The sequence below is a fragment of the Cryptomeria japonica genome, chromosome 4 (assembly GCF_030272615.1).
Source record: "Cryptomeria japonica chromosome 4, Sugi_1.0, whole genome shotgun sequence".
NCBI lineage: Eukaryota > Viridiplantae > Streptophyta > Pinopsida > Cupressales > Cupressaceae > Cryptomeria > Cryptomeria japonica.
The window spans coordinates 596534118-596606206 of record NC_081408.1 but is presented as its reverse complement, the minus strand read 5'-3'; the positions used below and the strand labels follow the sequence as shown (position 1 = coordinate 596606206).

Below are 72089 nucleotides of genomic sequence, written 5' to 3'. Positions count from 1 at the left end.
GAAGAGTTCAAGCTATTGTTCCTTCATTTGATTGATGATAATTCTTAAATTTGTATATATTCAACCATACTTGAAAAGTTAAATCAATGCTTAACTATCGATAATCATTGGTTGTAAATATCATAGCACAGAATACCGATTGGTATTGGTTTACATTAAAACCAATGCACTCTTGCCCATTTCTTAATTTAAAAGATGATATCTTTATTAAATATATCCTCTATTTTTGGAGGTAGACATCTCTACAAAAAGATCTCTTCCTCCCTCTTTAAAATGATCCCTTTAGATCTAATCTAAAAATGCTTAAAATTGAACATGATACCTTGATGTATCTTTCTTGAATCCTCACACAAGGTTTTAGGATGTCATGCAGAATGGTGTGCTTTAACTTGAATTCTCCTTCAATTCTTGATGAATGCTTGATTGCTTGTTCACTTGGATTTGAATTGATTTTATAATTAAGAGATCACTTGAATTGTAGCTAAACCCCTTCAAATGATAGGGTAGGCTTCCTTTTATACCTAATATATGTCTTGAAAGCATTTTATCCTGATGGCTTTAATTAAAGTACTTTCTCTTCTATCTGGTATTGGTGGAGTAGAAGTTACATTGCATTGACCTATGATACATATTTCCACAGATACAACACAAGTTAAATGTATCCCAGGTCTATGCAAAGCAACCTCTGCTCTAGAGATCACCAGAAAATAGAGAAAGAACTTTAATTTAATGCCATCAAGATAAAATGCTTTCAAGACAGATAAATGGTATGCAACTATATCTATTTGGAATGCATTACCCAAATAGCGCAATCGATCAGTCGCCTTTGAAAAGAAAGTGGTATGATGAAATATTTGGGCATAAAATAGATGAAATGCTACTGCTGCATAATATTTTGGTCAATGATATTTTTAAAATAGTAAAGTTAGGTGTATGGAACAACCAAATTCTTATCATTATAAACAATGAATATTTTAAGATCCTTTTATGATGTGTAAGTTGAGAATATTTTATGAAAGGTCCCTAAATGAATACTCTTTAAATTGATTTTAGCAATGACTTGAAAGCATTTTATCCTGATGGCATTAAATTAAAGTAATATCTCTTGTATCTAGTATTGGTGGAGCAGAGGTTGCATTGCATCGACCTACGATACATATTTCCACAAATACAACACAAGTTAAATGTATCCCAGGTCGATGAAAAGCAACCTCTACTCCAGAGATCACCAAAAAATAGAGAAAGAACTTTAATTTCATGCCATCAGGATAAAAGACTTTCAAGATAGATAAAATTTGAGTTTGATAGTCATCATTTACTTTGCCAAATTCTTCACACGTAACTCCTGAATCAATTTCCTACACACAAAATGACGAAAATAGGTTTTTTGATGGGGGCTTTCCTAGGTCAAATAGGTTTGAATATACCTTGAAGTGTGAAATATGGAAGGTTTGTATTCTTAATCTCCTGCCCATTTATTAATTTAAAAGATGATATCTTTATTAAATATCTCCTCTATTTTTGGAGGTAGACATCTTTACAAAAAGATCTCTTCCTCCCTCTTTAAAATGATTCCTTTAGATCTAATCTAAAAATGCTTAAAATTGAACATGATACCTTGATGAATCTTTCTTGAATCCTCACACAAGAAATGAGGGGTCATATTTTGGGTCCCAATCATGAGTCTTGTCAGTTTAGGATGTGACATGCTAAAGTGGGCATCAATGTCTCAAGATCAGATGGACCTTAAGTGATTGTCTCCCTTGCATATGATTTGTTTGGGTGATAAACTTCACCATTATACTTACAAGAATTTTATTAAGTCTCAAATATAGGGAAACCGAAGGCTTCAAATAGAAAACTTGTACATGCAACTAAATCCATTGACTAATCAGAAGAACAAAATTAAGAAACTGTTCGATCATCTGAGAGATGTTGTAGACTTGCAACTCACCAGCTACTTAGTTTTTGCGGGTAAGAATTTTTTTAGTTTTGGTTTTAGTTATGGTTGTGGTGTTTGTAGGGAGACATTTACAAATTTATATCTATTTTCACTATTTAATGGTTTATGGGTTTGTAATGGTAATTTAATGTTCATTCATATTTTTGTATATATTCTTTATAATAGCCTATTATATTGATTTGTTCTATTATGGATAATGGTGTGGGTTAGACGGCTTTGCCATCGGTGCATGAAAGCATTGCAAAAGTTGTACTTTTAAAAATTACATGAAACATTTTTAATTTATTTGATTTAGTGTTATTTGCAAAAAAATTTATTAATGATGTTTCCTTTCTCCAAGAATTGTCTAGGATCTTTCCGTAAAATAATATGTAACATCAAATGACTAAATCTTTTCTTTACAAATTCTTATTTTATTTTAGTATTATCTGAGCATGAATTAAAATTTATATCTGTATGGAAATAGAACATACAAGCTAAAGAGTCATGTGCAAGTAAATTTTGTAAAAGAAAGAAAGCAGGCATTATCTTGAATGACATGGAAACAAGCTTATTAGCTACCTATAAGAGAGCAATTGGAGAAAAGCATAGGAAAGTGTTAAAGGGTGATAAATACATAGAGAGTATGCAATACAAACAAACAATGTCTGGAGTGTGTGATGTGACATCTCTAATTTATGTCCGGAGGGACTAACTAGTTTTGGAGTTCTTGCAAAACCTACTGGGCCACGCTTGGAGGAAATCAATGTGTTCATGCAAGGAGCACCTTTTTTCTATTATGAGAATGATTCTTTTGCAGCGAAGGATATTTGGAAGGAAATATCCAAAAATTTCTATAGTGTGGAACCAGAGTTGGCGGACTCAAAGTAATTTTCAGCTTTCAGAAGACCAAGAGGTTATGTACACAATCTCCCAATAAAAGGACGATTTCAAGAATTACCTCTCCCCCCCATGACTATTCAGGAATCACTTCCTTAGACAAAGGACTATTGGCCTCCATGGGATCAAAGAAAAAAATTGAAGCATAGACTCTAGACGATGTGGTGGTGTCCTTCGTGAAGAACTCTACATTATAATTGAAAATTCATGAGGGAAACTGCAAGATAGTGAAGGGAATACATTCTTGAAAAGTGGGAACAATGGGTCTTGGTTTGGGTGGGGCCAAGTCAGGTGGCTCCTCTAGAGGTTGATGAGATAGAAATCATATTAGGATTTGAAAAAGATCGTACTCATGGAACTTCCTATGTGACTGATCAATTGTGTTGTTTGGGTAATGCATTCCATATAGATACAGTTGCATACCATTTATTTGTCTTAATTAAAGCATTTCATCTTGATGGCATTAAATTAAAGTACTTTCTCTTCTATCTGGTATTGGTGGAGAAGAGGTTGCATTGCATTGTATCCTAGGTCGATGCAAAGTAACCTCTTCTCCACCAATACCAAATAGAAGAGAAAGAACTTTAATTTAATGCCATTAAGATAAAAGGCTTTAATCAAGATAGATAAATGGTATGCAACTATATCTATTTGGAATGCATTACCCAAATAATGCAATCGATCAGTCGCACATGAAGTTCCATGAGTATGATCTTTTTCAAATCCTAATATGATTTATATCTCATCAACCTCTAGAGGAGCCACCTGACTTGGCCCCACCCAAAAAAAGATCCATTCTTCCCACTTTTCAAGAATTTATTTCTCTTCACTATCTTGGAGTTTCCATCGTGAATTTTCAATTATAGTGTAGAGTTCTTCCCGAAGGACACCACCACATCATCTAGAGTCTATACTTCAGTTTTTTTCTTTGATCCCATGGAGGCCAATAGTCCTTTGTCTAAGGAAGTGCTTCCTGAATAGTCATGGGGGGGAGAGGTAATGCTTTAAATCACCCTTCTATTGGGAGATTGTGTACATAACCTCTTGGTTTTCTGAAAGCTGAAAATTACCGAGTCTGCCAACTCTGGTTCCACACTATAGAATTTTTTGGATATTGCCTTCCAAATATCATTCGGTGCAAAAGCATCATTCTCATAATAGAAAAAAAGTGCTCTTTGCACGAACACATTGATTTCCTCCAAGCATGGCCGGATAGGTTTCACAGGAACTCCAAAACCAGTTAGTCCCTCCAGACTTAAATTAGAGACGTCACATCACACACTCCAAACATTGTTTGTTTGTATTGCATACTCTCTATGTATTTATCACCCTTTAACACTTTCCTATTATTTTCTCCAATTTCTCTCTTCTAGGCAGTTGATGAGCTTGTTTCCATGTCATTCAAGATAAAGCCTGCTTGCTTTCTTTTACAAAATTTACTTGCACATGACTCTTCAACTTGTATGTTCTGCTTCTGTATAGATATAAATTTTAATTCACGCTTAGATAATAATTAAATAAAATAAGCATTTGTAAAAAAAAAGATTTAGTCATTCGATGTTACATCTTATCTGACGGAAAGATCCTAGACAATTCTTTGAGAAAGGAAACATCATTGGTAATCCTTTTTTGCAAATAACACTGAATCAAATAAATAATAAAAGTTTTATGTAATTTTTAAAAGTAGAACTCGTTCAATGCTTTCATGCATTGGTGGCAAAGCCATTTGACCCACATCATCTCTAACCATTGGAATTCCGATGACAACTAAAGAAACATCTGACAAGGATGCTGTATATCCAACGTCACTTCCATGTCAGACAGTCGTCGAGGAGCAAACATAGCATCTGTCAAAATTTCGACGGTAATCTGCCGAAATTTGTGGCCAGGGGAGCACATATAGCTACCGTCGAAGGAGTTAATAATGTCGTCGGACAACCAATGCAAATGACATTGTCGGTAAGCCCGATGATGAGTTTTCGATGGTAAAGTTGGTCGGAAGTCCAACGTGGTGTCGTCACAAGTCTGACAATTAGCCGTCAGAAATTAGGCCCAAATGTACTAGTGTCTTTAGGGGGCACACAATCAGGATTTTCATCTTCATCAGGCCAATTATCGAGACTTGATTTAATCTTTGAAACAATGTTGTCTTGACATCATTTCAAAGAGGGGCAAAATGTATACACATAAATTTGGCTATGAGTGATTAAATAAATATTATATATTTATTTAATGTTTATTCTTCTATTAAATAGTTAATTTGAAAAGATTAATTTATTTAATTCATTTCGTGTCTTTCTATTAATTAATATTTTATTAATTAATTCATTTATTCTATTCCTCTAAAATAATTAAATATCCAATATTTAATTATCTCCTTCAATCAATTAAATATCTAATATTTAATAGTTATTCTCCTATCCTATAGTCTCAAATATTAAATAATTTCTTACATTATTTAATACCCCTCTTCCAACTCACCTTCCATCTCCACTTCATCTTCCCTTTGCCAACTCATCAAACATGTGGCTAAGGAAATTAATATTTCTTAAATATTAATTCATCATTTATCTTCAACCTCCAAATTTAATGAATATTGTGTACATACACATATTTCATAACCATCTTCTATGTTCTCTCCAACACCCCCTACATCTTAGGAAGGACTTGATTCCACTTGTCCTATCATGCCTAAATATTATCCAACCATCCCTAGATTCCCTCAGTTGACAACCCAGTCAAGGTGAGATGAGTAACACTTGTCTATAAAATCAAGAGCTTCAGTTGAGAGAGAGTTAGACTTCAAGTGCATTTTCAAGAAAATCATTTGTAAAACTTATGAATCCAAGAGTTTTAATCTTGAAGCGAATAGCAATTATCATATAGCATAATAATTTTAGCATAATCATGTAGTATTTCATATCATAGCATTTGTTAATTATCAGTTATCAGTCCATTCTTCATATGCCATCTTGGAAGCTATCAGTGCATTGTTTGAGAGTACACCATCTGCAACAAGGAACAGTGGAGTTAGGACACAATGAGACATAAACCATGAAGGTAATATTAGAATTTTTATTTCATATGTATTTCATGTAGTTTCATTGGTTGAGTTTGGATTTCCTGTAGCATTTCCATTGGTATTTTGTGAAACTAACTTGTTGTAGGTAGCATTCTGAGGATGAAATTCAAGTCCACACACATTGTATTTCTAAAACAATTTCATTAACCCTTTCCATAAAAGAAAAAATTCTTTCACCTTCTTCCATTTTCAAATTTTCATACCTAACCCTGAAGCATTCTAGGTTTGCAATTTTGACAATGGAATCACCTTCATTCAATGTCTCCAATTTATCCCAAATAGCTTTAGTAGTAGATCGGTCTGATAATCCCATGATTTGCTGATTTGACAAGGCGCTCAAAAGTGCTTCCCTTTCTTTGCAATCATTCTCTTTATGCTTAGCCAATGTAGGTGGATTAGGTTGACCTTGTGTAGGACCAACATAACCATTTTGTGTAACATCCCATATGTCTTTTCCAATGCAATTCAAATGTATGTCTTCATTCTCATCTTCCATATACCATAGTTAGTTCCATCAAGTTTTGAACTGTCCTTCCTAAAATAGTTAGTTGCCATAGAATCTCCTCAAGTTGTTAAACTTCTGCAAAAAGAGGACTTAGCTCTGATACCAATTGTTAGGACCTAGAGGCAACTAAGAGGGGGGGGGGGGTGAATTAGTTGTCTAATAATTTCAATCCAAATATAAATTAACCAAACTTGATACTTAATACTGGTAAATCAAACTTAATGCTGGTAAATAGATTAACAGTTAATAACAATACTGGTGAAACTTAATGCATGAAATGGGGAGAGAAACAATATCCACAACACATAACATGGAGATTTGTACATGGAAAACCTGTAAGGGGAAAAACCATTGTGGGAAACCTTACCCACAATCAAATGATACTACTGAAAATAGTATGTGTATACAAATGGGGTTTGCACATGCAGAAAGGCCAGCTGCCTAGAGCTCATTGCTCAATCACAAGATGGGAGTCACATTGACTACAATTGGATGATTAAATCCAATGATAATGTACTGAACAAAGTAGCATCTCCAATGCTGGTTTCAGTACTGGTTAAGCTCTGATCATCTTCTTCAAACCTTCCTTGAATCTTCAAATGATTTCTGCATGAGTAGCTCTGCTTATATTCGCATATACAGAATATCACAGCCTTACAATACCTTATTACCTTTTTTATTACATTAATCTCACAAATGAGATCTTGCATATATACCAAAACCTAAGACCAAATGTGTAGGTCGGCTTACTAAGAATAATACAATAAAATCTATTACAAGTAAGTCAAGATGCGAGGCATCATGTCAGCTCAACAACAATATTAATTGATTAAACCATCTCCATAACATGTCATGCTGATTTGGAATAGATAACGCATGTTGGTCCATAACCTAGACCAATTTTCTGGTAACAACAAATATGTCAACCCGATTAGACCAATAACCAAATCTCAAAAACCAAGTGTCCAAATCATGTCTTCGACATAACCAAGTGATCTCCAGATGATAAGAAGTCATCCTCAGTGCCAGTGAATGATATAATCTGTCGGTGAACCAAATACCGGTGACTGTGCATAAGTCACTGAACTTGTCATTGAACATAATGTGTTGGTTTAACATAACCAAAGATATTGAGAAGGATAAGTGTTGACATCAATTACAAAACCAATGTAACATATCCATAGTACCAACATATTCGATTCCCCATCACCATTGATCCTATCAAAGTTCAGGGACTCAACATTAGTTGGAAGGATAGTATTCAGGATGGCAATGTCAAGGGGACTCTTCCTGTAATACACAGGAACAAATGTTTGACCAAAGGCAAAGGCTAAGTTCATTAGCTACAACTGAAACTACCCAATATTTTGTAATATTGTATTCAGGATAGGATTAGAAGGTAGAGGAGGTGGAGGTGGGCCAAACCTTCCACCACCTACACCGGAACCTCCAAGAGGACCAGTGCTACTGGAAGATGTAGTGCTAGTGTTGATTATTGAAACCTGAGCATCGATAGAAGTCAAACTACTAGCTATGCCTATATATCCCAAAGGAGTGAGTGAAGCACTAACACTAGGTATGGTGGATTCCACCATGTGTACACCTAGGCTCAGAATGCTAACACTAACCTAGGAGCTAAAAGGATCATATTGATTATCCATAGGGGGTGCATCCACCATGGGCATATGGGTTTTAACAATCATGGACAAATCCCTCAACATCTTCAGGCCTCTCTTGTCAGAGATTAACATGTCTCTCAAGGTACCTACGACATTCCTAGCCTGAAGGAGGACATTTTCTTTGTTCAAGAAACCCTCAAATTTTCTCAGATTCTTCTCCAACATATTGATCTTCTCAAAGCCTATAGTGACCGCAAAATCATGATCAATCATAGGAGGGGAATACAGGGTAGAACTCCTAGGAGAGTTAGGTTGTGAATCAGAAGGAGAAAGCCCCCTAGTCTAAATAGACTTCAGACTATGAGAGTTCAAGAACTCATTGGGATCAGACAACTACCCACCCTGCATGGTGCTGAGTAGAGGAGGATTGTAGCGATCAGGGGGAAAACTCTGCCTAGACGACCTCTTGATTACAACTCCTGTTGCAATCAAAGTCGTAAATCTCATAGAAAAGCTAACTGATATTTAGTACCACAACACAAGGACACTCGAGAAAGTGTTTCGAAAAAGCTAAGGAGTTTGTTTTAAGTTTGAATGCAAATGCTAAAAGAAAAGAAATGCAAAAATGAGCTAAGATTAATGCAACTATATGAAACAACAATTGAATGATGCAAAAAGAATCTGGTTCACGTCGGGTTCACCAAAATGTAATGGAGGGAATTTTCCACCTCGAGGATGATGGATCCTTAAGGACAAATTATCCTTCTGATTACCTCTGTGAACCGGTGCTAAGATGAGCTAGGGGATAATAGAATTACGAAGGGCCAGACACCCAAGAGGCATCTCTAGATGGCTCTGCAAAGCCTATGTCCTCAAGATGAGCCTACGAAGCTAGGACACTAGCGCAATGCACTATCATCCTATATAGACAAAGCACAAAGTCCAAGCAGAAAGATCTAGATGCGCTAACATAATTTATAAAATATCTAAACAATATTGAAACTTCTGAAAAACACGAATTACAAAACAAAATGAGGAAAATACTAAATAGTAAGGAAATCTCACAACCGGTCCATGCTATGAAACCTCCTGCAAGATAATCTCCTCTTCATGAACCTGCACCTACACACATGCAAGAGAGAAAATATTGGGGGTTGTGTTTTGGAGCCTGCCTAAGTCAGACCCCCATTTTGGTGTCTCCACCTCTATGGATAACCCTAGAAAGCCACCGGAAAGATAAATGATAAAGAGAGTAACATTGCAACATGAAATTGGAAATAAAATTGATAAATATGAAAGAGAGAGGATTAAGATGAGTCCCCTATCACGAATGGAGATTGGAATGCTTGAAAGTTTTTGGAATGCTTGGTAATGTTGCAATAATGGCGGTGTTGGTCGTATACTATCCAAAATGGTCTCCAATAGCTCAACCTACAAGAACTGGTTACCAAATTGCCAAAAGATCCCCCCCAAATGCTTCCCAAGTGAGAGATATAGACCTAGGAAGGAATTCATACGTTGGTGGATGCATATAGAGGCATTATGATTCTTTCCAGGCATAGGCGTAATTCTCAAACGACCACCTGCAGGCTGTCAAATTCACGGTATACTAGCGCACTGCATAGACATCTTTGCACTGTGCCTTCGTCCCCAAAGGTGACAGATGGGTAGAAATGGTAATGCTTTGGCCAAAGATGACAAGGGTGGCTTAAGTAGATAAAAGGACAAGATAGCGGATCTTGACATTCGATGACATGGAGGAAAAGCACCATTTGTCACATTAATTACAAGGGACAATATTTTTTATATTACACAAGGTTCTCATTCACCTTTACATTTGCACTTTCCACTATCTTTCTCAGTCTCTTATTGTAGCACCAGTAGGCTTTTCTCTTTGTTGAATATCCCAAGAAAATTTATTTATCACTTCTTGCATCAAACTTTCCTATGTCATTATCTCTCTTGATATAACATTTTCTACCAAATATTATGAAATATCTCACAATAGGAACATGACCAAACCATAGCTCATAAGGAGTCTTACCGGTATCACCTTTAATATGAACTCGGTTGAATGAGTAAACAACATTTCTAATAGCTTCTCTCCAATAGATCTTTGAAACATGACCTTCAATCAACATAGTCCTTGCAACATCCAAAACAATCTTGTTCTTCCTTTCAACAACTCCATTATGTCGAGGGGTTCTAGGGGTAGATAGTTGTCTTCTAATCCCATGCTTCTCACATAATGAATCAAGCTCACCAAAAAAAAAATCACCACCTCTGTCGGATATCAAACATTTCACCTTCAATCGTGACTCAGTCTCAACCTTTGCTTTGAATATCTTGAATTTGTCTAATGCTTGAAATTTCTCCTTCAAAAAGACAACCCACATCATCCAGGAATAATCATCAATTAGCAACATAAAATATTTGTCTCCCTACACACTTCTAACATTTGTATGTCCACATAGGTCAATATGCACAAGATCTAGCAATCCATCAGATGTATATTGTTTTCTCTAGAGAGAAATTCTTGTTTGCTTACCCAATTGACATTCCTTACATACCGGATTAGTAGGCTTAACAATCTTAGGCAAATCTCTAACAACCTATGTAGAACTGATCTTAATCATTGAATCAAAATTAACATGACACATTCTCCTATGCCACAACCAACTTTCATCAATCTAAGCAATCAAGCAACTTTTCTCACCAACATTCAAATGAAAAATATTATCTTCAGTCTTAGTTCCATATGCAATCTCTATACCAGAGGCATTTAGGATCTTGCATTTACCATTCTTGAATTGTAAATCATAACCTTTTTCAACTATCTATCCAACACTCAAAAGATTATGCTTAAAACCTTCAACATACAAAACATCATCAGTATTATGCTTACCAACAAAGGAAATAGAACTTCTACCACGGATCACACAGGCTTTGTCATCTCCAAATCTCACTATTCCACCATCATACCTTTCTATACTCACAAAATTTCTTTTATCACCAATGATATGATGTGAACAACCGTTGTCAATCACCCATTCATCTTTTTCTTCAACTTTAGTAGTCAAAACTTTCTCCTCAATAGTGCAACTAGTGGAATCAATAGGTACCGATCCATCTTATTTAATGGCAAGAAACACAACTTCATCACCTTCTGATTCTTCATCTGTAACACCTTCATCAGCAGCATAATAGCATTTCTTCTTATGCTTATACTTTGAGTTAGACTTGTAAGGATTATCATACTTCTGATGCTTCTCATATCTATCATTTATGTTGTGCTTATGAAATTTATCATGCCTATCATACTTATCCATTCTCTTCAAGCACCTAGAAGCAAAATGTCCTACCTTATTGCAAGAGAAACATTTCAAAGGAAATTTTCCATCATACTTACTGACTCCTTTAGGCAATCTCCGAGCAATCAATGCTTCAAGATCATCCAGTTCTCTTTCTTGCTCTTCCATCTCTCTCCTTTCTCTTTCATATCTAGATATTTTACATTCTTCAGGATCATACTTCTTCTTTCTAGATACAGATGCTCTAAATGTTGTCTCAGACTTTCCATGTGATTCACCAAATTTCGCTCAAGTCAAATTCATAAATCTTTCCAACCAACATATCTCTTGTTACTGTAGTCACATTCTAGATCTCATCAATAGCAGTTACCTTATGTTTATAAGGAGGCAAAGATCTCAACACCTTAGCAATAATTTCATCTTCTTCAAGGGTTCCACCGACACATCTAATACCTAGGACAAGATCATTCACCTTAGCCATAAAGGTATTTATATTCTCATCTTCTCCCATCTTTAGCATATCATATTTTCCTTTCAAACTTTTCAACTTAGCAACTTTGACTTGTTTATCTCCTTCATAAAAGGTTTCAAGCTTCTCCCAGATCTCATGTGCGGTCTGAAGTCCCATTACATTTGTCATCTCAGAATCAGTCAGGGAACTCAAGAATGCTTCCTTCACTCTAATGTTGTGTTCAACTTCCTTGATCTCATCAATAGTAACCGGTCCATTTGGAGGAGAAGAATAGGCATTCTTTTTTAATTTTCCAGTAATCTTCTCCAAGACATCTCAAGTGCACTTCCATCTGTTTCTTCCATATAGCATAGTTGCTTCCACCAAATCTCAGACTCTCCTTCTTAAAGATTACACCTCGAGTTACAGTTGCCATCTCATATCTCCTCAAGCGATTAAGCTTCTTCCAGAGGATCTAACTCAGATATCGATTGTTGGAAAGAACAAAGAAGGAAAACTGAGAGGGGGGTGAATCAGTTTTCACTAGATCAAGAAAATTAACCACAAAAATAGATTTGGCAAAATGCAGAAATAAAAAAGATAAGAAATATGATAACACAACACACCACCAATATTTTGATGTAGAAAAATCGGTTAAGGGAAAAACCATGGTGGGAACCTACCCACAATAAAATAAGATGATACTATGTAATAGTATGTGTAAATATTACAATGGGGAATGCACATGCATTCAAGAACACTGCCTAGAGCTCACTGCTAAAAAGATAATGACCCAAAAGGCTAAAACCCTTAGGGAAGTCTCACTGACTTACAATAGGATTCAGACTACAATTTGAAAGGAATGAACTGCAATAATACCATCTCCAAATGCTTGATGACAGTTCTGGTTAAGCACAATTATCTTCTCTGCAACACCAATCTCTTCTCAATCATAATATTGAAGGATGAATTACTTGTTCACACATACACCACTCTTTGATAATGCGGACACAACCTTGACACCAAAATTACATGACAATACCACCTATTTATACAATTCATCAACCTTGACAACAAGGTCAACTAAACCCTTAACTCACAATTACAAAATTACATCACATGATACAAAGATCGACCACAAGACCAATATAATGATATACATGACATAACATGGACCTAAATCAAATCTCCAAACTTGCAACACCACTAGAAATCATGCCAAGATCAACCGCAACACGCTACACCACCAGGAAAACCACATAACATGAATAACATCACCAGTTTAGAAAAATCACCAGGAACTCGCACAACGATCAATATGGATCATAAAAAAAGGAAACAATTAGGAAATACCAACAAGCACATTAGAACCATCAGAAATAGCTGCACCAACACAACTTATCAAATTTTCATCTATCAATGTCTAAAACTCAAGAACACACACACATCAACAACTGTCACAAAGAAAGATAACTTATAGAGCACCAAATCACGAACCACCTGAAATGAAGATACACAAGACCATCCCAAACAGTCTCCCAAAGACTCAGCTCAAGATCTGATCACACCAGAATATACTGGAGGAAATATTGAACACTACAAAGAACTGATCAGAAAAACAAACTGTAAAACCGGATCATATGATATGATCAATTAAGCTTCCTTGATCACCAAAACCAATAAAGAAAAATATAGTGATAGTCTAAACACTTCATACACCAAACCATAATCACAATAAACCAATCTGCAATCACTAGAGTAGGAATATGTTGGCATCAATGACAACAACATATCCTAGCAACAACAATGTCCAATACATAGATGAAAATTAACCCTTGACCTTTGACATCATCTGGGAGACAACAAAATTCCCAGGTCACATGATGGAAGGCTTGATGCATTTTCTTATAATCCTAGAGAAAATATTTGTGTATCTTTTCAACCTTCAACTAAGAACCCTTGGAAGGGGCCTAGCATGAGGAGTAGTAAATATGAGTGGTCACCAAAATCATGGAGCTGATATGGAATTTTCTAGCTAGTGAAAGAGGCTTGGTAATACAATATCGTAGCTTCTTCTTAATTCTTGCAATGAAATCTTGCCAACGATATGAATGAGTGGTATGGAAAGCAAAGGATATTCTAAAAAATCTAAAATATTTCTTCATGCTCAATCCATTTCCAATGAAAATGATCAATCCAAGCTAGCTTGGGAAGAAAGGATTGATTTTAACATAAGGAATTGTGTCATTGAATGTTGGAATTATAGATTTGACAAAAAAATTCCAATCATTGAAAAACCCAATTGATGTTATTTTCTTTCTCATAGAGATAAATAAAAGAGTCCATCAATAAAATGACCATTCACAAGCTATTGAGAATAATTGGGAAGAAAAATCCCTTCGACACAGGATTGAGAAATAATAATTGAGAAAGTAGCCAAAATATAGAGAGATGAAGCAAGAGGACAACCTTTTCTAATGGACCAAAAGAGACCAAAAGAGGAGAATTGTTGGTGGATATGGTGATGCAAGAAAAAACATCTATGGTGAGCATTTGAATCATTTGAGTGAATTGAGGGACAAAACTGAGAGCTTGAAGTATAGATAATATGAAGGGCTATTCTATACAATCATAGGCTTTAACAACTTAGTGAATTTTGAAGAACATTGAAGGTCACTAATAGTAGTAAGCCATTTCTATATATTCCCAAATTGTGATAATACAATCTAGAATAAATTTGGATTTAAAAAAATAGATCTACTCTAGCCTAACAATTAGTTGTAGCATTAAATGAAGATTGAGAGCAAACACTTTTCTTATGATCTTGAATGAAACATTCAATAGAGTGGCAAGTCATGGATTGTTTATATTCTTTGGACTAGACACTCCTTAGGTATGAATTTTAAATGTTGAAATTGTTAATGATATTAACAAACAACCTAGTTTTCATGGCTCAAGATACATAATGTGTAGGTTGTTGCTAATCATATCCTATAAGCTTATACAAAATTCACAAGGGAATCCATCAAAGCCAAGGAATTTGTCATTGGCCATAGAGAACAATGCCTCATTAATATCACTCTAAGTGAGACATTTTTTACAAAGAATACATTAGGCTTTCAAAATATAAGAAGGAATAATTGCAAGAATTATTCCTTAAAGTGACAGGTCACCAATTGTTGATATTCTTTGGACTAGACCCTCCTTAGGTATGAATTTAAAACATTGAAATTGTTAAAGATATTAACAAATAACCTAGTTTTAATGGCTCAAGATACACAATGTGCAGGTTGTTGCTAATAATATCCTAGAAGGTTATGTAAAATTCACAAGGGAAAAGATGAGGACTTTGTCATTGGCCATAGAGAACAATGCCTCATTAATATCACTCTAAGTGAGATGCTTTGTACAAAGAATACAACAGGGTTTTAAAAGATAACAAGGAATAATTGTAAGACATTATTGTAGAGAAAGCTATCTTGTAGGAGTACAATCATTGGCTACAAAAAATTTCTCATAGTGGCAAACAAAAGCCTAAAGAATATTAGGAAGCTCTTGAAGCAACTGATTTCCTTCATGAATTCTCTTGATAATGTTTGGTGAGCTCTCAAGGATTGAAAAATATCTTTGAATAACTTATCTCCAATTTTAAGCTAGTAAAATTGAGCTTTGATTTGAGAATCATGAGTTGTGTAAGCATTTATAATTTGCTTCTACTACCACAGTCAAGCTAGTTGAAGCTAGGTGATGTAACCAAATGAATAATTTTTAAGAGTGGTGGTTGTGAGGAGAATATTTTGAGTGGTGGCCTCGTATGAGTGACAATGAAAATGAACCAATTAGCACCCATAAATGTAAATAAATTGGTATGTCTAGGTTATGACATCATTCCACTAAGTTATCCACTTAATATCATGCAAAGGGCATGGCTCCAAATTCCAAACTCATTGGATATGTGTTGTAATGCACATGGGGATAAAACAAGATGCATTGAGAAAGAACAAACTCTTCGTAACTTTGGGAACTGAAGTTTTCCTCTCAATGTGGGATATTGTATGGGAAAGTGATCAAATAAGATCATATCCACTAACAATTAAATATGCAAAGAATAATAGTTGGAAAAAGTAAATAATGATTGAGTTGAAATCATGGCTTGAGTGAGCCATTTTAAAGCCCTATCAAGTTCAACATACAAGTTGGTCCATATGTACCAGGTTGGATGATCATGGAAACGGTTAGAGTTGGGTAAAAAATAACCAATTTATTATGCGTAAAAAGGCAAGCCTTTCTCTCACTAGCCATCTAACACATATGCAAAATTTCACATTTATCATGTGATGTCTCAATCATTTTAAAATCCCCACACAAGGCCAAAGCAATTCTAAAGAGAAGACCTCTCAACAACATCATTGGAAGCATAACTATTAATCACCCCAAAGGAATGGTTATTAACATTGAAAAGAGCCCACACTACTTGATTAGTGGGGTCACACCCATGATCAATCAAAATATTGATACCAGGGGAGTGAGAGAAAAGTGACAAATCCACCATGATGAACCACATGGTTAGTACAAAGAAAAAAATGAAATCCAAACACTCAACATGCAACAAAAGGAAAAAAACTTGACGAGTTTTAACCTCTTTTTAAGGAAAAGAAAATGTCTAAAATAAAAAGTGAGGAGCATCATTATGGAGGTCAGTGAGACCCGTCATATTCCAAGAAGTACAAAATTCATTTAGCAATCAATAGGCATTTCCTCATATCTAGCCCATTAAGGGTGGAATAATTATTTTGAGCCATTATGTTGGGTGCCTCATGCTTCCAATTTGAACACTAAGCTAATCTGATTGCCCATGTCATTACATAAACTTGCCTTCTTCCAAATGCCCAAATGAGCTTCAAGATCTCCTTTGACCCACTAGAGAAGGCGAAGTATGTTGGGAATCACTACTAGACGACTACAAAGCAATCAACATTAGATAGGTTCTAAAAATTTTCACCACACTCGACACATTTGTATTGATGGGCTTTGAAATATGTGGAGCCAAACCCCCTGCCTTGTGAAATTAGGGGAAAATTTGAAGGTGATAGTGTTCTTGGATTTGTGATTAACCGCTATAGACTAGCCCTCCTAGTGACCCAATAGAGGGCTTAGTAAAGGGCTTATGCCATTGAGAAGCCAATAAATAATTCTTACTCAAGTGTAGTGCAAGACTTGGCAATGATAGTCAGTGTTTGATAGATTAATATACTTGAGGAAGTGTACCAATAGTCATTCTAGCTAACTTCACACACCCATAGATCCTAAATGGTACATCATATTTTGATTTTTTTCATTGTCTCCATATGCAACTTGACTACTTATAGCTATTGTTATGGATTCTAAGTAGTAATGATGCACACTATGGGATTTGTTATTAGCACAAGGGTCAAAAATTACATATTGCAATGTGTCATTCATTACCTACTTAAAGATGCCCCAATAACCATGTACTTAACATTGTCAATATTTATGCACATATTGCTTAGTAGTCGTGCACAAATGCCCCAAATTTTATGGTCCAAAAATGCTAAAAAGTGAGCAGCTATTACTACATGTGAAATTAATCGATGGGATTTTAATTATCATTTTTTTTTGTTTCTTTAAAGTTAGTAATTGGGGGGTTGGGTGCACAAGGAGTGAATGGTTATTGGAACTATAATGGCTAGTGGTGCTATTCCCCTAGATATGTAAATAGTAACAAGTTTGACCAATTTGAATGTCCACATTCTCTTTGAGGTCTTTGGATTCAAGGTTGACCTCAATAAAAACTCAACATTTGGGGCAAGGCAAATATAAATTCTTAGGATCTACACAAACAATGGAGTCTACAGAAGAAGCTATATGGGTCAAAAAGTTCAAACATTGTAAAGGTAACCCTGGGAATTTAACCTAGATAAAGAAACAAATTGACTTTTCATTAGAGGTTGAAAAGTCATGAGTCCAAGGTTTACACACGAGGGGGGAGAAGTAGGAAAGCCATGTGCCATAATTGAGAACAACCTCAATATGGTTGGCTTCAACAAAGTGAAAAAGGAAAACCCTCTCAGTAAGTTTTTGCACATGGTAACAAGGTAGATCCCATATGGGGACCAAGAATTGCCAACCTATTCACAAAGCACACTTTCAGGGGGAATTCTATGCACAAAATAACCAATTTGAGTAAAAAAATTTAAGTCATTTGTAAGCCTAATCAAACTTGGGAATAGAAATCACAACCTGTGGAGGTGGGCTAGATGATTTATCTTGCAAAAGACCTTCCAGATAAACTTCTTGGGATGTTTAAGCAATGGAGCCATTGATGGCCACCCATCAAGCTTTGAACTCTACTAGTAGAAAATGAAGATGAATGAAAGGTTGAGGCCATATAAAGGGATGAAAAAAATGCCTTAGGTCTAGTAAATGAAAAGGGATCGCAATAATGCAAGCAAACACTAGAAGGATCTGTTGGCAATTAACACTCATTGGATTCATTTTGTTGTCACTAATGGCAACAAGATCAGATAGAAGGCAACATGACTTTATGGAAGTCACAAAATGACACTAGGAGGCATATACCGGTAGATACCAGCATTGGAAGCATTCAGGGCTACACCGACACCAGCACCGACACCCAGCATCAGTACTTCAAGGAAGCCGACATCAAGAAAGATATATTTTAGTAAATCATTTTGTAATTATTGTCGAGGCCGACATTGAATATTCTTTGTAAATTCATTGTAAGTCGAAATAAGGCATATCATATGTAATAGGTATATAAGTCAGTCTACTAGGTCAATTTTAAAAAGAGTAGAAGGTGATATAGGATGTGAATGAGAAAATGATGTTATAGGTAAAAAAGTATAACAGAACCGTGATGCGAATTATATGTATGGAGATCATTTTTGTATGCAAACATTGTATCATGCAATGATCTATAAATAGCTAGGAAAGCACTCTTGGAGGAGAAGTGATACTGACAATAGTTCAAGACTGTGAACCATTACAGAGTAGAACCAGAACCATAACTCTATCTAGCATATCAAATGCATTCCTGAGTTCATTTTCAGTAATTTACTTTGGAAGAGAGCTTCTAGTCAGTGAGACTTTTTGGTGATGAGCAGTATGCCTTCCTGCAAGTGCAGGCCCCTGTTTATGAAATATCTTTTCATATGGCCAGTGAACTGATATTGTGGGTCACAAATTCCACTATGGTTTTTCCTCATTGAGGTTTTCCACGTATAAATTATTTGTGTTATGGTGTTCATTTATGTGGATGGTCTATTTGCTTCTTGTTATATGCTTATTTGTTTACTGGTGCATACATGCATGGTTTAAAAAGTTAAATATTGTTGATTCCGACAAAACACTGATTCAACCCCCCCTCTTAGTGTTCTTAGATCCCAACAATTGGTATCACATCCTGGTACCTTGGAAGAATTTTAATATCTTGAGGAAGTTCCTGAAACCAGAATCTTTAAACATGGCTATGGAAAAGAAACTTGAGATGGCTCTTGAAGATTATGATGCTGAAAGGATGAAGAACTTGAAATTACAAGAAGAGTTGAATTATGTAAATGAATTCATTTCTATTCTGTAAGAAAGGTTGTCATCTGCTCAAGCCAAAAGAAAATAACTTTTGCAACAACCAGATGATGAGGAGAAGAATGCTCTCAAGGAACAATGATAGAAACTAAGTCAAGCAAATATGCTCATGAAGAATGAAATGCAAGATCTGACCATGAGGTTATCAAAAGATATTGAGGATAGAAAGAAGAAGGAAGATAGTCTTACTTTATCTTTGAAGAACAAGTTTGATGAATATGGGAGATTGACCCATGAGAATAATCTGTTGAGAACTGATTTGGCACACTCTCGGAACAATGAACAAGAACTTGAAAGGCAAATAACTACTCTGAGAGATGATCTAACTACTGCAAGTGAATATAAAGAAAAATTTAGGATCAATGTTGCACAATTGGATGACTTACTGAAAAGACAAAGACAGATTGACGAATCTAGAGGACTTGGATTTGTACAAGGTGAAAGCTCTAGTACTGCTAATGGAGATCAATCAACTGGTATGGAGAACTTGTTAGAACAGAGGAAACTGGTAAGACAATCCAATGCTTATAAATTCAATGGTAGATGTTTTATTTAAAAAAACTTTGGGCATATGGCTAAACAATGTAGAAATAAGGCAAATCAAAATTACAATTTTGTTCCTGGTCAATGCACAAACTACAAGAAATATGGTCATAAATCAGAAGACTATAGAATGAATGTTAAATGTCATGCATGTGGAAATTTTAGACATTTTCCTAATCATTGTAGGTCAAAAAATAATAATAATAATACTGGATATGTCAAAGCAATTTAGAAGAACAATGTTACATGTTATGCATGCAACAAAATAGGTCATATTGCTAAGTATTGCAGAAGAAAGACTCAATCGGCTAATAATGATAAAGACAATGAGAAAGGGAAGCAAAAGGTAGATGAAGTACAACAAGATCATACCAAGAGATGGGTTAGAAAATCTGAAGAACAAAGTGGAGATGGATCTATATCGGTATATCCACTGGTAGAACAGGGTAATCCTCCATTGGCATGAAATTCCACCGACATAAGCCTTAGGTGTTGACAAAGTCACTGCTAAATTTTGCATATTACCTTGGAAGAGATCTAAGAGATCTAGAAAGAAATCTGGAGAATTGTGTTCATCATCGATGAAGGTTACCCCGACACTTAACTGTGAAACTGACATCCATAGGGTTGTTGGTGAAGCAATAATGATAGAAAATTAGGGTTTTATTCACTGATAAAAGAAGCTAAGTGAAATCATTTTCACTCATCGAGCATCCAAGCAATCAGAGCGAAGTAAAGATGAACTAAGAGTGAGAAAAGCATTGAGAAAGGATTTTGAGCAGTTAGTTGAAGCACTCAAATCTTTCACTGACATTCACTCAGGTATTTTTTGAAATGGCATTTGGATCTTTCGCTCCTACTTTTATTGCAAATCCAACAATCGTCAAAGTTAAGGATAGGTTAAGGCCAGTCTTTAAGGAGGTTCCTGAAATTGCCAAAAAGGAAGACTCTATGGGAGCATTTTCTAGGGTTCCTAAAGGAGTAATGTATGTTGAAGATGTGAGGGCATACATCCACTACACTCTTGAGGATTTGGGCACCAAAGACATTAAAAGCATGTATCAATTAGTGATACTAGGAGACATTGGAAACATTAAACCAAAATTCAAGATGATTGAGGATTTAGGGTTAACCGATATTCTATACATATCAGAATTCAAGGATGAGATGATTAGATACGTTCTGAGCAGGGTTCACAACAAATTCATTTGGTTAGAAAGACCTCACATGATCACAAAGGAAGCTATTCAAGATATCACCGGCTTACCTAGTGTTGGACAAGAACCTGGTAAGAAAATCTCCAACACAGAGGTCGAAAAGGTCACTGGTGCTACATCCAATAGCAGATCAATGAGGATAAGCACAATAACCAACTCAAACATAATATTTGCAAGCATGATCATAGGATATAAGGTAACTCAATCCAACCGATTAAATTTTGTTGCTAGTTCATGCATTCATGCTACATATCAAATGTTGAGAAATAATGTGAAGTATGACTTATGTGAATGGATGAGGAGTGAGTTAATGTTAAACCTTAAAAAGATCAAAGGAATCAAGAAAGGCACATTCAGATATGGAAAATTAATTGTCTGTTTAATGCTTTATTTCCTGAATGAGCTACCTAGTTTAGGGAAGAAGCAATGGGCTCATGACATACTGGTAGGTATGCAAATCAAAATGGCTATCACTGGTCTTGGTACCGAAAGGGATGAGAAGCTCTGGGGTTGCTTCAATAAATTTCAGGAGAACATGAGGAAAAGGGAAAGAATCTCTAAGAACATTGTGGAGAAGTATTCCATTGACATATGTTTCATGGTGAAAACTAATGAAACACTCATGGAAGAAGTTGAACCTAGGAAAATTTGGATAACTGAGCTTGGATATGAGGTAGATGATAGTATTTTTGAGCTTTATGCAAAGATCTTGTTAGATGCCCCATTAGATGATAAGACATGACACTTTGGTACAGTGAGAGAAAAGGCTCTTGAAGTGAAAATAGATTTCAATAGAAAAATAAGAGAGAAGAAAATTGAGAAAATGTTTGCATATGTACAAGATGTGCTACATAAGATAGAAACTCAACTAGGTTCTAAATCTAAACAAGCAGTCAAACTGGTAGAGGTTGCTACTGAAGAAGTGAATAAGCCACAAGATCATACTTCCCCTATCACTTCTGACTCTGATACTGAGGATAGTGAGCCTCTACCTTTTAGAAGGGTGCAAATGAAGGACATGGTAAAATCACTGGTAGAGCAACAAAAGATAGAACCAAGGAGGAGACTTGTTAGAAAGGTAGCTCAGCCTACTGCACCTCCACCACTAGTAAGGAAGCTATTTTATTGTATATAGATATCTATAAGAAGGCATTAGTTGAAATTTTGAAAGAAATACCTTTATCTCTATACAATAAACTTGAAGCTAGGAGACTTGATGCTATCAAGAGGGATAAGGAAATCAAGGAAGTTGCACTTTTGGAACAATGTGGCACTATAAATAATGAAGAGATCAAAAGATATATAGAAACTGCTAATAGGACAATTTTTAGTAGTAAAAACCAGCAGATAAGTCTTATGATGGGTAGAGTGAATGAGGTGGTAAATGAGACAAGTAAGGGGTGGACAAAATTCTTTCAAAAAAACCCAGACATTCTCACACCTCAGGAAGAATTTTCAAAGGCAACATCCCCTACAATTCCTAACAAATCAAAAGGAAAGGGTATTTTGGGTAGTTCTACTCCAATTTTGACACAATCACAACCGACTGTAATTGAAGGCACACAACCACAACCGACAGTCACAAAGAGTGTATAGGACACTAGAAACACTGTGGATAATACTCCACCGGTAGTAATTGACACTGCACCAAGTGGCGAAGCCACCGGTGCAAAAGAGGTTGAGATGGACAAGGTTAAATCTACTGAGTCCATACCGGTAGGCAAAATAGATTCACCGGCAAGAATCTTGGCAGTTAAATCAGTCTCTGAGTTAAATCCAACAGAACTAATGATGATGGCCACTCAGAAATTGTTAAAGGAACTACAAACAAAGGGTTAATTGATCAATTGATATCTGTATTAAACAAAATAATTCCTAACTATTAGATAGAGGATGGAGCAAGCCCTTTTGGTAAGCTCAAAGATTTAATAGAACACATATCAAATAACTATCAATCCTTGAGATAGATTGCAGATCGACGGGCTTTCGATAGTTTCTCTGCTGCAAAAAGAGTAGCTTTTGATCAACTGATAGAAATTGGGAAGAAGAAGATAGAGGACAAACTTATCTTTATTGAGGTTTGTTTACCGAGTATGTTGTAATATAGGAGGTCTAACAACCAATGTAGATGACAAATTGAAAGAATTATATGAAAAAATGGCTACTATTGCTAACTCTTTTGATGGGATAACAACACTAACTACATCTATTTACGGAAAAAATTTGTCCTTGGAGAACCATGTTTTTGCTTTTGAGAAAGAAAAACATAAAATACTGAGGAGAGCAAGAAATTTAAGAGGACTGGTGATTCCACGACTTGACTCTTTGGGTGTTCACAAGAGAGAATGTATGGACATGCTAGCCAAGCCCACACCAATAGATACCCAGGAGAAGGAATCGCTTGCCCACTTACTCAGTGGACATGCATCGGTATCGAACACTTTCAAATTAGGTTGGGAAACATATCTTCAATTGCTACACAAAAGGCATACCCAAAAATTCTGAAGATGACTAAGCTTGAATGACTCTAACTGTATTCTTTCATGTTTTATTATTTCACCGGTCTTTGGCATTAATTTCAAAGGGGGAGTATGTACATATGTGAAAAATATCAAGGAATATGTTATTAGTTGAAGTGTGTTTCTCAGGGGGAGTGCACCAACAGGGAATCCATTTTTCAAATGAGTGTTGCCATGAATTCCAAAGGGGGATATTGTTGGCAATTGACACTCATTGGATTCATTTTGTTATCATTGATGGTAACAAGATCGGATAGAAGGAAACATGACTTGATGGAAGTCACAAACCAACACTAGGAGGCATATACCGACAGATACCAGCATTGGAAGCATTTAGGGCTACAACGACACTGACACCTGACATCAATACTTCAAGGAAGCTGACATCAAGAAAGATTTATTTTAGTAAATCATTTTGTAATTATTTTTGAGGCTGACATTGAATATTCTTTGTAAATGCATTGTAAGCTGACATAAGGCATATCATATGTAATAGGTATTTAATTCAGTCTGCTAGGTCAATTTTAAAAAGAGTAGAAGGTGGATATAGGATACGAATGAGAAAATGATGTTATAGGTGAATAAGTATAGAAGAACTGCGATGCGAATTATATGTATGGAAATAATTTTTGTATGCAAACATTGTATCATGCAATGATCTATAGATAGCTAGGAAAACACTCTTGGAGGAGAAGTAATACTAGCAATAGCTCAAGACTATGAACCGGTATAGAATAGAACCAGAACTAGAACTCTATCTAGCATATCAGATATATTCCTAAGTTCATTTTCAGTAATTTACTTTGGCAGAGAGCTTGTAGTCAATGAGAATTTTTGGTGATGAGAAGTATGCTCTAGGCAATATGCCTTCCTGCAAGTGCAGGCCTCTGTTTATGTAATATCTTTTCATATGGCCAGTGAACTGATATTGTGGGTCACAAATCCCATCCTGGTTTTTCCTCATTGAATTTTTCCATGTATAAATTATGTGTGTTATGGTGTTCATTTATGTGGATGGTCTATTTTCTTCTTGTTATGTGTATTTGTTTACCGGTACATACATGCATGGTTTAGAAACTTAAATATTGTTGATTCTGGAAGAACACTGATTCACCCCCCCCTCTCAGTGTTCTCAAATCCCAATAGGATCTTACAAAATACTGTAGTATGACATGCATTCCACAAATCCTTTAAACCTTAGTAGAGCCAAGAAACATTTGATCGATACCATTGAATTTGTTTTTTCCTGTGATATTATTTTGAAAAATAGAAGTGTAAATTCAATTATTAGTGCTATTGATATATGTTTGAAATGCAAAAGATTTTTTATATTTGTAATTGTATTTTGCATATAATTGATGTTTTTAAGGAATTAATTATTTTGTGAGTTCCTAAGTTGTGTCGAGTAGCCAAGTCTGATACAAACTTGAGTCTGCCAAGTCCAAATTTTGAACTATGATTTGATGATTCTCATATGCTTAAATTTATTTTGCTTAGCTTGCAAATTACAAAAAAATAAAATAAAATAAATAACAAAACAAAACAAAAAACAACTAAACTTTCATTTGGTGCTTCTCATAGGCTTTCAAATTGCCTAATTTTTTGTTTTTTAAATTACAACAACAAAATGAGCAACAATAGAGTATGGAGAATTATTTGGTAAAGTATGTGGCACCACACTTGCAGTCAAAGTTGGAAGATACATATGCTCTTCCAGTTCCATGAGTAGTCTATCTTAAAAAAGGAGATTCCATGTCAATTAATTAAGTGTTTATCCTTTGTGCCCTTTAAGATAGTTTCCAGAAGTTGGCAATACATCTTATATATTGTTTGCAACATCAAAAGAGATTCTTGTTTGTTTATTGATATTTCAACATCAATCATTCTTGTCACAGTTCATCAGCTTAACATTCACTTCCTTTTAGTTCACTGAAATGATACTTTCTTTATGACTGCTTTACCATTTTGGGGAATGAATGGCATGATAGATGTGCTAGATAAAACAATTGCACGCATGCTGTTATTTTCCAGTATAAACTTATTGATTAAAATGTTACTAAAAATTTTTTAATAAAAAAATATTTAACATAGAGAATTATAAAGCAAAAAGGGTTAGAAGCCCAACAAAGAACATAACTTTAAACAACTCTACCTACATCAATTACCAGATCTAACATGTGAGACAATTCCAAAGATAATTGTCCCTTGTCCACAATATTCCACCCTTCCTTTCGATTAGAAGCCCATTTGGCCAGATAGTCCATGACTCCATTCTGCTACCGAGGAATGTGAGTAAAAGTAACAAATTCCGAAGAACGACACGGTTGTAAAATCTGTCTAACAACTAGGGCTAAGTGCCAATTAACATCATCAAATCGATGCTCATTCAATAGAGTCAGCACCACTTGTAAATTCGATTCACAAATAGTCCTTTACTAGCCAAGAACACAACCTCTCTCCATGGCATACAAAATGACAAGAGCCTCCATGTAATTATATGTATAAAAACCTTTATAAATTTAAAGGATAAACTGGACAAGACCAAAGCTATCATGCCCTACACCACCAATACCAACATGACTAGGGGTTCCCCCTAGAAGAACCATCAGTATATATCTTCAAAATCCCATGAAAAGGAGGGTGCCATTGACCCAACCGATTAATCTTCTGCAAAGGATGCCTGCCTCGAACCACTAGTTTAAAGCTTGACTACATTTAATTCTTTGTATTAATAAAATAATAGGAGATCTAAAGAAATTGTTCAAACTCTTGGACAAACAGAGGTGGATTACAGTGAACCAAAATGTGCACCATTTTGAATCCACAAACATCATGTATTTAAAATAGACCTGCTTGCACACAAGATTGAAGTCTAAACTTAGGTATGTTGGCATTTTTGATGTTTATGTTGTGACTGTCATTGATGGACACACACTTGCATTGAGATCCTCTTTATATGTATGTGTTAGAGCACAACCAGTATTTGTTCCAACTGGTATGTTGTATTATAGTCTTTAGACTATTGGTGTTTTGCAGAATGTGTATCCCGATCTAAAGCGGCATGTTGACCCCAAGCGGTATGAGGGATTAAAGTGGCATAACACATTTTTACCAAGTCTTCATTTTTGTCAAACCAACAACCGGCATTTTGTATGAACTGGTAATACTCTGTGATGAGTTACCAATCGACATTTTATGATGAGTTAGCATCCACCAATTATTTGATGGTGCCGACACTTTAACGGTGCTTTTTGTGTCGTGTTACCAAGTATGTCCAGGTTCATTGAACCTAGGAAATTGTAATATAATCCTATTGGACTGACATGAAATCAGATTCCTTTATAAGGACATCATGTCTAGGGTTTTAGGTTGTTGATGTGGTTGTAGCAAAAGTTTATGTTGTTGCTAGGGTTTAAGGTGGTTGCAGAGTTGGAGAGAATATGAATGTGTAGAAGATTGAAGTAATGCTGGAGTGCATTAAGAATGAGCTATCAAGGATCTAACTGAGCAGTCTATGCTACTAGCTAGATCAAACACTTGTTGATTACTCACATCTTTGACAAGTCTGTAGCCCTTAACCGGGTAGGCCCAAAATCCTTTTGTAAATCCTCTAACAAGGTGGTTCACATTTGTCGATCTAAAATCCTCTAGCAAGGTATTCTTTAATCGGACTTATCTCCTAACAGAGATTGAGATTCCTAACAGGATCTATTTTGGTAAAGAACATTGTAAGACCTTAACCGGTCTGACCTTACCCGGTCTAGTTCCTATTCTACAGATAGTTACTTGTGAGTTCCATCTCACCGTGGTTTTTCCCATTTGGGTTTCCACATCAAAATCTCATGTGTTATGGTGTTTGTGCTTTTGTGGGTGAATGTATTATTTGCTATTTGGTTTGCATGTGTGCCAACCGGTTTGTCTGCTAAACTATTTTACCGGTTTATTGTCAGTCTTGTAAAGTGTTTAAGTGCAAAGATTTTTGGCATACTAATTCACCCCCCCCTCTTAGCATTCATCAAGGTAGCTTTCTTAAATCTACATTACTGCGATGTTGACTTATTTGAAATGGTTTTGTTAACATAAAGAAGCAATGAGGTGACTGTATTGTTACTTTAGAGGCCTATGACAATAGGCATTTTTGCATTTATGAAACTATTTTTGTTTTGTTTTGAACTTTCTAATACAGCTCAACTGCATCTTGACATTTTTTAGAGGTTACTTTTTTCTTTGCTTTGTGATTCATATTGCAAAAATTAAGAGTCTCCTGGATTGGACTTTTGGTTGAAGGTATGCAACTGTTTTTACTACTTTAGTTGGTATGGATTTTGGAATGAAATTTTTTGCTTCTTTGGGAACTTCCTTTGAGGTAAACGTCCATTGATTTATCTAATAAGCTTATGAAATTCAATGCATAAAGTATAAGATTTGTAAACAGAGCATGGTTCCCAAATAGTTTTTTTAAAGCTAGCTTATTGTGGTGAATGGAAGGATATGTTATGGCTATTGAATTGTAATGTATTCCTAATTGTTACAATGCCTTGAAAAGGATAAATATAGATTCTTATATTTGCGTAAAATCTATTTGAGGTTTTCTCAGATTATTAAATTGATATTTTGGGCTATAGTTATGGTTAGTTAAAGTTATGCATGTTCTTGTAACTGGCATAAGAGTTTCACATATAAAGCAACATGTCTTCCATTTTGTGCACAATATGTAACTTTTGATGCCTACTATATCACACAAATCTTCATTTCAAAAGAAACCATTTGTGTGGTTTTTAAATTTTAATACATTTGTTAATTCAAGCTAGAAATGTTGTATTGGAGATATTTCAGTGTTAATCATATAACTCTATATCAATCTATCGGGTATAAAAGCATGCTACATTACAATTGATGTGACAATGAGGCTACATAAAAATACTCATAGGAACCTTGGTTGTGTAGTTTTAAATTACAATAGTTTTAAATTATTAAGGAAATTATATTCGTAATATACATCAAACCTAGATGTGCACAATAATGTATAAAATTAATTGTTGAAGCAATAGTTATTTAGAAATAATAACAAATGGAACATCTTGGGCATAATGTACTAGAGACATGGTTTACATGAATATTCCATTCACACCTCCATGCCAGAGAAAATATTAAGGTAATATTGAAAAACAATGGATATATATAAATGTCAAGTGGATCATCCTGGGTTTAGCTAATTGCAAAAATGATGTACACAAAAGGCAATATCTTCACTGACGTATATACTCTTTTAAAAGTGTTGTATAGTAATGGGAAGTAGATCATTGTAGGCTTAGTATGTTGGAAATAGTGATGCAATTCTAGAAGGTTTTTATGGAGGAAATATAAGTCATGTTTTCTTATTATAAGAATTATCTCATCTATATAGTGATCTTGTCGTTTAAATCGTGTGTAAATTTTTGAATCAATATTTTGGATTATAATTATGATCCATCATTAAGATGATAGAAAGTCAAAAGAAACAATGATGGATTACAAAATGTGATCCAAAATATTGATTTAAAAATTTGCATATATCTACAATATGAATTGTAAAAATCTCTTATCATTACTCATTCACTTTCTTAAGCTCAACATTATTATTCCTTTTATTCAACATGCAGAACCACCATTCTGTTGCAAGGTGTGTGCCCTTGGTATCCTTGTGATGTGCAGTGCAGTGCTCGGGTTTGTGACATGGCTTAACCTCCTCATGTGGATTCTATAAGTCTAGTGGTTGTATCGAGCATTAAAAGGTCAATCTTTTGGTGCAACAACAACCATACTTGTAACAAGTGGTATTAGAGCTTGGTCACAGGTTCAAACCCCTCACTTGGACTAGGGGGGGGAGACTATTGCAAGGTGTGTGCCCTTGGTCTCCTTGTGTTGTGCATCGCAGTGCTCAGGTTTGTGAGATGGCTTAATCACCTCCTGTGGGTTCTATGTCTAATGGTTGTATCAGGCATTAAAAGGTCGATATTTTGGTGCAATGATAACCACACTTGTAACACATTCCTCTTCCTCTGCTCACTTCTTTCCTTTCCATCGCTAAAATACAGTAGGATTTAGCCACCTTTATTAAATTATGATTCTAGTTTGCTCACTCAGAAAAAATGTTATTTGTAACGATTGCATTAACATCCGAAGCTGAAGTTGATTGATCTACTTTGAATAAGAATGCTTGTAGAATTCAAAATTAATGTCCTAATATTTTAGAACTCATGGCCATGTATTTTTTTCTTTGATCTAGAAGAAGTTTCAGTTGTTTAATAGTATGCATAAGATGAGCACTCACTAAAATTTTGTTTTCATTGATATGAAATTGGACTTTTAAACTTTGTTCTTATGAATGCATGCATTATATTTGGTGTCCAGATTATTAAGTTCTTCTATACTTTGACAATTTACTTAGTTTATTTTGTTACTCTTCCTTTCAACTTTTGATCTTTTTCTTTGAAATTCAGATTTTTTTGTGTTCCAGCTACTTTTTTTCTTCAACATTTGAGAATTGAGGCATCTCAATCTTAGTATTTCCTAACATCGTATTTAATTAATATTATATTTATTTTATGCCTATGTTGCAAGTTCTCGCTTATCCTATTTTGTTATGTAGTGTGACTTGGCACAATGAGTTGTCATCATGTTGGTATGTGACAAGGATGTTTTTTACTCCACATGGGAAAGTAGACATCCCATTTTGTGGTAGAGATTGTCTGCATCTTAAATAATTTGTATGTCAATATTCTATTATGGTTAGACAAGTGTTGGAAATCATCTTGCAAGGAGAATGAGGGTGTCCAACTTGGGTTATAATAGATTGTAAGTGGATCAGATATTAATAGTTAGTTATGGCAAGTTCTCTTACAGTTATAAGTTGTGTTATATATGATAGATGTAAAGTGTGTAAGAGCATCTATCATACTTATTTTTGGCAAAAATGATGCGACCAAGTTTGGAGGCTTGAATGAGGAATCAAATAATGGTATATAAGTGTCATTTGCATGCTTAGATATATTAAAAAATTGTGTCATATGGATTTCAATTCCCATCACTTGTAGCTCTCTTTAGAAGTTACCTTCATACTTGTACTCTCTATGTATTGGATGTCTTGGAGTATACTATGTATATTATTTATTTGTAGATATTGTTATGCTATTGAAATACTATCAAAATTGCTCTATCGATCAGAACTATAAACTCTTGAGAAGACGACTTTCTTCGCAAGTGATTGTGAAACATTGTTTATTCCTAATACATTGAGCAAGCTTTTGGAGTGTGGGGTTTTTCTTCCAAAAGGGTCTTCCCCTCTTATATTTTGTGTTATGTGGTTTAGGATTGCATGTTATCTTAAGTGGTCTTCCTTGTATTGTGTATCTCTTTATTGTATTTGTTAAAAGATAAGAATTTTTACAACTCTCCTCATTAGATTGGCATAGGAAGTGTGCCATGTGTGCTTCCTTTCATGAACATTGTAATCACTACCTTAATTTCATCTTTTATTTAAAATGATCTCTCCTCATTGAAGCTAAAAATAATGCTTACATGTAGTATTTCCATTTTCTAGATTAAATAATGGAGTATTTGTGGGGTCTTCCTCCCATGATGAAAGCTTATGCAAAATTACATCAATATGATTGACTAAGAAATCTACCAAATAGGCATAGAAAGTAGCAAGGTCTAACAAATAGCACAAAGTAGTTTTGCTAAAACTCTATAACAAAATAGAACATACTACCATTGAATAAAAAAGCTATGGGGAGTAGGTTGAGGATACCCACCTCCCATGTTCTCCCCTGACCCTATCACACACATACACACACTACTACTAGGATTTGTATGCAAACCTCCTATGTCTTGAACCTTCATGCATAGTTGGTAATGAAATACCTAAAACAAAGCATCCAAGGCTGGACATTTTACCATGTGTAAGATATCTAGTCATTTTTTGGAACAAACCAACTTCCAAAGCCCAAATATGGGACAGTGAAGGTACTTGATATGCCTAGAAGTCCCCTATTATGTGTTACCATCATATGATCCATCACCATCCCTAAATTGAAGTAGAAGACCTTCAATTCATGCAACTCCATGTAGATGATTATTATCTTGTTTTGATCCATACTAAGTTCAACTTCACTAATGCCTTTGGCCTCTTCTCCTTCATCTCCAAATTGCCAAGGCCTTCAATTGAATATTCATCACCTTTGAATTGAGAAGTTAGTAGTAGATGCAAAAGCCAAATTTTGTGTTCAACAAGTGTAACCACATTTTCTCATTTGTTCACAGAGTTGTCTCTTATAGTTTATTTAGTTAGGAAAGGTTCTATAAGGGCCCCAACCTAGATTTATTGGACACCATTTTTATGAAGCCTAGCTATATTTGCATAGTTGAAGAAAAATTGAAGGTGACTATTGAAACTTTCCCATGTAGATAATGGTCCGTTAGTTTTGAAACACATAAGGAATTAGGTGTCACAACCCTAATTGTGACAACCCTAAATTTTGTAATGAATCTTGTATATATGTTCATCTGAATATGAGACCTAATTGCCATAATGATTGGCCCTAAATTTCTCTGATGAAGCCCTTGCATACATGTTTATCTGGCTGTTTAAATCAACTTCTTTATCTAGTTGTTTATGCTAATTGTTTTTTATTAGAAAAACATCAAAACAAGGGTACTAGCCCTTTAAACAACCCTTAGGCAGCAAGAAGAATGTGGTTAGTTATAGTAGTTGTTAGGATCATTTGATTAATGTGGTTAGTTATGGTATTTGTGAATGAATTTTTGTATTTTTTTTAAAGAAGGGGAACAACAACACCACAACTCAACAGTCACACCATGTCACTATCTGTGAATGAATTTTTGTATTTACATATATAGCTTATGTTGTGTTTTTTATAAAAAGTTTTTAATATTGTGAATAGTTATCTTGGCTTTGATTTGTAAAATAGACTAACTTTATTCCTACCATAGGTGCATTAGACGATAGTTTCCACCACTCTTGCCAAAAGAGAGAGAAACACGAGAAAGAGTCATCTAGCCATATGAGGGTGATATGGATGATATTTTCATGCACGAGCATGTAGTATTGTTACAAAATTACATTTTATTATAAGGAATAAATGATAATAATATTTTATTTATTAATTATTTATTAAAATAATAAGATAATAAAAAATTAAAATTATACTATAGGCAATGACTGTCATCTTGGAAATGGTTTTCCTTGCAATGATGACTCTAAGGCTTCTAAGTGTGAGGTTTTTAGGCCAAAATGTCCTTCTTAATTACCTATCGCTCATCTCTGAAGCCCTAATTTGTGATGTCAAGATCAACTCTTGCAAGATGGTGCTAGGGTTTTGTTGGAAATAGGGATTCTATTGGTTTGCCTCCTACACCTATCCCATATGCTCTGCAAGGTTCTTCTATAGGGTTTTGTTAGAAATAGGGATTCTATTCGTTTTCCTCCTACACCTCATTAATTTCTATAACCCAACAACAGATTAATTGCTCAACAAATATCATTAGAAAAGAAACAAGAATAATGTTTAGCTATCTAATTTGTAACAATTAATACATTGGGTTAAATTAATAGAATGGCGGAAGAAAATTCACACGAAACCAAACACATAAACACAATAACACAAATAACACTGATATACCTAGGAAACCCCAATGTGAGGAAAAACCTGCAAATGTTGAATCTTCTATTCAACTTCAAGAGCAAACTTTCCTTCAAGAATCCATGGGGGCTTCACTGGCTAGGAAATATTATATCATGTGCATTCATATTGGGGGGTTTAATATCCCAAAAATGAGGCTACAATATATTTCCTATCGATGAAAATAGGGGGCTTTCAATTCAAGTTGTGTATTGGGAGGGGGTGACAAAAAAAGAGTTTAGGTAAATATTTTTTGAAAATAGGGGGATTCTTTAGTATGCCATGAATGCACGTTCTATAACCTAGGTTCACTAAGTGAAGCCCCCATGCAACAATCTCACCCTAGTTGCTACAACGATCTTACATATATAGCCCTCTTGATGAAACATCAACATGCAAGACAAGAGAAACTTTCCTCACACAACATGACCTGAGAGAAACATTCCTTACAAGATGAAAAATAGAACTTCCCTTACATGGTGCAAGAGAAAGGAAACTTGTCTCACATAACTTAGACTATCTCACACATAAAACCGCTCTTAGTGTTAACCTCATAACTCTAGGAAACATTCTATTTACAAAATAGAAAAAGTTCTCTTGTTGAACATTCAACACAAGTTGCACTTAAGAAAATTCCACAATCCACATCTTCCAAACTATAGGAAAATCAACACACCTATCCCATATGCTCTAGACCCCTACAATTTTGGGGATTGGAGAGCTTGTGGGCTAGTGGGAATTGTTTGGGCAAGTATATTGTGATACAAAAGGAACAATCAGTTATGCAATCTCCACATGCAGAAGGATTTATATGCAATCGTTTGTTGGAAACATAAAAAAAATTATTGAAGAGTTTAAATAATGATGGTAATGAACTTTCACATTACTATTTTAGTATTATACATGTGGGGGCAGGAAAAGCGAGATCGGGTGACTAGGACCTAATCCTACTTTTGCCAACACATTGGGAATATGAAAGAGCCTAGGGAGATAGCTCACTTTGGCTACTTCTTGTGAGAAAGAGAGAGCCAAGGATTAACTCTTAGGGTTTATATTCCTCTTGTTGCAAATGATGAGAAAAACTAGGGTTTGAATGATCAACTAGGCTAGGAGATAAAGAATGAAGCACAAATGAACTTGAAATTAAACAAACTTGCAGATCTGAAATTGAGATATTGAAAGCATGAAAGGGGGAGGATGTTGGATGTGTACCTGATGCTTCAAATTGAACAAAATTGACCAAGACCAGGGTGCCACGCCATTGTCCCTGATGGACTGATAGAGAGTTGTACCTAAGAAACTGCAAATCTAAGATCCTAAAGCTGCAACATGCTAAAAATCACTGAAAAGTAGAGGGAACATGGCACCACGCCACTGTCCTGGATAGGACCAAGGCACCACACCCCTGTCCCAAGAAGATTAGGATATATCTGATGGTTCTGGGTGGTTCTTGTGCCTTTTGTTGAGCTGAAAGTGCCTCTGGGTACCTGTTTCTACACCTGCAACTAAAAAGGGAAGGTTTGGGTGGCTATATAGGGTTTTTCCTTAGTGAAAAACCCATGTTGGTGATTTCCTCCTCCACAAATAGCCGATAATGTACTGAAAATGTGTGTGCTAGAACCTTGTGTGTATGCAAGATCCTAAAATGAAAGAAACTAGAGCTACCCTACGCATGAGAGTAAACCCTAAATGTGAATGCGAATGTAAATAAAAATGCTTCAAACCAAATATGCTAAATGATCTAAAGCATGAATGTAAATATGCAAATTGATGTAAAGAAGCTCATATAAAGACATGAAAATAACATGAAATCATACCAATCCCCAAGGGAGAGATATTGCCACTAGATCTCCTATTATTCTTCAATGTCTTCAAGGCTCCTAATTGATGATGAATGCTTGATAAAATGTTGTTGAATGTTGGCTAAGACTCCACATAGGCTTCTCTTTCACTACATAGAATGCTCCTTATGCTCCAAAAACCTGCTCTTAGATTCTTAGATCTGATCATTAGATAGTTCCTAGTTGCCTTCAAATGAAGAAAGAGATCTCTTATGTATGAAACCCTAGATCTTAATTTCGACTTAATTATGTCTTTTGGCCAACCTAAGAATTGAATTTCCTGCCAATCTTTTGGGGTTAAGCATTATAATATCATAGAATTGTGCTTCCAAAATTTTGAGAAAAAAGTTGAGGACCATGTGCACTCCCGCCAATGGTTCGACCAACTTTTCACCAAATTTTCAAGGTCAATAGATATGATGATATTAGAGCAAATCCCAAAGTTACAGCTGATTTCGAGGTGTTTTGATATGCAAAATTGGGCCTTAAAGGTCGAAATAGGACATAATTAAGGTTTATGATTAAATGATTTATTGGAGGAATAAAATAAAAAGGGGCACACTTAGGGTAAAGGGCCCAATTTTATAATGTGTGAAGTGATGTAATATAACTTTAGATTTAATTAAATTAATTAATTAAATGCTTAAAGGGAAATAATAATGCAAGATGCAAGACACACTAAGGCAGGTGTTAACCTAAGTGTGAAATTGTACCACCCTAGCAAGGGTGTACAATTTACGACACTACAATATAGTAGGCATAAAAGAGTTCGTCATCAACACTATATAGTTCATTGTCAGTACCATGTCTCAATAGTTGCACAACTCATTACCAGCACTATGTTTTGTACAATTTGTCATCTCTAAATTTATGTCCAATTAGCCAAATTCTTTGAGACTCTAGAATATTATACTAAATTTATGCAACTTTACTTTACTTTCAAATAGCAAGCCATAACTAACAACTTTGGTAGAATGTGGTACCAGACACCATGATAATGCAACTAGAGGCACATACTATCTCTAAGAAACATACCTCAAAAACTTTAGGAAACAACAAATATGCTAGACAAACATGAATAATTGATGCTAATACAAGATGTGAACTATCCAACAATACTTGCCTATATCCTTCACAATTCTCAAATGCTCTCACATGACATGATAGAAGTAATTTCAATGCTTTAGCAATCTCCCTATTACCTTGATATTAATGACTACATTAAAAACGTCTTTGACACAAATAACAACACTATGTTCAACAATCTCCCCCTTTGTCATTGATGGCAACCAACAAAATGCTCCCTCTAACTTTGTCTTACTCTTTGTTTTGGCAATTTCTCTCCTCAATGCTTAGTCTCTCTCTCCAAAGTTCTAAATTTTGGCACCCTCTCCTCCTCCTTTGACATCAATGCCAAAGGGATAGTTAGTTCCTTGCTCTGAGACTTTCTCTCCCCCTTTGACATTAATTACAACATAAAAACATTTTTGACATCAATGACAACACTTGTTCAACAACCAATTAGATTTTGGAAAATGATAAAGAATTTGTATGCAAACCCAAATTGTTAAATGGAAAGATGCTTCAATGTCAAAAATTATGAGGGATGAACAAGTTCTTTCAATTTTCTCATTGTTGATTTATTGAGTTAGATAAAATCCTTTTCTTCTATGATGGTTGGTTTTGGAGGTGTTGATATTGTCTTCAATTTATTGGTAGCATTTATTCTTGTCCTCTCATTGGTGAGTAAGAATTTGAGTGACTATTTTCTAGATGTTTCAAATTCAGCATCTTTCACTCTTTTTGGGTGCTATTGTAACTAGTTGTTTTAAATCAATACAAGGTATATGAGTTTGACATTTTATTGATAAAAAATATATTCTCATTTACTTGACCTGCAATCTACTCAATTAGTATAAATTATTATTTTTTTAATTCAACAATTAGATTTTAAAATTAGTAAGAAAAGAAAAGGATATGAAATGTGGGTTGTGAAAATGAAAGAAATATGTTTACATTTAAGTAAAATAAATTTAATTTATTATTACCATAAGAAATTAATAAATTAAAGATTAAAAAATAAAAAACAATCCATTAATATAACGCAAGTATCCTCCATAAAAAATATATAACATAAAGTAATATGAAATATTTATTTATAAAAATATATAAATTATTCAAAAATAAAATAATTTTTTGATAGCAGATATCTAAAAGGTTTTAAGTTAATGATTGATTTTGTATCTTAAAATATTTTCTTAATGATGATTATATATTGAAAATTATCTTCTAAAAATTAAAATATATTTTATTTTCAAAAAAAAATATACACATTAAACATCTTTCACTCCTTTTGGGTGCTATTGCAACTTGTTGTTTTAAATCAATACAAGGTATATGAGTTTGACATTTTATTGATAAAATAAATATTTTCATTTACTTGATCTACAATCTATTCAATTAGTATAATTTTTTTTTTTAATTCAACGATTATATTTTAAAATTAGTAAGAAAAAAAAAGAATATGAAATGTGGGTTGTGAAAATGAAAGAAATATGTTTACATTTAAGTAAAATAAATCTAATTTATTATTATCATAAGAAATTAATAAATTAAAGATTAAAAAAATAAAAAACAATCCATTAATATAAGGCAAGTATCCTCCATAAAATAATATATAACATAAAATAATATGAAATATTTATTTATAAAAATATTAAATTATTCAAAAATAAAAAATACCTAAAAGTTTTTAAGTTAATAATTGATTTTGTATCTTAAAATATTTTCTTAATGATGATTATATATAGAAAGTTATCTTCTAAAAATTAAAATATATTTTATTATGAAAAAAATATATACACATTAAATATATATCAAAATATTTTTATATAAATTATGATGGTCTGTCCAAAAACTTTCCTTTCAGAAAATACAATATTCTTCAAATTTTGATTATATTTTACGACCTAAGGCCATCAAATTTAAGCCCTGCCAAAGAGATACAGATACAAAAGAAAAACTTATGATGTTTGTAAAAGATCAAGTTTTTATCTTGATAGAAGATATTTCCTCTCATATTCAGGGCCAAAAATACCAATTCCTATAACTCAAATAAAAGATAATATTAAAAACTTCTACAGACACAGAAAGTTTCATTCTCCTATACCAATTTTCCCATAGCTTGTCTACTACTTACTAGAGAGTAATTTTTTTTTAAGTATGTTCCAGAAAGTTCTGATCACATTTCTGGATTAGGAAAACACACTGTGCTTGCTTATTAGTCGGCTGTGAGCTGAACAAGAGCTTTTCCTGTATTTCCCCCACTAAATAGAGAATTAAATGCTTCCAAGAAGTTCTCAATTCCCTGTGTCACATCTTCTCTGAATTTGATTTTACCTTGCTGCATATACCCTCCCACCTCCTTTACAAATTCCTCCATACGATGGAGATGCTGATGTACAAGGAAGCCTTGCATTTTCCCACATTTTCCTACCAAGGTAAAAATGTTTCTCACTCCATAACTTTCCTTCCAATCCTGCAATGAGATTTATCCATGGCATTAGCACTCTCCATAGAGCATGGATTAGTACTCTCCATAGACTGCTTTCTAATCTAGTACAAATCACAGAAAAAAGTTATAAGTTTTCCTTACTTGGTTATATTGAGAGATCATTCCACATAGAGGGATCCTAGCATTCATATTGATGTGGTTGAGAACAGCCTCTAGCATTTGCCCTCCCACATTTTCAAAGTAAATGTCTATTCCTCTTGGAAAGTACCTAATCAGGAGTCACAAGTCATTCAAGGAAAGAGGAATAAACTCTACCTAGGCATCATGTCTGCTTCACTTCTTTAACTTACTTGGACAGTGTTGCATCCAAATCTGTCTCTGACTTGTAATTGAAGGCATCATCAAATCCAAATTCTTCTTTCAACATCTTCACCTGTCAATGCAACACAATTTGTAAAGCCAGTGCATATAGTTAATAGGTTAGGGTGGTTTACAGTTAGAAGACCTGAATGAAATGCTAGAATTGAAGTTAAGAAGCAAGCACTTTCTTATAGCAGTGTGCTAAACATGGCATTCAACCTATCTATAGCATTCACTCTTCATAAGAAAGAAAGCCTGAATGAAATGCAAGAATTGGAGTCAAGCACTTTCTTATAGCAGTGTTCTAAACATGGCATTTCAACCTATCTACAGTATTCACTCTTCATAAAAAGAAAACCTAAATGAAATCCTAGAATTGGGGTTTAAAAGCTAGCACTTTCTTAAAGCAGCGTGGTAAACATGGCATTCAACCTATCAATAGCATTCACTCTTCATAAGAGCCCAAAAGTTAAGATGATAAAACTTTTATCATCACAAAGTACTATCAACCTTCAACTGAGGCATGTGAAGGTTACAGTCAAAGTGCCAGATAGAAACCACAACACTGGTAGATGAAGCCATCCATAACCACATTAAACAACAAATTTTCTCAAATATACACATGATATAGCAGCTACACCACATTTTCTTTGAACCTTCTGAAATAATAGAGATATATAGACAAAATATACCAGATTTATTTTTATATATATGAAAATTTCAAATTTTACTCATCAAACAGATGTTGAAAGGATCTACAAAACATTCAGAGTCAGTCGTCTGTTTGCAACCATATATCAGACATCTATAGAAAATCTTATAACGAAACCATCAAAGCTTAACAAGTCCTAGAGACCTATTGGCATGGAGGAAAACTTTTAAAATTATATTATCTCAAACAGGCTAAGCATTTAAGTAAGAACAGCAAAAGATCAGCAGAAATCACCTTTTGGTCACTACCAGCACTACCAACAACACGGCACCCTTTGATTTTAGCCAACTGTCCCACTATAAGTCCCGTTGCCCCTGCTGCAGCAGAAACTAGCACCTCATCTCCAGGTTTAGGCTCTCCAATTAGCAGAAAACCCACCCAAGCAGTCAACCCTATCATGCCTGCTCAATTCCACACAAAAAAGCCTTCAATCCAAAAAAAAAATAAAAAAACGTTTATTTGATATTTGGAAGTATGTTGTATAATCAGTAAAGGCTATTGTTCATTAAGACTATTCTTCTTCTTGTATATCTTTTCTTGTGCATACATGAACTTTTTGTTTTTGCCTCCGTACAGATTCTTTTTCTCCCTCTCGTTTTAAAGCATTCATACAGATTGCAAAACCTTTACCATTATACACAAAAATTTTTTACTCTCCAATTAACAGAAAACCCACCCAAGCAAGCAATCAACTCTATCATGCCTATTCAAATCCACAAAAAGCCTTCAATCCACCCAAAAAGCCTTTATTTGATTGTTGGAAGTATGCTGTATGTTTTCTATTTTGTATAGCCAGTTAAGGCTATGGTGCATAACCACTAGGGTTCTATACATATTTTTAAATGCATTTATGAGTTTTCTTAATTTAGCCTCTAGTTTTAAAGCATTAAAACCATTATTTTAGCATAATCTTTCATATAAATTATAAAACTCCTTTTTAGTGTACTTATTATTATTGTATTGTGAAAGGTTAAGGTAATATTTTATCTGAATTTTTTTTTTAATAAAAATATTATATAGATGTGTTTTGCTTCTAAATTTTGCTGTGTAAGATTTCTTTCTACAACAGCTCTCTCATTCTGATAATAGATTACAGAATCTGATCTGAAACATTGATATAAATAAGTATTACACAACAAAATCTAGAAACCAAACATATCTATTCATTATAAAATGTGGAAATCTACTATCTGACATTATATAGTATATTTTATTTCAAATTCTATTAATAATTTTCACAAAACTCAAAATATTACTTCAATAAAATAATAGATGAGTACCGAGAGGCCCCAAATAATCAGAAGGTTTAGCCAGATTGGTGTCAATTTTTCTCAATTTTGATTCTCCTACTATGCTATAGTCGGACACTTGATACGCCCCAGTGACCAGATCACCCACTTCAAATTCAGGATTGGCAGAAACAACTACCTTTCCAATCATAAGTGAAACGATGGCCTGTAAAAAACAAAGTAAATTGTAAATTGTACAGTATATATATATATTACAAAAAAGTAAATTTCTTATCAAACATAAAAGAGAGTCACAAAGTAAAACAGGTCACAGATTCGTCGAAGAACAATCAATTGAACATTCCTATTTTCTACAATGAATTTGTTTAAACATATGAAAGAAATCCAAAGACAAATGTCCCTATTTATATCATTCCAGTCCTTTATAAATGTCCATTTGACCAAATAATCTCCTACTGTATTCCTCTTTAAGAATGTAAAAAAAGGTGAAAGATTCCAAAAATCTATTCAAACTTAAAATCTGTATAATAACCACACCTAAATATCAGTCATTCAATAAAAAACATTGAAATATCAATAAAAAAAGGCCAAGAACACAGAAGATAATTAACAATGAGAAGAAGTAGAAAACCTGATCTAATTTGAAGCTGTCCATATAGAGTGTTGTGTTGGGTTCTTTCATAAGCCATCTGAGATATGGATCTACTGAAGCCCACATATTCTTCACAACTACTTCTCCTTCCTTACATGCATTTAAGTTCAGTTGGGTTTCTCTGATTTTCAGTTGATCATCTGTGACAGGCCCTTCGTTGGAGTAGGAAAGTAGTACCACTTCTCTGTTTTTCACCACTTGCTCCATCCTTCCTTTACTTCTTCCCTCTGCAAATTCCTCTGCATTTTAAGAGGGGAGAAAAAGCAATACAAACAAGAGACTGGTCCAGGTTTAGCCACGTAGTTCTTTGAAAACACTGGAATCGCATGTGTTAACGTCGGAGGCCGTTTGTAATAGAACATTATCTTTCAAATGAGGTTTGTATTTTTTTTAATTGTACAAAGTTGAAATATAAATATATATAAAGAATAGTAATCTTAAAAAGGAACGGTAAAGAAATCAGATATCAAATGAAAAAAATTAAAAATAATATTGTATGAAATTGTGTTTATTTTTTTGAAACATTCATAGTTGTATATGCATATTTTTAGACAATAAGTTCTATCATATTGATTTATCCATACTTTTTATTTTTGAAAAAACACAATATTGTATGAAATTAAGTTTATTTTTCAAATTATTCATAGCTGCATATGCATATTTTTAGACATTTATTTCTATTATATTGATTTACATATACTCTTTACATTTGCCTCATCAGTCATTCTATCCATCTCTTAATCTAGAAATGAAGAATTCAATTATTCTTGAGAACAATCTATAGCAACACATTTCAATTTGTTGCAATAAGAAAGAATACATGATTTATGTTTGTTTTATTTTTTCAAATATTTTTCAAGGAGTTGGTCAAGATGAAGTGCATTTGTAGCTAGGGTTATATAACAACCTAACAAGCCATATTTTAATATTGTCAACCTCAATTATTAGAAAAGGTAGAGGAAAGTGTTAAATTTTATTATGGACAACAAATCTATCCAAGACCAAATGCCTATGAACTAATCGCAAAATCAAGCAAATGAATAAATATTTATTATATTTAATATTATGAAGACATGATAGGAGTAACATATAAATATATATATGTAACAACACCAACAACATAACATAAGGGGTCTGCAACTTTCCCGAAAACCGCTATTTTGAAGTTCTACAATGGCTGTCATTTCTACGGGGGAGGGCCCGTCCTCCCTGGAACTGACCCCCCCATGCTAACCTCCAGCTGTGTCTGGAACTAGCTCTTTTGTTGTGTTCCCAGAATGATGGGTGGGCTCCCTTGGTTGGTGATTTTGTCGTGGATGCTTGTAATGCGGCTTTGCACGAGGTTCTCTCTCATGTGAAGATTCCACATGAGACCTCCAACATGGATTCTCTTAGCAAGGTTCCCAAGACTGATGTTGTGGGGCCTTTGCCTGGGGAAGCTCAAGCGAGCACATGGAAAGGTGCTCTTGTTGGAAACACTAAGTCGAGGTCGTCGACTTTGATGCCAAAGGTAATTGCTGGTGAGGATGGTCTTGAGATTTGTCTCCCCGACAGTATTATGGATAATATCGCCTCCTCCCTACACCTCTGCTTGGTGGGGATATTCTTGGCCTTCAGACCCATGATAGATATGGTCAGAAGATGGGCTAGTTCCAAATGGAAACTAAAAGGTAGTGTCTTTGTCTTTGCTATGCCGGGTGGGCTCTTTTTGTTCAGATTCACTGCAGAAGAAGACTTTATTTACATCATGTTTGGTTCATGGTCTTACGACAAACACTACTTAGCTCTCTCTAAGTGGAAGTCGGGGTTTGACCCTAGTGCAGACCTCCTCAGACTACCGCTGGTCTGGATCAGACTCCCTGGCCTCCCTTTGGAGTTCTGGGATGACACCATTTTTAGATGGATAGGCAACTCTTTTGGTCAGTTAGTTGTTGTTGACAACGTGACGATGCAGAAGTCCAGACTCACTTATGCTCGCCTATATGTGAATGTGGTTGTTAACAACCCCCTCCCTAACTTCATAGCTCTCAAATCTAAATGGGGTAAATGGACCCAAGATATTGTCTATGAGAATGCCTCCCTTTATTGTCAAAGGTGTGGAAAACATGGTCATGTAATAGCTGACTGCCCAACCCCTTTGCCTCTGGAAGAAAAACTGAAGGAGAAGTTGTCCTCCCCGGGAATTGTCAATGTGGAGGCAACTCAGAATGTTACCCCCCACAATCCCCTGGTTACTGACAATATTAAGGATCAGGTCAAGGAATTGAAGGGAAGGGATGGTCCTCAAGATACTATTGAAGAGGGCTACTCCTTCTTGGAAGGTATTCTTAATACGATGAAGACCCCTGACCCCAAGGTGGCACCTCCCTCCTTGGGGAGATGCTTGGACCCAAACTTAGAAGAGGGAGAGATCTCCTAGAGGAAGGTAGAACAAGAAGGACTGAAAGATGAAGAGTGCTTTAGAGAGAAGAAAGGGTATAGTGAGACCACTCCGTTTGTGCTCAAGCAGCTGAATCCCAATACTATGGGAGAAAATGGGAGAAATATATGGTGCATAGGGGCTGGGCCCACGTCTCCCAAAGTGAACATCTTGGATCCGACCTCTTCTTCTTCAGCTACTAGATCTACTAGGGAGATCACTGTTCTCTCTCATGGTAGTCGTTCTGCCTCGTCTTTGCTTGTGGATAAAGCAAAGGAGGAATGGAAAGAACCCAAAAGAAAAATTAGAGGAAATAAGAAGGTGGATGTTGGTAACGACTCTAAACTAGGAAGACCCTCTAAGAGGACCCTCAGAACTAAGGTAATGGCCAAAGAAATTGCCAATGGACGGTAATTAACTCTGGAGGCATCTCAAAAAGGCAACAAATGAAGTTCCTTTCATGGAACTTAAGGGGATTAAACAACCCCCAGAAGCAATATGCTCTTAAGAAATGCATAGTTACCAATAAGGTTGATATTGTAGTCACACAAATCTATCTAGCTTAATTAAATAAATAAATGCTATTTATGTGATTAAAAATCCACTAGCCATCAATTAATTAAATTAATATTTAATTAATTCATCCCCAAACATTCTTCTATTAATTAAATAAATTATTCAATTTATTTTAATTAATTCATTAAATCAAATTCCAATCAATTAAATAAATAAAATCTATTTATTTAATTAAATCCCCCTATTCCTTTTTTAAATAAATTAAATAAAAACATTTATTTAAATCATTATCCCCCCCCCACTTGCATTTTCCTACAAATGCAACTTGCACTCATTTATTGAAATAAACTAATTTTATTTTAAATAAAAATCCTATTTTCCCTCACCCACCAAATCCAATTGCAAAATCTAATCCCCTTCTAGATTCTTCTAACCCCTTCCTAATTAGCCTAATCCATCCCCTAATTATTGTCACATTCCTAAGCAAAATGGAGTCACTTCTCAAAGACTTCAAAAGTCTTTGAAAAGCATTTAATGCTTTGTGTGTTCAACAAATTAACCCCCAAAGTCTTCAAAAACCACTAATGGCTCTTACATGACCATTTATGGCTCTTACATAACCATTTATGGTTATTTCAAACTTGTCCCCCCAAGCATTTATTGCTTTGACCATATTTATCCTTCTTGCCTTTGCACAAGAGTTTATCCATTGGATAAAAGCTTTATTCTTTGAAAAAAGAGTTTATTTATTCAACTAACCTTGACTTTAACTCCCAAAGTCATGTCAAGCATTTAATGCTTATTCCCTCTCCTCTCAACCTATCTCACATTGACACTTGTCATCCTGGGATTGGGTTGAAAGCCCTCACATGGATTTGAAATCATTCAATCCTGACCCTTGTTGAGATTACTCAATCTCAACCATCCATTGCTCCATTTTTCTTATAAATAGAGCCCATTTCTTCATAATCCAGATCCTGAAAACTTGTATGCATTTAACCTATAGGCATTTTAGAGAGCATTTAGCATAGCAAACTAATATCTTTGTTATTTTAGTTAAAATCAATCATTTTAATAGCATCTAGTATTTTAGTTTTTCATTTCCCATTTGAAGCAAAATACTCAAATCTCAATCCTCCATAAGCATCCATAGTGCAAAAAGCTGCTGAGAGCTACACTATTTTGGAACTTGGAGAGGAGAGGAACAAAGGAGAAGAAGCTAAGAGCATGTTAGGAGGTATTTGGAGATGCCTCATCATATTTGCTTCTTTAGTTAAATATGCTTTCATGTTTTTAGTATCTCTTTTGATATGCTTGTTTAGATTAGTTTTTGATTGATTAACACTAACGGTTTCTTGTGTGTGTGTTATTTATCTCAGACTAACCTTGTCCATTTTGCAGAGCATCATTTGGTGAACCCAACGTGAATACAACTTGAGTCAACTCTTTTGTGTGGGACAAATGCCCACTTCTCCTAGAACACATGGTAAACCATAGCAGTTACTACAGCAACCACTAATCACACCAGCATGTGCTTTGACTCCTTTCATCCTTGGAAAGAGTCAAGAAGAAGAAACCCAAGATGAGGACTTAGTAGAATGGATCTATAAAGATCCCATCACCACTGATATACCAAAAGTTAAACTTCCTATAGATCAGTATGGCAAAGGTCTCCTCATTATGCAAAGAATGGGGTATGATGGTCAGAGTGCTTTAGGATATTGCAAACAAGGATGACATGAACCTCTGCTGCCAGAATTAAAGCCCAAGGATAATACAGGCCTAGGCTTTGAAAAGGAGATCTTTCCTAAGCTCAAATTCAAAGGAAAACCCAGCAAACCATTATGTCAGCCTACTGCCAAAAGGACACCTTTCATTATCAAAGCAACATCAAACACCATCACAACTGCCCCACCGAGGCTCAGAATCCCAACACAACTATCACCAATGCCAATCATCCCACCCAACAAACTAGTAATCCCATCAACAGCACCATTAGCAACAACAACTATATCAGAACCCGCAACAACATCTATGGCACCAGCAGTTCCAGCAGAAGCCACTGAGTCAATATTACCAATACTCCCTGTACCAGATTCTTTAATCCCCATCAACCTTCCTGCAGCACCAATCACTACAAAGGTACATCAACCAATCACACCTACAGTATTTAACTCAAAAGACATCCCAGTATGGTATAGTAATCGGATGTTGGAAAGTGACTCAGAGACCGACTCACATGAGTGGGAATTTGATTCTGTACAGCTTAACACTTCAGATGAGGAAGACACATCACTACCTCCACCACGCAAAGACATCCCTATTTATGGAGAAGCATAGATAAAGACCACTTGGGTTCCTGAACTGGAAACATTTTCCACAGACCCTACGTCTCATCGTATGCCTGATTCTGACAGGGAGAGTACCATCAATGACCTTAACCATAACGTCTTAACCCTCACTAATACATCTAACACACTTAACCTAATCGATGAAGTAATGCCCATTATCCACCCTGAACTCGTCGAATGGCACCAACCAAATCCCCCATGTCTTGACTTCTTCCAAAATGATGAGGCCATCATTGACTTTTTGGAATTAAGGGATAACCTACCAAGCAGGGATCACAAAGCTGGATTCGCCATTGAACTTAATAGCGCAGCATACTTCGAGGCAGATGCCAAACCTTTCAGCTACAAAAATATAACAATAAAACATGGATCTTCTAGTGAAAACCACACTGTGGCACTGTTTGATCCAACAAAAGCAAAAAGAAAGAGTGTATCCAATGGTGAAAACCTCTCTGAGGCGCCTGAGGATGAAGGGTTTGACATCCTCCCCACTAGTACACAATAGGAACGATCAACGATTCTCATCGAAGAAACCAAAGAATACAATGTGGGGACTCTTGAAAATCCTCATCTCATACATCTAGCATCTCTTCTCACTCCAGAGGAACAGCCTAAATTTATAGAGTTCTTCTAGAAGCATCAAATCAACTTTGCATGGTCATATGCAGACATGCTTGGGCTTGATCCTGATTTAGTCATGCATCACCTCACTGTCGCAAAAGGAGCCAAACCTATCAAGCAGAAGCTTCGTAAGATGCATCCTCAAATTGCAGTACTAGTCAAAACAGAACTCAAGAAACTCCTAGATGTTGGTTTCATTAGACCAATTGATTATGTAGAATGGATCTCCAAAATTGTGCCTGTCGGCAAACCAAAAGGGGGCATCCGCATTTGTATTGACTTCAGAGATCTAAATAAGGCATGTCCTAAGGATGACTTCCCCCTACCAAATGTCGACATCATAGTGGATCTGACAGTAGGACATGTCATGCTTTCACTCATGGATGGCTTTTCAGGATACAATCAAATAAAGATCGCACCAGAGGACCAACATAAGACAACCTTCACATGTCCATGGGGCACATATTGCTGGAATGTAATGCCTTTCAGTCTCAAGAATGCAGGAGCAACCTATCAAAGAGAAATGACCACCATCTTCCATGACATGATGCATACTATGATGGAAGATTGTGTTGATGACTTACTAGCAAAATCACTCACCAGAGAAGGGCATCTCCACATCTTAGATAAAATCTTTGATAGACTAGAAGCAATCATGGACATGCCACCACCAAAGAATATCAGTCAGCTAAGGACATTACAAGGGCGGCTTCAATCCATCTGAAGATTCATTGCATAGTTGGCAGATAAATGTCACCCATTCACACACCTGCTACACAAAAACATCTGCTTTCAGTGGGATGCCAGATGCCAGCAAGCATTTCAGACGCTTAAAGACTATCTCATGAATCCACCATTGCTGATGCCACCAGATCCAAGTAGACCGTTGTTACTCTATATCTCAACAACAAGTACAACATTGGGTGTACTACTGGCACAACATAATACAAAAGGAAAAGAGTGTGTTGTGTACTACATCTCTCGCACACTGGTGGGCTATGAACTCAATTACACACCTATTGAGCGAGCTTGCTTAGCAGTAATCTTAGCAGCCACTAAACTGAGGCTCTATTTGTTAACACACAAAGTACAATTCATTGCAAAGATTGATCCACTCAAGTATTTACTCAACAAAGCAGCATTGATAGGTCACTTGGCCAAATGGGTGATGATTCTAAGTGAATTTGACATCAAGTATGTAGATCGTAAAGCTATCAAAGGTCAAGTTATTGCAGATCAGTTGGCGGATGCGCCTCTCATAAGCGATCATCCTCTCATTTCCAATTTTTCATATGAAGAGATATTCATGATTACAACAACACAACCCTAGAAACTATACTTTGATGGTTCGTACACTAGGCATGGCTCGGGGGCAAGCATTTTGTTTATCACACCTCAAGGTGATAGCATCCCGAAGTCTTACAGGCTCACATTTCCATGCACCAACAACATAGCAGAGTATGAGGCCTTAATCACAGGACTCAAGCTAGCCGTACAATGGAAATTACAAGAACTACAAGTATATGGTGACTCATAACTGGTCATTCGACAAGCAACTGATGAATATCAGACAAAGGATGATAAACTCATGCCATATAAGCAAATGGTGGACAAACTAAAGACATCATTTATTACTATCACTTTTGAGCAGATACCAAGAGATCAGAATCGAGCTACTGACGCTATGGCTACCATCGCATCTCTCCTATATCTTCCACAGAATTCGACACGCTACGAGTTCTTGGTAGAACAGCTTTGGATTCCCGCTTATGAAATCCCCGAATCCAAAATGATATGTCGCCTTGTCAGTTTTGAATCCCCATTGTATGGTAAGTTCTATACCTATCTCCGTGATCACACCCTTCCTCCCAACCAATCAAATAACCAACGTAAAACCTTCATTTGCCAAACTGCTTGATATACCATTATTGCTGAAACCCTATACCGATGCGGTCTTGATGGTACTCTCCTTCGATGTCTGGAACAAGGTGAGATAACAAAGGCTTTGGAAGAAGTCCATGAAGGAATTTGTGGGACTCACTCAAGTGGTCCGTCACTAGCCAAGAAACTCCTGTGCAATGGATACTATTGGCCCTCTATGGAAAAAGATTCCTACTACTTTGTCAGAAAATGCAAGAAATGTCAAGTTCATGGCAACTTGATAAATGCACCAGCCCAGGAATTGCAACCAATCACAACACCATGGCCTTTTTGTCAATGGGGCCTTGACCTTGTGGGTAAGATTCATCCATCTTCATCCAATGGCTATAAATTCATTATTATTGCCACTGAATATTTCACAAAATGGATCGAAGCTGTTCCACTTACCCAAGTCACCGGCAAGCAGATCGCCTCATTCATCCTCAACTAAATCATCTACCGGTATGGTGTGCCCATGTCCATCATCACATATAACGGTCTTCCTTTCAAAAATTAGGATATCCATGAACTTTGTGAGAAATTTCATATCTAGCACCACTTTTCCACTCCCTATTACCCACAAGGCAATGGTCAGGCCGAAGCATCCAATAAAAACATATTGAGGATCCTAAAGAAGACAATCAATGATGTCGGCTGTGATTGGCATGTTCAACTAAATCCAGCACTATGGGCATATTGAACTAGCATTCGGACCCCTACAGGTGCAACTACTTATTCATTGATCTATGGTGCCGAAGCTATCTTACCTATTGAGGTGGAGATACCATCACTACGGGTTTCCTTGCATAATCTAATAGATGATGAAGCCTACAGAGTATCCCATCTTCAGGACTTAGAGTTACTAGATGAGAAGCGACAAGCTGCATACAACCATCTCAAAGCCTATCAGTAGCGCATGAGCAGAAGCTATAGTCACCGAGTTAGACCTCGTACATTTGAGGTAGGTGATCTTGTTCTACGAGAGAATCCTCGCAATCAACCAAAAAAAGAACATCAGGGCAAGTTTGAATCAAATTGGCTGGGCCCATATGTTGTCACTACTGTATTCGGGTCCGGGGCATATCAGTTGGCTACATTAGAAGGAGAACCGTTTGCAGATCCAATCAACAGCATGCACCTCAAACAGTTTTATACCTAAGCTGAACAGAGCATCAGGCTCCCCTACATACCAGAAAATACCAAAAACATTCAAAAAATTGTCCTGAAGAAATACAAAAACATTCAAAAAGTAAAGAAAAATCATGCATCCAAACGGTGAACAACCACTCCGGTGGCACCTTGGGTAAGTGTGATGGTGAAAACCTGGCAAACAGGTGCCACTCATAAAGACAATGGCTCCAGTATCTTTCAGGCTCGTTGCGATCACTTCATACATACATCCATCCATCCATCAACCATGGCTTGTTATAAATCTACAAATCCAAGAAAGTACTACATGCATCCTACATCCCGCTTTTTTATAGTCATGTCTAAAAACTGGGGGCAATGCCTTTAACCTATTGATGGAAGTGGATTCTACATTGTCTTGTGATTCATTAAAGTTCTTCATTTAAAACTATCTCACAAAATCCAAAAAACATTCAAAACAATTCAAAATCCAAAAACATTCAAAACAATCACCAAAATATCAAAAACATTGGAAATCAAATCAACAAAATCCAAAAACATCAGAAAACATCAAAAATCAATCAAAAACATGGCAACACATTGTACATACTCATCCGTGCAGATACCAAACAAACATTGAGATATACTCCACAAAATGATCACTTATCAATCGACCACACAATCAACATCAACACTCAAAACTGTCTTCAACAAGGATGCATCCTTCCTTACCAAAACAAAGACAAGATGACATTTTCTTTGACAAGAAAATTCTATTTACGCTATCAAATACTTGGTTGATTTATGGGATAGTTATTTATATCAGGTTCCTACAACATTGTTTGTGTATCTTTGGTGCATTATTCCGATGAAGTTCTAGGGCATGTACTAATGGTGTCTACGTGGGAAGTTCACCAAGCTACGTGATCTTATGCCAAATGCAGTCATAGATCATTACGGCTTGCTGACTACAGCGTATACCTCGACCATATGAGCATGAACCATTACCAAGGATCCATATTCTTTATTCTTTATGTATATACTATTTTTGTTTGCACAAACAATGCTCCTTCTTTGGTTCCTCCTACCTCATCCAAATTAGATAAAGATTTTATCTCTTATTATGGTATGCACTTGTCTCAGGATATGATCAGCCTAAGATCAAGGAGGATGATCCAAGTCATGCATGAAAGGAGATAATCCTTGTCTGTTCCGCAAGCAATACTCAAGTCAACTTGATCCATTATATCAAGTTGCTTGTATTAACTTGCTATATCAAATCCATGCAAGAAATACTCTAGTCATTTTGAATCTTTATGTCAAGTTGCTTGTATTTTCTTACAACATTTTAAATCTCAATGATGAAAATAGAGCACTATGGATCGTCATCTCATCTCATCTGTATATATTGCATTTCGTTGCATTCCACCCATCCATACATTCATAATAGCTGCATATCATGCATACATAGTCATAATAATGCATACTCTATTTTACTCATCTTCTTCCATAGGACTTGGTCCTAGTCCTCCATATCTTCTATCTAACATCGAATCCCCCCTCACCCTCCCTATCTTGATCATCAACATCATCCTAATCCCTTCATCACTTCCCATCCTCACTCATCCACAAAATTAAGCCAGTTACTCTATCTACATAGATACATTGACTCCCACACACCTAGACTATCAACAGATACTCTGATAAAGTATCTTCGGGTCTCAACAAGTAATCAATCATGGTAATCCTAGACTACATCAGGCATTTATCGTAATGACCTAGTCTCAACGGGGTTGCCATGATTCCCCACAACCATCCATCACACGCACACACTATCAATTGATCAACCAATCAAACACAATCCAATGGACAATAACATCAATTGTCTATGTCTCAACTTGTATTTTGCTTCATATACCTTGACTTCATCAGGCAATTACATCAATTGTCTAAGTCACATCAGGTCACTTTGATTCACTTACTTAGACTTTATCATGTCCAAGCGACCAACTGACATCAACTGTCATGCTTTGACTTGACCGGGGCAATTAAACCGATTGCACCAGATTGTCCAACCAATTTTGATCAATTGTATAGCATCAATCCAAACCCCACACTACATCTTCTATGTATCTCTTGCATGACCTTAGGGTACTCGCTGGCTTGTTGTTTCTTCATATTCACTCCATTTTCTCCCATTATTTTTCACCAATATTGCTAACTTCTTCTCTTCTATCACCCTGCCAATTTTTGTTCCTTTTCGAGAGATCGCTCAATTTTTCAAACATTTTCGGCCCATCTCTCGAGGGGGCATACCACCCATTAAATTAACATTTTATGGGGCGTTTCTTCACACCTATTTTTCTTTCTTTGAAATGACGTGATAAACCGCACCGTCTCAAAGAGGGGCAAATGTAGTCACACAAATCTGTCCAGCTTAATTAAATAGATAAATGTTATTTATGTGATTAAAAATCCACTAGCCATCAATTAATTAAATTAATATTTAATTAATTCATCCCCAAACATTCTTCTATTAATTAAATAAATTATTCAATTTATTTTAATTAATTCATTAAATCAAATTCCAATCAATTAAATAAATAAAATCTATTTATTTAATTAAATCCCCCTATTCCTCTTTTAAATAAATTAAATAAAAACATCTATTTAAATCATTATCCCCCCCCCCCACTTGCATTTTCCTACAAATGCAACTTGCACTTATTTATTGAAATAAACTAATTTTATTTTAAATAAAAATCCTATTTTCCCTCACCCACCAAATCCAATTGCAAAATCTAATCCCCTTCTAGATTCTTCTAACCCCTTCCTAATTAGCCTAATCCATCCCCTAATTATTGTCACATTCCTAAGCAAAATGGAGTCACTTCTCAAAGACTTCAAAAGTCTTTGAAAAACATTTAATTCTTTGTGTGTTCAACAAATTAACCCCCAAAGTCTTCAAAAACCACTAATGGCTCTTACATGACCATTTATGGCTCTTACATAACCATTTATGGTTATTTCAAACTTGTCCCCCCAAGCATTTATTGCTTTGACCATATTTATCCTTCTTGCCTTTGCACAAGAGTTTATCCATTGGATAAAAGCTTTATTCTTTGAATAAAGAGTTTATTTATTCAACTAACCTTGACTTTAACTCCCAAAGTCATGTCAAGCATTTAATGCTTATTCCCTCTCCTCTCAACCTATCTCACATTGACACTTGTCATCTTGGGATTGGGTTGAAAGCTCTCACATGGATTTGAAATCATTCAATCCTGACCCTTGTTGAGATTACTCAATCTCAACCATCCATTGCTCCATTTTTCTTATAAATAGAGCCCATTTCTTCATAATCTAGATCCTGAAAACTTGTATGCATTTAACCTATAGGCATTTTAGAGAGCATTTAGCATAGCAAACTAATATCTTTGTTATTTTAGTTAAAATCAATCATTTTAATAGCATCTAGTATTTTAGTTTTTCATTTCCCATTTGAAGCAAAATACTCAAATCTCAATCCTCCATAAGCATCCATAGTGCAAAAAGCTGCTAAGAGCTACACTATTTTGGAACTTGGAGAGGAGAGGAACAAAGGAGAAGAAGCTAAGAGCATGTTAGGAGGTATTTGGAGATGCCTCATCATATTTGCTTCTTTAGTTAAATATGCTTTCATGTTTTTAGTATCTCTTTTGATATGCTTGTTTAGATTAGTTTTTGATTGATTAACACTAACGGTTTCTTGTGTGTGTGTTATTTATCTCAGACTAACCTTGTCCATTTTGTAGAGCATCAGATATTATTCTAATCCAGGAGGTGAAAATGACCTATCAAAATTTTGCTACTCTTGTGGACATTATATGGCCGGGTGTTGCCTTGTATTATAGTAAGGCGGAAGGTGCTTCAGGGGGAATTGCAACTCTCTAGAATAAGAGAAAGTTGGATGGGCATGTTGTTGGCCTTTCTCACAGCTTTCTTACTACCAAGTTCATTATGAACAACTTCTCATGGTACTTCTTCAACATTTATGCTCCTAATACTAGATATGGCCGAGCTCTAGTCTGGGAGGAAATCACTACCTTCATGACTAATAATAGGGAGGCAATGTTCTTGCTAGCCAGTGACTTTAACACCCCTCTTTTTCCCTCCGAGAAGTTAGGAGGTCTAACTGATTATAGTGATAGCATGCTTGACTTTGCTGACTTCATTAGAAATAATGAGCTATTTGATCTTGTCCTTCAAGGGAATCCTTTCACTTCGTCTATCAACAGAAAAGGCTCTAATTTGATCCAGGTCAGGTTGGGTAGGTTTCTGATCTCTACCAAGTGGGACCTTGGCAACATTTCCTTTCTCGTGTGTCTCCCTTGCACTATCTCTGACCATTCCCTGATCCTCCTTTCTTGGGTTGATAGGCCGGTCTCGAGCCCCATACCCTTTAGGTATGAGATTATGTGGCACTCTCACTGGGAATTCAAACAGTGTATTCAAAATTCGTGGAACTCCCTTGTTCAAGGTTTTGCTATGTTTAGAATCTCTAAACAGATGGAGATAATCAAAAGGGAGGTCAGAACCTAGAGTAAATCTTCCTTTGGAGATATCTTCAAGAGAAAGAAGGAGATTGAAACCAATTTGGACCACCTCTAGAGAACCATTGCAGAGGGGATCACCTCAATGGATATCCACAAAGAGGAGGAATGTTGGAGACAAAAATGGAAATAAATCATGAGCCTTGAAGAAATCTACTAGAAGCAAAGATCCAAAATCCAGTGGTTAATTGAGGGGGATAGGAACACCTCCTTTCACAGGTCTTCTTCAAAGCACAAAAGGAGAAACACTATTCGTTCCATTTTCAATAACATAAATGAAGAATTTGTGGGGAATAGCGAGATTGGTCAATGGGCTTCTCTTTACTTTGCTAATGCTTACACTAATGACAGGGCAAGCGAACCTACTGAGGTTAGTGATAAGCTCCTCAATCTTATCCCTCAAGTCCTGAATGATGCTAACAATGAGTTGCCGATGTGCCATGTTTCTGAAGATGGAGTTAAAGAGGCAGTTTTTGCGATGCCTTCCTTTAAGGCCCCTAGACCTGACGGCTTCCCTCCGACTTTCTTTCAGGTGTTCTAGGAAATTGTGAAGTATGACTTAATCAAAGCTACCAGGGACTTCATTCGTACTGGGAACCTTCTGATGAAATTGAATAACACTTTCATTGTTTTGGTTCCCAAAGTTCCTGGCCCAAAGTTTATGACTGATTATCACCCTATCAGCCTATGCAGTTTACTCTACAAGATCTTCTCTAAAGTTTTTCTCAATAGAATCAAACCCCTTCTTGATAGATGTATTAGCCCCTCCCAGAGGGGTTTTATTCTGGGCAGGCAGATTCTCGATGCAGTCATAACTACTCATGAGGTCATCCACTGCATGGAGAAGAGTCACAACCCAGGTATGGCTCTTAAACTTGACATCTCAAAGGCCTATGATAAAATTAACTAGAATTTCCTATATGTTGTTCTTTCCAAGATGGGATTTTGGGGAAGATTCCTCAATGTTATCAAGGTGGCGATGGAAAGTGTTCACTACTTGGTGATTGTCAACGAAACCCCTTGGGGATTCTTCAAGGAAAGGAAGGGACTAAGGCAGGGGGACCCTCTCTTACCTTATTTGTTTATTATGGTGGCAGAAATTTTGAGCAAGAACTTCTCCCACTTAATCAAGAATAGAAAAATCTCGAGGGTGAAAGCAACTTCTACCCTTCTTCTAGTGGTTATGCAACAATTTGTTGATGACACCTTCCTATTTTCCTAGTCATCTATTATAGAAGAAAAAGAATGGAAACACTTGTTGGAGAGTTATGCCCTGGCCTCAGGACAACTTATCAATTATAACAAGAGCAAAATTTATTTTTTCAACATGGATAGCAATCTCCAAGGTAAAAGTATGCAAATCCTTAGATGTTGTGCTGCTAATCTTCCTGATTCCTACTTGGGTCTTCCCCTCATGATTAAGGAGGTCACCTTCCAATTCTGGGAGTCTATCTTAGAAAGAATGTAGAAGAAACTTGATGGCTAGACTAGAAAAACCTTGAGTAGTGCTGGTAAACTCCAGCTTCTATTGGCCTCTCTTCAAGGTGTCTTGGTCTATTTTCTATCGCTATTTAAGATATCCATTGCTATGGCTGAGAAACTTGAGAAAATCAAGAAGTTTTCTATGGATGGGGATGGAGGAAAAGTCCAGACTCATCTTAGTCAATTGGGAGGTGGTGTGCAAACCTAAGTACATGGGAGGCCTAGGGATCAGAAAAATTTTGGACCTGAACAAGGCTTTGCTGACTAAAATTGGTTGGAATCTTGTGAAGGATAGAGCTGATTGGTGCAAGATTATGTAGGCAAAGTATTTCAATCACATCCCCTTCTCTCCCCTTCTATCTTCTAATGAGCTCCCACCTAGATCAAAGATATGGAACAACATTGTCAAAAACCGGAAGCTGCTTAAGCAGGGTCTAAAATGGTAGTTGGGCAATAGTGAGAAAATTAGATTCTAGGAGGACAACTGGATTGGTGATAGACCCCTGGCCTCTTCTCACTTTAGTTGCCTCATGGGAACCCTCAAGGACTCGCTTGGTCCTCTTGTGATGAATTACATATCCCCCTCTCATTGCTGGATAAGGCTTGTTGATGGTCTGGGAGATAATACTCATTGGGGCCATTTGGTGGGGGAGTAACAATCTCTTCTTAAGGAGGTCAGGATTCCCCAATTCCCTCATGCTGATAAGTTTGTTTGGGCTATGAATCCCTCAAGGTCTTTCAGTGTTAAGTCAGCCTATAATCTCATGTTCACTCCTATGAACGATTGCTACAGCTAGAGAGAAGTTTGGAATTCTCAACTTATCCCTAAAATAAACTTTTTTTTGGTGGACGGCTCTACATGGGAAGATCCTTACTATTGATAACCTTAAAAAGAGAGGCTTTGTACTAGCCAATTGGTGTGTTCTGTGTAATTGTGTTGAGGAAAGAATAAATCATATATTTATCCATTGACCCTTCGCTTCTATGGTCTGACAAATTTTTTTACAGAAATTCAACATTGCATTGACCTTCTTAGAAGACTTGCAGCAGTTTACCGGCAGCTGAAAGTGCCCCTCTGCTCACCCTTCGATTAGACAGTTTTGGAAACTCATCCCTCCTCATATTTTTTGGCATATCTGGAAGGAAAGGAACAATCGGATCTTCTGTGAGACTAATAACTCTATTGACATGGTGGTTGGCATAATAGAAAAGCTCCTCAGGGAGAATGCTTTGGTCTGCAAATGGAAAAAACCGCAATCTGCCCCTTTGGTGATGGATTGCAATTGGATTAGGACATGAAATTTGCCTGACAACTCTAAAAGGATGGAGAGGCTTAACACTAGATGGTCAGCCCCGTCTCCCTCATGGTTCAAACTTAACTTTGGGGAGGTGGAATTATAAGGGATAGCTTGGCCAACTTGATTCTAGCCTATGCGGGAGATTTTGGCTTTGCCTCGAGTAACATGGCTGAAGCCCTAGTGCTCTTCTCAGAGCTAAAATTGGCTCTCGATATCAATGCTAAAAAATTAATCATTGAAGGGGATTCTAAGCTGATTATTGAGGTGGCTAAAGGTGTTTTAGAGATTAGCTGGATGATTAGCAACATACTCAAGGACATATGGTTTATGATAGTTTGGCTTGAGGAATTTCAAACTCAACACATTTATAGAGAGGGAAATTCGGTGGCAGACTCTCTAGTTCAGTAGGCCTTGAGATGAAAGGTATGAGGTGCTTGAGACACCTGGAATCACTTTCTGATAGATAGAAATCCCTCATAGGGAGAGACCAAAATTTCATTACTAACTAATGACTTGCTATGTCCTTTTTTACAGGTGGATGTTTTGGCCCTTCTGTGATGTCAAGATGCAGGATGGAAATTCAAATTTGAATTGGGCGGGTTATGCCAAGGTGGCTTTCGGTGGTCCCCATTTTCTCCACCGCATTGGTCTGGCGATGACGTGTCCAACCACCTATAATTGTGTTACCGAAGGATTGCAGCTTCAACTTTTAATCATTAACTTGATAGACCATAGCAAGTACAACACTTATTGCTATAATTGGAACTTAATATTTCTCCATAATAAAGATCTTTGCAAGTTGGCGGACAAGTTAAGAGGTGTCCTTTCGCATGCTTATTGGAGCTAGCAGACGCATGCCTTGGGAAACACTATAAAAGATAATTATTGCGGCTTTCACCATACTTTGGCTAAATTTATGTTGATCATTCTTATCTTTCACTTTGGTTTTTCCCTCTGCATAACCATTACCAGCTCTACGTTGCTTACCAACTTCACTCTGGAGGAAGCTGATATGGGGGGGATTTAGTCCAGGTTTAGTTGATCATCAAGTCGAGTTGAGCTGAACATTCTTGATGATGGCTTCTGTAATGACCCATGTGTTTGGATGTATGTCAAGGAAGGGGGCATTATCTCATTCATGGAAGCCATGACTGGGTTTGACGAAAACCTCTCCATGCAGTTTGTCAGTAACAGGAATGACAAGAGAGTTGTTGTGGGGGATATTTTGTTTGAAATTAATGAAGATGTCATTGCCCAGGCTATGGGTCTTTCAACTGAGGGAAGGAAGTCGAAGAAAATTAGCAGGGTCATGAATGAGACATATGAATAGATTCTAAAAAAAGGGTGAGCAGCCAGTTAAGATGAATGGGGGTTTCAACAGAGAATGCCTACCTTATCCATGGGACCAGGTGTGTAAAATAAATATTTTACCCTTGAGGGAAGATATGGAGTTTTCTATTATTACCACTTCTCATTGCTCAATCGTTTTTGTGATACTATTTCCTTTCCGTTCTTTTTACTTCATGCTTTAGAATCCACTGTTAAAGAGGTTCATTATTGCATGAATTAGGACAACAATTTCACCATCCTCCATCAGGGTTTAATGTTTCGGCTCTACAATTTCCACAGGACCCTGTGTCCACCTAAACCCATCTCTGTTCAGCCTACTCCCTCCCTCCATGGCCTCCCTATTGGTACTAAAAAAGGAAATAAAAAGACCTCGAAAAATCCTATTACGCCTTGTCAATCCCCTAGCCACGGCCCTCTCATTTCCCCCAAAATTGGGGAGAAAAACAAATGTAATCCTTTTTCTACCAAAGCTACCTCTAAGAAACCTAGGAAAGAACCTAAGATCCTATTAGTTGAGTCTGACGCAGAGGATAGTGTGACCCCTCAGAGGTCCAACATATTTGCTGGCAAACCCCGTATGAAACAAATTGTTGTGAGGAAGAACTATTCCAATGAGGGAGGAAGATTCTAAGAAGGCAGAAAGTGATAAGGCTAAGGATGATATGGAGGCCATGGAGGTCTCAGAGTCTTCTACGCTAGATACCAATGCCCCCAACTCTGAGACTATTAAGGATGATAATAAGAACACCTCCCCTTCCTGTGCCACTTCCCCCCCACATAATCAGATCTCTAAGGAGGATGAGAGAAAGTTTGAGGGCGGTCAGACTGCTGTTGAAGGTGGAGAGAAGGAGGAGGTGGTGCATTGTGCAGGATGTAATGCTATCTCCGAAGACCTGAACGATGTAAAGAAGAAGTTGGACTATTTGGATTCCTAGGTCAAAAAAATTGCGAAATTTGTCATTAAAGTCATGCCCTCCTCGGCTACTTCAATGTGCCTGCTGCACCAGGAAAAAGTGTAATAGGGTGGGCTGGAAGGCGACACCACAAAGGAATTATTTGAATTCCTTGCTGAAGATTGGACTGGGCTACTGCTCTCCCAGCACATGGAAGCTGGAAAAAATGATTAATAGTTGACTCTTTCCTTTTTTGTTATAGTTTTAGTTTCAGGATTGGCTGGATCCCTGTTAAGTTTAATTTCTTTATCAGCCATATGAGGCTTGTCAAGACCCTTTCTACTTTCTTTAGTTTTTATAGTCTGAACAATAATCTTATCTCTAAGGATAGATGGTTTAAGGTTAGTTTCATTTTGGTTATCTGTTGTTTAAGTTGCTATATGGAAGAGATTGTTAAAAATCTTGTGTTATTATATAGCTGTAGGTGGTTTTTGTTTTTGATGATAAAGATAGGGATTGGCTGACTGTAGTTTGGCAGTTGTGTGTGTGTTGGCTATGTTCTCTCTGAGGCTTACTGTGTTTTCGGGTCAACCCCCTTGTTTTGGGTGCTTTATTATAAAAAACATATAAATATATATGCCTCCTAGATGCATAAATCAAGACAATGCTATGTCCAAGAGGTATTCAATTTATCACTCAATCACTTCCAATCAAGAGGCAAGTTAACTTAGTCTAACTAAGACATAGGTGATGTTGACTAGATAGAGGTGGGATCTAGCTACCACCAATCAAGGACTAATGAGGCCATGATGGTGTCAAGAGGCCACAGTCAGACCAAAAATTCCATGCCTAGATAAAAAGTGACAAATCATAACCTTGTGGAAATGTATATAAAAAAATATCCAAAAATAAAGAAAAATCTGTCAAATGCTACACAATAATCTCTAAACCAATGTCAAATTGTGACAATTATTGATAAAATGAATGAGGTATTATGCAATATTCTAGTAAAGGAACCATAGATGCATGATTCTCACCATGTGTATGACAAATGTATTGATGAGAATTTGGTACTCAACATGAGTGGCAATTAAGTTAGATATGTTGAATCATGAATATATACAAAATCTATCACTATAGAAGTAGATGTAGACAAAAAAGGAACAAGAGGGTTTGAGGACAAGCGCAAGTTCAGATGAGTCCCAATTAAAGGGAAGTTTTAGAATGAGGAAAAATGCCGCTAGAAATGGATACCCATTATGCTTCAGGTCGTAGAGCCCCAAATTATAATGAGTACCTACTTCTAATTAACGAGTACCCATAATGGTCTAGAACCAATCATCAACGAATACTCATTATGTGGATTTTTTTATTTTTTTTAAATTGCAACAAACTCATTTTCACAATGACCAATGGTGAATCAATTGTCAAAGGAGGAGCGAAAAAGAGAACAAAATCCCCCTTTCTGCCACCACCACACCCTGCAACCTTCTTCCACCAAAGTCAACAACAAGCTCATCATCTAGGTACACTTTAGTGACAATTTTATTGTCTTTTTTTGCTTTGAAATGAAATTTGGTAAAGATTAGGGTTTTTTTTTGGTATTTTTTGCTTCAAATGAAATTTGAGTTTTAACATCATAATTTGTAACCTTAAAATTATTACTCTAATTGCTCACATACAAACCCTAGTAATTGATGCATGTACCTATATCGTAGCTACTTTGGAATTTTCTTCTAGAAATAATTAATTTTTAGTTCTTTAACCAGATAAGAACTTGGATATATAGTTAGATATTATTATATCACTTGCTTAGAAGTTAGTTGTGGAATCTCTACTAGTGTCGAAGAATAATAACTTGAGTAATTCATTCATGATAAATAATATACCATATATAGGTGTTTAAAATATTTCATAATTTTCTCTTCAATCCCTAAAAAACAAACATGGTACAACATTATAAAGTTAGCTACAACTAATAAATCAAAACCATTTCTAGAAGGACTTACCACGAAGGTTTTATTTTATTTTTTGATTATATAACATTAACAATCAACAATAACTTTAAGAAACTCCCAATCAAAAACTTGTATAAAATCTTGGCAAATATTTAATTTTATTTTTTTTAAATAATAATTTTTATTAGCGAATCTTTCCATTTTTTAAAGAAAAATATTAATTTTATTGGTAATTTTTTTTATATCAATTTTATTTGGTTAAAATAATGGTGGATATGGGAAAATAACAAGAGTATGCATTAAGTAAGTTATTGCAAATCCTTTCATTTGAAAAAAATATTTTTTATAGAAAAGTAGAGGCCTAAAGGTGGAAATCATTAATGAGTTTAAGGGGTGGAATCTACTTTATTTAGTTTCTACCATTAATTTAAAATAATCTAATATGCCTCCTTATATTTTGTGAGATAAAATGTAGTGGTTAACAATTTGTAATACTCATGGGGCCAAAAGTTGCTTTTAGACCATTGATTTTCATTGGGGTTGACAATTCAAAAGCAATTTCAAGCCCCATGAGCATTACAACTTGTAGGTATAATTTTCTCATTGAATACAATGAAGGCCATTAGATTATATTTTAAATCAATGGTGGCAACTAAAGATTATTGATATAACCCTAAAGTAACTAATAATTATGATATATTATTAGCGAATTAATCTAGATTTCTACAATAAATTATAAAATGTTGGCGAATATGATCCAATTGTATATCAAATATTGTGGTAAATATTTTAGTTAAAAAAATTAATAAAATAAATCCTGTAGCGATTTAAATAACACTAAAATAAAAATTTGAAAAAATGTGGCGATCCGGGTCACCTTAAAAGTTGAACTTATTAGCCAAATGTTGATTCCCAAATTTGAAAAAATAGCCAATTGACAAATATTAGCCACTAAAAAATCACTGTTAACAATTTTAAAAATGAAAAGACTAAATATGCAGGCCTCACATACTATCCTTTACTTGATCCTAGTATATTTATCTTTAATCTTTAATTGATTAATATCATTTTCATTCTAAGTAGGGAGACGCATATAAAACCTAATAAATCCTAGGAAATACTAACTAATTGCATTAATTATACTTCTATGAAGGCACTAGAGAACACACACATGCACATGCACACAACATTATTAAAAATAATATGACAGAGTCTACACCATTGATTTTGTCTCTAAATCTAACATCTCTAATTTATTTTTAAGAAGTATTAAGAGAGTGATTTAAAATGTCCTTTTCTTAAAATTTATTTTAGACCATCATATTATAAATTGATTGATGATACGTATTCTTAAGATATCCATCATTTATCAATATATATTATAATAGTCCAAAGAATTTTGTGAATGGGTCAACATTTTAAACAAAAAATTTAATACTTCCTTGAAATAAATTAGGACCTTTATATTTATTGATGAAATTAATAGTGATAAATTGACATGTAATTTTTTCTTAAAAAGTTATCTACAAATTAAAAATCAATAAAAAATTATTTGATAAAATATTTTTTTATCAAACACTTGCAATGCCTCATCATACAAAAACAACATTAGAATAGATATAATTACAATAATTTATAAAGTGACTACCTATCATATATTACATATAAGATTTTTCATATATGTACTGAAATAAAAATTAAGTATTAGTACATGAAATCTTTACTATCTATATTCTTCAAAATCATCAAATCTTTACTATCTATATTCTTCAAAATCATCAAATTTAAGGTCTGTGTAAAAGAGTTGTACAATGAAACCTTTAAATGTTCTATAGAATCTTTTATCTTATAGGAAAAGAATAAATAACCTTCATTTTCTACCTTTTCAATTACATCTCATATACTTTTATCCTTAGTCAATTTTATGTTCATTTTTCTTCACAACCAAGGAACATATTTCAATATTAGAAAGATCGGTTTGATTGTGAAATGGAGTTAGGGACATATAAGAGATTTAATGAAACATGTTTTGTAGATGAAGTATTAAATATCCAATCTAATACAAGGTGGATTCTTCTTTTTTAAGATTATTTGGATTTCCTTACAAAAGACTAACTCAAATAGACAAGTTATTGCACAAGGTGTATGCTTGCAATATTTATAACATTGATCCTAAGAGAAAATAAGTGTCACAAACTATCTACAAAATCTTTTGTTAATATTTTTTTTAAAAATGAAAGATCATTAGGATTTTATATCTTTTTTCAAGCAGGCTTTCGTAAATTTATCACTGGATGTTTTTAAAAATTCCTTTCAAAAATTTATAATAATTATAAGAATGATACACAAATTATTCTAATTTCATCAAATAAAAATAAAAGGTCTATAAAAATAAAAAATAGTATAAATTCTAAAAATTCTATGACACAAATAATGATATTAAAATTCAAGGTCTTGTATTGGGTCTCAACCTTGCTCTAAAAATGAGTTTATCAAAACACAAAATTAAAGGAAATTCTATGATAGTAATTAATGTAATTAAGATATCTTAAGATAATTCATTTAAATTCCAAGCTCACTCCTCAAATAGAAGCACTTCCATTAGTTTCAGAGGCTAGGGTTTTAGAAAGAAAATATGACTGCATTATATAGAGTGGATGATGACAAGTCTAGTCTAAGGATTTTGGCACCAAGCTTCCTTAATAGGATCAAGTGAAGGGTAATTATTCTTTGCACAAGGGTAGGCCACCAATTATTGTCTCTTGTCCTGCTCAAAACTCATGCAGGGTTCATCCTAGTGGCCCTTTGAATTATGGCATAGGAAAGGATTTTCATGATGTCTAATCTTTTATCAATTTCTAGGATTAGGTTGATTGATGACTCGAGGAAAAATTAAAGGCTCTATAAAATGGGAGAAAACCCCAACCAAAATTTTGAGAGCTTTGTAGTCATTTCAAATTTGGTAAGCCCATCGAAATAAATTTAGATGACAAATAATAAAGATATAGTTGAAAATGAAGAGTTTTTTCAAGAGCATGGGTTGATTGGTAGGTTTAGCCTTTTATGGCCCAACCTTCCTAATCTAAACCTATTAATCACTAAGTCCCAACAACCTATTATGAAAGATAAAATTGAAATTTATCCTTGTACATGTGGTTTCTTTATGGTGGTGTTCGATAGTGTTGATGATCTTCCTCGATTCTTTGAGGTTGAGGACAAAATATTCTCATGTTAAAAGCATGCACCCATCTTTTAACCCCTCCACTAAATCCTTCTCTATAATTCCTATTTGGGTTTGTCTTCCTAATTTACCACTCCACTTCCTGGTTGACTCATGCTTTGAAGCTATTGGAGATTCACTAGGCAACTTCTATCTTCTAATAACGATTCTTTTGATTATATACACTCAACCTTTTCCCCTATATTGGTGGATCTAGATACTTCAGAATACCTTCTAGAAAAATAAATTTTAAAGGTAATGATATTAGCGAGACTCAACCCTTGGATTATGAGGGATTTATGTTTCATTGTAGAAGATGTTATAAAACTGGACACAGAGCTACAAAATGCATTAATTCCAAAGTTAAATCAAATCACCTTGTTACATAGTGGAAAGATGTTGCTCTTCATCAATGCACTATTGAGAGTTCTACATGTGAACATGAGACTTCACATGAGTTTGAGCACTTGGAAAATAATTTGTCACAATAGGATTCTTCTCAAACCAAAAAAATCAAAAGAAAAAAGGCTCCATCTATATCTGAAAATGGTAAACAACTATCCATAAATAAGTGTTGGAAAACCTTTGCTACTTTTGGTTCGTCTATATCTACCCATCCTACCACATACACACATAATGAAGAAGGTAGCAATGACAGATGGAAAGTGGTAAAAAAGAAAAGGGAGACTTTCCAACAAAGGCAATAAAGTCCACCATAAGAGGCACCTACATTCTCACTCGAAAAATAGTGTTAATATCTCCAAATTGAATTAAATTATGCACCCTTATTCATGGATATGATGTATTGTGATTTTTAGGCCATCCATTTTGAAGCAACCATAATCATGTTATTTTTATTCATATTTTTATGAGTATGGTCTCCAAAGATTAAATTTACTAGACAAAAAAGTTAATACAATAAAGAGTAATCATTTAAATTCTTGACGTTTATCTTATTCTATGAAATTAGTTTGGCCATTACTTAAGAAATTGGATTTCTATGAAAATAAACAATGTTTTAGGGAGACAAATTCTCTAGAAGACAAGATCGCCAATTGAATTTTGGAAAATGATAAAGAATTTGTATTCAACATCCATATTTAAGAATGACAAGACACTTCAATGTCAAAAATAATGAGGGATGAACAAGACTTTACAATTATCTCATTGTTGATTTATTGAGTTAGATATATTACTTCTCTCTTCTCTCATGGTTGGTTTTGGAGGTTTTGATATTGTCCTAAGTGTAGGGGTAAATCCTTCTCCAAAGGGCTGATGATTTTTTTGGAGGTTTCATGCTCATTTTATCTAATCTTTATATCTTCCACTCTTGGGTGTCGTTGTAATTAGTTGTTTTAAATCAATATAAGACATATGAGTTTTTAAACATTTTTTTTTAATTTGATGACTATATTTTTAAATTAATAAGAAAAGAAAAGAAGGATATGAAAAGTATGGAAAAAGAAAGAAGTATGTTTGTATTTTAAGCAAAATAACTCTAATTTATTATTACCATAAAAAATAATTTATTGAATTAAACATTAAAAATTATAAATGTGAAAATAAGATACATTAATATAAGACAAAGTATCACCCATCAGAAAATATATAGCATAAAGTAATATAAAATATCTATTTATAAAAATATATACATTATTAAAAAATAAAAATGTTTTACAATAGATATCTAAAAGATTTTTTTTTATATTAAATATGAAAGAGTAATAACAAGAGCAGATGCTACCAAAAAACAGAGTAGCCGAGTAATAGCAAGTATCACGAAGGGGATGCAACCCCAATGAGTATCATAACAAAAATGGTGATTAGAGAACTAAGACAAAGCTCAATCAAAGAGCATAGTGGAATTCTCGTCATCTACCCACGCAATCCAGCCTTGCTGGCCATCCATCCAAATTTGTCTCAGTCTCGCAAACTCTGGTAGAGGAATAGCTTCTGCTATGTTTTATGTTGTGCCTGGGGCTGTGAGCACTACTGGTATTGCTAAAACAGCAGCTGTCGGTTCCCTTTTAATTTCCAATTCTACCATGAAATTGGCAAGTCATGTCTCGAAGACATTCCTTTCTTCTGAAGATCTATGCCAAGTATACCACTTGTGTCCATTCTCACCTTACCATCTCTGAGCAGTTGTTCAAACTTCTTCCTGGAGATCCTCATGACCACAGTAACCTATCAAGAAACATTATAGAAGATAGTCTCCTGAGAGACTCGGTAAGGATTCTTTCAATGCCATTAAAAAACTCATTATTTCTAGATTTCCAAAGTGACCACAATATAGCAGAAGAGAGCACCGACCCAAAGACATTACTACTTTTTGACATTCCAGACACATATCCAATAACACATTCCCAGTTAGTGATATAAGCATTGACAGAAATACCAAACATTTTCCAAATTTCCTTTGCAAATAAGCATTCAAAGAACATGTGATTCACAGTTTCCGGAACTCTACAACAAGAGAAAATAGTAGGACCACCCTATAAAACATAAAATGGGTAATCTATGTAGAACAAGACACCAAGTGAAGTATTTCTTCTTAGGTTCAACAAGTTTGGCCCAAAGATGGCTGAAAAGCTTGCTCCACTTAGAGCTTTCTATGTTCACAGTCTAAGATTTATTAATGTGGTTCAAAATATCATCCCTGTCAACAAGATGGGTGTAGATATCACTAGCTTTCATTGTGAAGAGGGGTGCCACTCAAACTGAGTGAACTTGTCCTCATTAGAACAACCTCTACAGAGGGAGAAATTAGAGCATGCTCCTCTCAGCATGGAGTAGTTTCTCCATTGAAACTTATTACAAAGGTCTGACCAAGAGATCAGATGACCATTTCTTAGGATGTCATTGAAGCACATAATACCTTTAAAGGTCAAACATCCCTGGATGAGAGCAAGTGGTTTACCCTTATTATAAAGATTCCACCAAATAGACCGGCCACCACAAACCAAGAGATCTTCATTGACGATGCCACTGTTAGAAATGAGGTGTCTCACTCCTTCCTAGGCCCTCTAGAGGGCCTTGAAAACAACCGACCTTGCTGGTTTGACTACAAATTGACCTTCCACCAGATCATCCAGGGGTAAGAATTTCAAAGTCTTACCTTACTTTGGCACTGACTGGACAATGTTATTTCTAATCAAAACCTTCTATGGCTCCTTTCCCTCTAAAGCTTTGAATATCCATTTAGAAGCCAAAGCCATACCTTGAAGTCACAGATCTTTCAGACTAAGCCCCCCTTTAGATTTACTCATGGTGCACCAATCCCATTTTATAGCATGAACCTTCTTCTTACTCCTACCATCTGACCAAAGAAACTATCTAATTTTCTTTTGAATATGGTTCCATTGATAGTTGTTGAAAAGCCAAGTAGATGCATAGTAAATGTTATAGGAATCTAGAGAACTTTTTGACATACTTGCACCCTGCCAGCTAGAGAGAGGAAATGCTTGTTCCATTTACTAATCTTACAATCTATTTTCTCTCTGATCCAGAGACACATAACTCTAAGATTGGGATTGACTGAAAAAGGAATCCCCAAATACTTAACCTGATGGTGAAGGGCCCCCCATGGGATAGAGTATTTGGCAAACCACAAGGGGTGGAGGGGGGGTAGGATATCCCAGCCAAGCATAATTGATTTGGTCAAAGAAATCTTGCTTCCTGATTCTCCACAAAAGATGTCCAACTTTTCCATTAGGGATGTAACGTTGATTTCAAAAAGATAAAAAATGATAGTTGTGTCATCTACAAATTGTACATTGGACATCTCCTCCTTATTCGGTAGGGATAAGCCCCTTATCCTGGGAAATAACTTGTTGTCTCTCAACAAATAGTGCATTGCATCAGCAACAATAACAAAAAGGGTAGGGGCTAAAGGACATCCCTGTTGGATAGATCTGGAGAGCCCAAACCTTTTAGATCTGATCCCATTCACTTCAACACATGCACTAGCATCAGTCATCAGTGCTCTAACCATATTGCAAAAGCCTTATGGGAATCCCAATCCTTCCAACATCATGAAGAGAAAGTTCCATTCAATTATTTCATAAGCCTTTTCAAAGTCAAGTAGGAGCATAGCAGCAGGCTGCCCTGATTCTTTGGCCCAACTCATGGCCTCCCAACAAGTAACTAGGTTTTCCAAAATGTATCTTCCCTTGACAAACCCAGTTTGGGTATGGTTTACAATTTTGGGAAGTATATCTTCCAGTCTCCTAGCAAGAAGTTTTGCTAAGATTTTATAAGACACATTCAAGAGAGTAATGGGCCTCCAATTCTTGAGTAGGGATCTATCTCCTTCCTTACGAAGGAGTTTGATAAGCCCAATATTTATCTCCTTGCCCAATGAACTAGATGAGATGGCCTCCTTATAAACTTTCAAAAGAGAAACACTAATCCATTCAGCATTGACATTATAGAATTTAGCAGTGAGACCATCTGGTCTAGGGGATTTGTCATTACTAAGAGAGGAGATGGCATTCCGAATTTCATCCCCTAAAATGTCTTTATCAAGCTTATTACTATCCTCCTTACTCCTTCTTTTAGGAATGATGGACCTGATGTTGGCCACATGAATCTCCTTCTCAGGGTCATTGTCTTCTGAACATAATGGGGAGGAATAAAAATGCTTAAATGCATTAAGGATGCCACAAGGGTCTGAAATGGATTGGCCTTCAACCTAGATGTCTCTAATTTTCTCTTTAGCTTCTTTACTCTTGAGAAGTTGGAAGAAGTATCTAGAGCCTTTATCCCCTTGCTCCACCCAATTAATCTTGGCCCTAGTTCTGAGGCCTTGTATCTTAGTGTGTTGCAACCTTCTAAGGGCATCTCTGGAACACCAAATAGCCTCAACTAGGGTTATTCTGACATTTGCCTTCTGATGTCTCTTGTGAATCATGTAGTTCAGTTTCTAACCTTCTGGAGTCTTTGGCTTTTCTCCTTCCAACAGTCTGAAAGAGATTTTTCCAATTGCTGACATTTTGATTCCACCTATCAATCTTAGATACTAGCAAGGAATTATTCTCATTGAACATTCTTATAAAAAACACCGCTTGATTGACATCATCATCTTGGAGAAGATTGGGGTTCAGAATAAAATTATCTCAATTACAAACTACCTCTCTTGCAGAATTTCCTAGAGAGACACAATTTGGATAGGGTGGCACTTGATTAGATAGGGAGTATGGCACCACCCTAACACCAAGGCTCCAGTCATCTATACTGAATTGGAAAACCTCTTTATTTGCATAGAATCTCTCGAGCTTGGAATAGATTCTCTTGCACCCTTTCTGGTAGTTACACCATGAAAACCATATATCCTTGCATTTTCTCTTCTTATCTGCCAAGGGGTCAAAGAGTTTCAACTTGTTGGTTCAAATCTATTCCAATAAAAAAATTCATCGCCTTTCCATTCAAAATTTTTGCCTCCCAACTTATCAAAGGGTCTTTCTATCATATTGAAATCTCCCCCAAATAGCCAAGAAACCTCTTCCACCTGAGAGGCCCGTCTCCAAAGTTTCACCCTTTCTCTGACATCATTAAAACCATATATTGAACCAATACCAAATTCAACCTCCTTGACCTTAAGAATCACCCACACCAGCCTGTTACACGGAAAACATCCCCATCTGACAATAGCATTCTTCCACTTGTGACTGACCAGAATGGCTGCTCCACCCTTGCCCTTATGATGCTTAGTGGTGAAGTACTTTTCATCCCTCTAGATACACTTTAGATTGATGTCCAGAGAAAATTGCATAGCTTTAATCTCTTGAAGCAGTAAAATATCAATGTTCTTATAGAGTTTGAGAAATCTCTTGACCACATATTTCTTGTCAGGGAATTCCAATCCCCTAACATTCCAAGATACAAAGTTTAGCTTCGTCATCAAGGATTAAGATGAGGTGTCCATGGGTGCCCTAAAGGTTTTAAAGCACTCAGGCAACTGTTTAGGATCACCTTTCTTACTAGGAAAGGAGGCAATGGAGGTGCTTGGTCCACCCCTCTTCCTTTTAAATTCAAACATTTGCTCAGTGCCTAAATTATGGGAAACAACCTTCTTTTGGTTGTCTTTCTTATTTTTTAACCTTTTTATTAATGGCTTTTTGAATGCCATAGGCTTTCATTGCTTCAGTTAATAACTCTTGGTTGGGATCTTTGTTGTAAGGGATAGTAGCCCAAGAGAGCCTCTTATCATTATCAAGCTTAATGTCATCCATATCCTACTCAAGGGAGCTTTTGTAGATAGCTACTTCCATACAATCTCCCAAGTCTACCCCAGCACCTTGGGTAGCACATCCCCTAAGGATAATCAATGCTTGCCCAATAGGGGTACTAGTGAGAGGGCATTCATTTGAGTCCCCGAGATTCATATCCAAGGAAGCTTTAAATGTTTCAATACCAGATTTAGGCCCTGAGATGGAGTCAAGAGTTTTCTAAGAATTACCACTGTTATCAAATATGCCATTCCCCTCACTAGCATCCTTGCACTATTCAACAATAGGTTTAGGGGAATGTTGTCTAAGGTGTTGTCCACAGGTTCGGTAGGTATAACTACAAGATCAAAAATATTGTTAATTTGATCCTCTATTCATTTCCTA

At 35.5% G+C, this 72089-nt stretch overlaps 1 protein-coding gene across 2 annotated transcripts; it reads right to left on the bottom strand.

Moving 5' to 3' along the window:
* Positions 1-38111: 38111 nt before the first annotated feature.
* LOC131035288 (uncharacterized) lies at positions 38112-42038 on the bottom strand. Of its 2 annotated transcripts, none has more exons than XM_057966964.1 (6): positions 41707-42038; positions 41106-41280; positions 40060-40226; positions 39104-39180; positions 38895-39021; positions 38112-38777 (listed from the first exon to the last, which is right to left on the bottom strand). In XM_057966964.1, exons 1-6 carry the CDS (start codon positions 41932-41934, stop codon positions 38520-38522), a joined length of 1032 nt encoding a protein of 343 aa, XP_057822947.1. In that variant the 5' UTR covers positions 41935-42038; the 3' UTR covers positions 38112-38519. The 2 variants fall into 2 exon arrangements, with proteins under 2 accessions (XP_057822947.1, XP_057822946.1); XM_057966963.2 differs by having other exon boundaries at positions 39104-39186; positions 41707-42037.
* Positions 42039-72089: the final 30051 nt, after the last annotated feature.

Coding starts and splice junctions, on each gene's coding strand:
- LOC131035288 (XM_057966963.2), bottom strand. CDS start 41,934: ATGGAGCAAGTGGTGAAAAACAGAGAAGTGGTACTACTTTCCTACTCC. Junction 41,281..41,706: donor ACAGCTTCAAATTAGATCAG/GTTTTCTACTTC, acceptor TGTTTTTTACAG/GCCATCGTTTCACTTATGAT. Junction 38,778..38,894: donor TGATCTCTCAATATAACCAA/GTAAGGAAAACT, acceptor ATCTCATTGCAG/GATTGGAAGGAAAGTTATGG.